General features: G+C 49.2%; 2 protein-coding genes, 1 long non-coding RNA gene and 2 other non-coding genes across 5 annotated transcripts; 2 read left to right on the top strand and 3 right to left on the bottom strand.

Moving 5' to 3' along the window:
• Window positions 1-16619: 16619 nt before the first annotated feature.
• Window positions 16620-23002, bottom strand: SNAI1 (snail family transcriptional repressor 1). The gene is made up of 3 exons (XM_004062349.5): window positions 22347-23002; window positions 21142-21669; window positions 16620-17635 (listed from the first exon to the last, which is right to left on the bottom strand). Exons 1-3 carry the CDS (start codon window positions 22426-22428, stop codon window positions 17451-17453), a joined length of 795 nt encoding a protein of 264 aa, XP_004062397.1. The 5' UTR covers window positions 22429-23002; the 3' UTR covers window positions 16620-17450.
• A 3288-nt stretch (window positions 23003-26290) lies between these two features.
• On the top strand, window positions 26291-40799 carry LOC129529157 (uncharacterized). The gene is made up of 2 exons (XR_008674595.2): window positions 26291-26469; window positions 40218-40799. It is a non-coding gene; the product is annotated as an uncharacterized lncRNA (long non-coding RNA).
• On the bottom strand, window positions 33277-33383 carry LOC115932806 (U6 spliceosomal RNA). The gene has a single exon (XR_004068954.1). It is a non-coding gene; the product is annotated as a U6 spliceosomal RNA (small nuclear RNA).
• A 10811-nt stretch (window positions 40800-51610) lies between the features above and the next one.
• Window positions 51611-68817, bottom strand: RNF114 (ring finger protein 114). Its single transcript, XM_055373197.2, has 6 exons — window positions 68607-68817; window positions 63469-63619; window positions 59696-59802; window positions 58925-59039; window positions 56146-56253; window positions 51611-53420 (listed from the first exon to the last, which is right to left on the bottom strand). The coding sequence occupies exons 1-6, from the start codon at window positions 68744-68746 to the stop codon at window positions 53355-53357; spliced, it is 687 nt and encodes a 228-aa protein (XP_055229172.1). The 5' UTR covers window positions 68747-68817; the 3' UTR covers window positions 51611-53354.
• On the top strand, window positions 64784-64888 carry LOC129529221 (small nucleolar RNA U13). Its single transcript, XR_008674684.1, has one exon. It is a non-coding gene; the product is annotated as a small nucleolar RNA U13 (small nucleolar RNA).
• Window positions 68818-70305: the final 1488 nt, after the last annotated feature.

Raw genomic sequence — 70305 nt, 5'->3', positions numbered from 1 at the left:
ATAGCACCCTGCACTCTTCCCGGGCAACATCACTCCCTTCCCTGAGAAATGGGTTCGAATCCCTGCTCAGCCATTATCACCTGGAATGACCTTGGGCAAATCCCTCCTTCCTCTGGGACTTGGGCCTCCTCATCTGTCTGAATGGGGGTGTGATAGTAACAGCACTGTGCTTCTCTGGAGGGCTGCAGGGAGAACCTATTCCTGGGCTCCAGAACCAGTTGCTTGGCCTCAGCCAGGACCCCAGACAGACTGTATCCTTCTCAAACAGCGCAATATATATATTTTTTAAGACAGAGTCTTGCTCTGTCGCCCAGGCTGGAGTACAGTGGCCTGATCTCGGCTCACTGCAACCTCTGCCTCCCGAGTTCAAGCGATTCTCCTGCCTCAGCCTCCCGAGTAGCTGGGACTACAGGCACACGCCACTACGCCTGGCTAATTTTTCTATTTTTAGTAGAGGCAGGGTTTCACCATGTTGGCCAGGCTGGTCTTGATCTCCTGACCTCATGATCCACCCGCCTTGGCCTCCCAAAATGCTGGCATTACAGGTGTGAGCCACTGCGCCTGGCCCAAGGCTGTGTCCTTCTCAAGCCAAGGTGAGTTGTCAGCATCCTGAGAACAGGGACTTGTCTGTTCCCTGTCGTGTCACTCCTGGCCTGGCGACCTTAGGACTGAGGGCACATGTGGTGAATGCAGGAAGGACTGAACTATGATTGCAGGGGCTCAGAGCTGGATCCTCGAACCTTCTGCAGACTTGTCCCCTTCCCAGAGAAAAGAGTCGGGATGAGAGCCAGGGCTCAGCTTCTCCTTCCCAAGGCGGTGGACTCTGCCAGCAGAAGTGACCTTAGCCCTGCCACAGGACAGATCCCATTCAAATTTTGGTGCCTAAAGAGAGTTACTACATGACCCAGAAATGCCACTCCTTTATTTCCCAAGAGAAAGAAAAAGTTATCAAATTTTGTACTTTATATATGGCACTTTACTATTTGTCAATTACGTCTTGCGAAAACTGTTACGCACACACAGCTACTAAAATGGCTAAAATAAAAGATAAAAACAGGCCGGGTGTGATGACTCATCCCTGTAATCCCAGCACTTTGGGAGGCTGAGGTGGGAGGCTCACTTGAGCCCAGGGGATTGAAACCAGCCTGGGCAGCATAGCAAGACCCTCATCTTTACAAAAAATTAAAAAATTACCCAGGCATGGTGGTACACACCTGTGGTCCCAGCTACTCAGGAGGATGAGGTGGGAGGATCATTTGAGCCCAGGAGGTCGAGTCTGCAGTGAGCTATGATCATGCCACTGCACTTCAGCCTGGGTGACAGAGTGAGACCCCGTCCCCAAAAAACAAAAACAAAACAAAACAAAACATTAAAACTGGGCTGGGTGCGGTGTCTCATGCCTGTAATCCCAGCACTTTGGGAGGCCGAGGCGGGTGGATCGCCTGAGGTCAGGAGTTTGAGACCAGCTTGGCCAACATGGCGAAACCCCGTCTCTACTAAAAATACAGAAATTAGCCAGGAGTGGTGGCACGTGCCTGTAATCCCAGCTACTTGGGAGGCTAAGGTGGGAGAATCGCTTGAACCCAGGAGACAGACGTTGTAGTCAGCCGAGGTCACACCATTGCACTCCAGCCTGAGTGACAGAGTCAGATTTCATCTCAAATAAATAAATAAATAAATAAATAAATAAATAAATAAATAAATAAAACTGATAATGACAAGTGCTGACAAGGATGCAGAACAACTTCAGCTCTCTCAAATGTTGCTTGTAGTCCACACACAAACCTGGACAGGAATGTTCACAGCTGCATTCTTCATAATAGCCCCAAAGTGTTTCCACTTACGAACCCAAATGTCCGTCAGTTGATGAATGAACAAATAGAATGTGCTATATTCATCCAGACACAAAAATAATGAAGTTCCGTTATGTACTGTAACATGGATGAACCTCAAAAACATTTTGCTACGTGAGAGAAGCCAGACACTAAAGACCACGCGATGACTTGTATGATCCATTACTATGATGCCATTTCTATGAAATGTCTAGGATGGGCAAAGCCATAGAGACAGAAAACTGATTAGTTGTTGCCAGGAGCTGAGAGGAGGAGGAAATGGGGAGTGACTGCTCATGGCTATGGGGTTTCCTCTTCAGGTGATGCAATGTTCTAGAATTAGATAGGGATGATGGTTGCACAACCTCGTGAAGATACTAAAGCCTGCTGAATATCCTTTAAGTGGATGTAGCCTTTAAGTGGATGAATTGTGCGGCATGTGAGTTATATCTCAATACAGCCATTTTTAAAAATCCTGGTGCAGGGCCGGGTGTGGTGGCTCACGCTTATAATCCCAGCACTTTGGGAGGCCGAGGTGGGTGGATCATGAGGTCAGGCGATTGAGACCAGCCTGGCTAACACGGTGAAACTCCGTCTCTATTAAAAATACAAAAAAAAAAAAAAAAAAAATTAACCGGTCGTAGTGGTACTTGCTTGTAGTCCCAGCTACTTGGGAGGCTGAGGCAGGAGAATCACTTGAACCTGGGAGGTGGAGGTTGCAGTGAGCAGAGATCGCACCACTGCACTTCATCCTGGGTGACAGAGTGAGACTCTATTTCAAAAAAAAAAAAAAAAAATCCGGGTACCAGCCAGGCGCAGTGGCTCACGCCTGTAATCCCAGCACTTTGGGAGGCCGAGGCAGACAGGTCACCTGAGGTCAGGAGTTCGAGACCAACCTGACCAACATGGAGAAACCCTGTCTCTTTTTATTATTATTGTTATTACTTTCGAGACAGAGTCTCTCTCTTATTGCCCAGGCTAGAGTGCAGTGGCGCGATCTCAGCTCACTACAACCTCTGCCTCCTGGGTTCAAGCTATTCTCTTGCCTCAGCCTCCCGAGTAGCTGGGATTACAGGCATGCGCCACCACGCCTGGCTAATTTTGTATTTTTAGTAGAGACAGGGTTTTCCATGTTGGTCAGGCTGGTCTCAAACTCCCGACCTCAGGTGATCTGCCTGTCTCAGCCTCCCAAAGTGCTGGGATTACAGGTGTGAGCCACTGCACCCAGCCTGAGAAACCCTGTCTCTACTAAAAATACAAAAATTAGCCAGGCGTGGTGGCGCATGCCTGTAATCCTAGCTACTCGAGAGGCTGAGGCAGGAGAATGGCTTGCACGCAGGAGGCGGAGGTTGTGGTGAGCCAAGATCGCGCCACTGTACTCCAGCCTGGGCGACAAGAGCAAAACTCCATCTCAAAAAAAAAAAAAAAAAAAAGAAAGAAAAAAAAAAAACCTGGTGCCACCACTTACCTAATGGCTGTGCCTTCTTGAACAAGTCCTTTGTCTTTTCTGAGCTCAGTCCCTGACTCTCTCGAAAGGGCTGTCACCCCATGCAGCTCATTCCCTGGAATGATTGAGTCACAGCAGTGAGCGCCTGCAAGGTGAAGATTTGTGGCCTTGGTGAAGATTCGTGGTCTGGGTGAATATTCGTGGTCTTGGTGAATATCGGCCCCCCAGAGTTGAAGAATGAGCTGTCCATAGATACTGAGGTGGAGGATGGATTCAGTTCACTGGCAGTGCTTTGGGTGGGCACCACAGGGCACCCAAATGTCACTCCATGGCCCTCAAGGTTGACAGGGTGGCCATGAGTGCAGAGTGCCAGACCCCCTACGTCCCGGGACATTGCCAAGTGTTGCACGTTTTTCCTCTGTGTGTGTGTTTCTGTTTAAAAAGAAAAATACATACTCCTTACTGTTACTATTTTTTGTAGAGGGGGGGTCCCATTATGTTGCCCAGGCTGGCCTTGAACTCCTAGCCTTAAGGGATCCTCCTGCCTCAGCCTCCCAAAGTGCTGGAATTAAAGGTGTGAGCCTGTAAAAACCCAAAGCCCATGCCTGGTGCATGCTCATTACAGAAATTCAGAGACCTATAAAAAAGAAAACTTAACCCCAGCCACCCCACTATCCAGACAGAACCACTGTTGACCCCCAGGGCAGACAGGCGCTTCCCTCTGTGTGAAGGCAAGGATGGATAAAGCTAGAGGTAAAATTTTACAGAAATGGGGCCTTGGCCAAGCGCAGTGGCTCACGCCTGCAATCCCAGCACTTTGGGAAGCTGAGGTATGTGGATCGCCTGAGCTCAGGAGTTCAAGACCAGCTGAGCACCATGGTGAAACCTCATCTCTACCAAACATTAGCCAGGTGTAGTGGCATGCACCTGTGTTTCCAGCTACTCAAGAGGCTAAGGTAGGAGAATTGCTTGAACCCAGAAGGCAGAGGTTGCAGTGAGCTGAGATCGTGCCACTGCACTCCAGCCTGGGTGACGGAGTGAGACTCTCTCAAAAAAAAAAAAAAGAAAAGAAAAGAAATGGGGCCATATCATTTTTTCAGGCTGCTTGGCAAACTGCTTTTTCTGCCTGTCAGCACCTTCTCAAGGCGATGTGTGACAATCGAGTTTGTCCGTGGGACTGTTGACTGCTTGCTTGTGAACTAAAAGATGCTCCCTTAGGGGAAGCTATCATAATACAGACGCAGAAGAGGTTAAACATTACCTAACAGGAAATGCCCTCCTCCTTGCCATTGCCTCAGCCTCCTCTCCCAGAAAATCACTGTGACTGTGGGTACAAACCTTCCAGATCCTTCCTTTTTTCCTTTCTTTTTCTCCTTTCCTTTCTGTCAACAAATATTCACTGAGTACTGACCGCTTATTCGTTCATTCATTTAATTGTTCAAGAAACATTTTGGGGCCGGGCACTGTGGCTCATGCCTGCAATCCCAGCACTTTGGGAAACCAAGGCAGGCGGATCACGAGGTCAGGAGTTCGAGGCCAGCCTGGCCAACATAGTGAAACCCCATCTCTACTAAAAATACAAAAATTACCCAGGCGTGGTGGCGTGTGCCTGTAGTCCCAGCTACTGGGGAGGCTGAGGCAGGAGAATCGCTTGAACCCCAGAGGTGAAGGTTGTGGTGAGGTCAGACTGTACCATTGCACTCTAGCCTGGGCAACAGAGCAAGATTCCAGCTCAAAAAACAAACAAACAAACAAGCAAACAAACAAAACCTAAAAATTAGCTGGGTGTGGTGGTGCATGCTTGTAATCCCAGCTACTCGGGAAGCTGAGGCAGGAGAATTGCTTGAACCTGGGAGGTGGAGATTGCAGTGAGCCAAGATTGCGCCATTGCACTCCAGCCTGGGTGACAGAGAGAGACTCCATCTCGAGAAGAAAAAAAAAAAAAAAGCATTATGGGCTGCTAATCATGTGCCAGGCTTATTCTTTCTCTGTTCATATGAGATACATATAATGGGCCAGGCATGGCGGCTTATGCCTGTAATCCCAGCACTTTGGGAGGCTGAGGTGGGAGGATCACTTGAGCTCAGGAGTTTGAGACCAGCCTGGGCAATGTGGCAAGACCCCGTCTCTACAAAAAGAAAAATAATAGTAATAATGCAAAAATTAGTCAGGCGTGGTGGCACGCACCTGTAGTCCCAGCTACTAAGGAGGCTGAGATGGCAGGGTCACTTGAGCCCGAGATGTCAAGGTTGCAGTGAGCCGAGATCTCACCATTGCACTCCATCCTGCATGACAGAGCAAGACCTTGTCTCCAAAAAAAAAAAAAAAAAAAAATAGAGAAAAATATACATACCATGTATATTTTAGGGATTGTATAATCATCTATAATTGCAAAGTTTTCAGAACACACCAGGACTCCAGGTAACGTATACAATCCACTTGTGCTGGGCATGTAGATTGTTGATGGTGTTTGCTCTACTGAAACGTGCTGGGTAAAATGTGTGTGTTAAAGTGCTTTTTATTTTATTATTTGGGTCAAAGGTTAAGCACATTTTGGTGACCTGCAAAGTGAAGCTGGAGAAGGCAAGGACTCATCCGGGGTCACGAAGTGAGACATTGGTGGCATTTGTAACTGCAAGCAGAAGATTGACAGCCTTGGGAAAGCCCCGTGCCCAGCGCTGGGTCTTTCCCTGGGGTAAAGATGAGTTTCTCTGAGGGAACCCCGTCCCGAGGGCCCCCATGAGTGACACACGGGTTTCATTTCTCCTTGCTGCTACCTTTTCAGCCCCATTTAAGCTTTTATTTCAGGCCATAGCTCCAGCTAAATAGAATTGAGTTTGGTGCCCTGCGTCCCCTAGCCTGAGGACCTTCCAGGTTGTACCCAGAGAGGAAGTGTGCACGGCAAGTGTCCCGGCTCCTCCAGGTCCGGGCTGCCCAGCCCTGGCACTCAGGATTCCAGGGGATGAAACAGGATGCCAGACCCTGGGATCTGCAGGCCAGCTCAGGTCCCCAGACTTTGGTAAGAGACGCAGAGTGCCTGAAACAGTAGGATTATCCTCTAGACGAACTTGGAAAGCTTCGCTACTCTCCCTTTCTTCATATCCGTAAAATGGGCATAGTTACAGCCACTGTTTACTAAAGCTTACTCTTCCGGGCCCGAGGGCAAGCAATTTACAAGGTTTTTCTCTCTTTTTTTCTTTTCGAGACAGAGTTTCTCTCTTGTTGCCCAGGCTAGAGTGCAATGGCACGATCTCAGCTCACCGCAACCTCCGCCTCCTGGGTTCAAGCGATTCTCCTGCCTCAGCCTCCTGAACAGCTGAGATTACAGGCATGTGCCACCACGCCCAGCTAATTTTGTATTTTTAGTAGAGATGGGGTTTCTTCATTTTGGTCAGGTTGGTCTTGAACTCCCTACCTCAGGTAATCCGCCCACCTCGGCCTCCCAAAGTGCTGGGATTACAGGTGTGAGCCACCGTGCCGGCCAATTTACAAGGATTTACTCACTGAATCTGTACAACAACCCCAGGAAGGAGAGGCTGCTTGTCAGATAAGAAAATGGACACTCAGAGAGGTTGAACAACTTGCTCTAGGTCACACAGGAGGTAGGCAATGGAGCAGAGACTGAACCCAGGAAGTTTGACTCTAGAGCCCCTAAACTCTATAGGATCTTCTCTTATACCCATATTGCCTCAGGCTGTTGTGATGATTAAATTAAATAATCCGTGCAAAACAGGTAGTGAACTGGAATGAAGTGTTTGTTACCATCATCGTCATTATTATTTGCCTGAGTGTTTGCTCTTTGCCTCCCTGGGTCCTTATTTCCCTCACTTGGCGAAAAATCCTGTCCCGGCATCATCCTTGTCTCCTCCCTCAGTCTGCTCATACATGTGTCGCCAAACAGCACCCCTGCCTCATCTACCACCATCACGGGGCCGTGGCCACCTCCTCAACTGCTCTTCCTGCTGCCAGACCTGCTCCCATCACAATGGCCCCAGGGATCTTTCCAAAGAGTAAACCCACTCAGTCCCCTCACTGCCAGCCCCTCCCATGGCTCCCCAGTGCCCTCAGGATAAATCTGTAGTTCCCCCCTCCGAGGCCCGCATGGCCTGGCCCTGATGCAAGCCGACCTCTCCCTCTGCAGCTGTCACCCAACCCTGGGGTACCTGCTCATGCGGTAACCTCTGCAATCAGGGCTTGGTGGAGCTTTGACCTAGGGCTCTCTCTCTCTTCCTGGAGCCACAGAGGCAAAATCCTACTCACCTTCCAAGTCTCCTCCTAAGGGTCCCCTCCTCGCCACCTTCCTGACCCTCCTGCAGGGTTTGGTGAGTGAATAATAAAAAGTTCCTGGATCTGCTTAAGGCTACAGTGAGCTGTGATTGCACCACTGCACTTCCACCTGGGTGACAGTGTGAGATTCCCCCCCCCCCGCCCCCGACCTCCAAATAAATAAACAGATAAGTGCACCTGGATTCATTCCAGACCCTGAGAAAGCCTTGCCAAGCCTTTGGTTGTAGCCACCGGTATACCTGGGGTTGAATTGTAGAACCCAGAGATATGTTCAAGTCGATTCCCAGGACTTGGGAATGTGACCTTATCTGGAAATAGGATCTTTGTGGATGCAATCAAGTAAAGATTAGATAATCCTGGATTAGGGTGGCCCCTACATCCAATGACTGGTGTCTTAAGAGAAACAGAGACGGCTAACCAGTTGCAGCGGCTCACGCCTGTAATCCCAGCACTTTGGGAGGCCGAGGCGGACAGATCACCTGAGGTCAGGAGTTCAAGACCAGCCTGGCCAACATGGTGAAACCCTCTCTCTACTAAAAATACAAAAATTAGCTGGGCGTGGTGGCACATGCCTGTAATCCCAGCTGCTCTGTAGGCTAAGGCAGGAGAATCGCTTGACGTAGGAGGCAGAGGTTGCAGTGAGCAGCCTGGGCGAGAGAGTGAGACTCCATCTTAAAAAAAAAAAAAAAAAAAAGAAAGAGAAACAAAGACACAGAGAAGAGGCAAGGAAGGAGTCTACCCTACAGTCTGTGGAGGAAACACAGCCCTGTGGATGCCTTGATGTCCTGCTTCTGGCCTCTGGGACCATGAAGGAATAAACTTCTGCTGTTCCCAACAAGTTCATGGGAATTTGGTGGGGGGGCAGCCCTAGGAAACTAATATATCACCCAACTGTGGGTTTCACAGCAGAAGGAAGTCTAACCAAACAAACTCAAAAACAAAAATTCAAAATGGGCCAGGCGCAGTGGCTCATGCCTGTAATCCCAGCACTTTGGAAGGCTGAGGTGGGCGGATCACTTGAGGCCAGGAGCTCGAGACCAGCCTGGCCAGCATGGTGAAACTCCGTCCTACTAAAAATACAAAAAAAATTAGCTGGGCTTGGTGACACACACCTGTAATCCCAGCTACTTGGGAGGCTGAGACATGAGAATCATTTGGACCCAGGAGGCAGAGGTTGCATTGAGCTGAGATCGAGCCACTGCACTCCAGCCTGGGTGACAGTGAGACTCTGCCTCAAAAAAAAAAAAAAAAAAAAAATGCTGGGCGCAGCGGCTCACGCCTGTAATCCCAGCACTTTGGGAGGCTGAGGCAGGTGGATTACCTGAGGTCAGGAGTTCAAGGTCACCGTGGCCAACATGGTGTAACCCCATCTCTACTAAAAAGACAACAACAACAACAACAAAAGGCACGATGGCAGGCGCCTGTAATCCCAGCTACTCGGCAGGCTGAGGCAGGAGAATTGCTTGAACCCCGTAGACGGAGGTTGCAGTGAGCTGAGATCACACTACTGCACTCCAGCCTAGGCGACAGAGGGTGATTTCATCTCAAAAAAAAAAAAAAAAAAAAAAATGGTGACCACACAGTGTTTCTGACAGGCACATATCAACTCATTCCTCATTCCTCCAGCAATGTTTCCTGGAGCGTGTGCCTCCCACATGTGAAAGGGACTCCAGGGATCACTGCACAGTGAACGAAGCAGACAAAATTTCCACCTGCATGGCTGGGCATGGTGGCTCATGCCTGTAATCCCAGCACTTTGGGAGGCCGAGGCGGGCAGATCACGAGGTCAGGAGTTCGAGACCAGCCTAACCAACATGGTGAAACCCCGTCTCTACTAAAAATACAAAAATTAGCCAGGCGTGGTGGTGTGCACCTGTAATCTCAGCTACTTGGGAGGCTGACGCGGGAGCATTGCTTGAACCCGGGAGGCGGAGGTTGTGGTGAGCTGAGATCGTGCCATTGCACTCCAGCCTGGGCAATAAGAGCGAAACTCCATCTCAAAAAAAAAAAAAAAAAAAATTCCACCTGCATGGAGCTGACATTCTGGTGGGGGAAGACAGTCAACAGAGAAACTCTGAACAGGGAAATGAGTGTTTTGTCAGATGGAGAAAATAACAACAGGGAAAGGGGTTGGAATGAAAGGGAGAGGGATGGGAGGTGAGTGGCCATGTGGCTCTCTGGGGTAGTGCTCCTGGCAGAAGGAGTGGCAGTGCAAAGGCCCTGAGGGGGCAGGGAGCCTGGTGTGGCTGGAAGGAGTGAGGGGGGCGGGGAAAGGGATGAGGCAGAGGTGGTGGAGGCCCTTGTGGAACCAGGTAAGTGAGACGGAGCCATGTATGCATGGAAATATATTTGCTCAATTTTTTTTTTGCTGGGTGCAGTGGCTCACATCTATAATCCCAGCACTTTGTGAGGCCGAGGCAGGTGGATCACCTGAGGTCAGGAGTTCAAGACCAGCCTTGCCAACATGGTGAAACTCCATTTCTACTAAAAATACAAAAACTAGTGGGGCATGGTGATGGGTGCCTGTAATCCCAGCTACTTGGAGGCTGAGGCAGGAGAATCACTTGAACCCAGGAGGCAGAGGTTGCAGTGAGCTGAGATCAGATCATGCCACTGCACTCCAGCCTGGGCAACAGAGCGAGACTCTGTCAAAAAAAAAAAAAAAAAAAAGAGAGAGAGAGAAAGAAAAGAAATATAGTTGCTTTTTTTTTTTTTTTTTTTGAGACAGAGTCTTGCTCTGTTGCCCAAGCTGGAGTGCAGTGGCACAATCTCGGCTCACTGCAACCTCCGCCTCCTGAGTTCAAGCTATTCTCCTGCCTCAGCCTCCTGAGTAGCTGGGATTACAGGCTCCCGCCACCACGCCCAGCTAATTTTTTTGTATTTTTAGTAGAGACGGGGTTTCACCATGTTGGTCAGGCTGGTCTTGAACCCCTGACCTCATGATCCACCCACCTCGGCCTCCCAAAGTGCTGGGATTATAGGCGTGAGCCACCATGCCCGGCCAGTTGCTAATTTTTTTAACTGACAAAGATGTAAACCAAGATCTCCATGGCGTCATGCTGGGGACAGTAAAGGCATAAGGATAGAGAGTGCTGATCACATGCCACTGGAGCTTCACATGTCACCTTCTCACTCTTTTAAAGGAGGGAATACATTCCTGTAATATTTATGAAACTGACAATTTGGGCAGGTGTAGCGGCTCATGACTGTAATCCCAGCACTTTGGGAAGCTGAGGTGGGAGGATAGGTTGAGTCCAGGAGTTCAAGACCAGCCTGGGCAGCATGATGAAACTACATCTCTGCAAAAAACACAAAAATTAGGCGGGTATGATGGCATGTGTGTTTAGTCACAGCTACTCAGGAGGCTGAGCTGGGAGAATCTCTTGAGCCCAGGAGGTCGAGCCTGTAGTGAGCTGAGATTGAGCCACTGCACTCCAGCCTGGGTGACAAGAGTGACACTCTGTCTCAAAAAAAAAAAAAAAGGAAAAAAGAAAAAAATAAACAGTTTGAAAGCAAAGAAGAACAAGGACAGTCCTGATTCCTGTCTACCAGGAGACCCTCATCCCAGCTCAGAGGATACCCATAAGTAGCCAACAGGTCACTAATGCAGCCCAGATGTGCCCAGGGTTGGCCTTGGCCCCAGACCTGCCTGCCTTGACACTTGCATGGAGACTGGCTTTATAGCCAGTTTATTTCCTGGACTCGTTTTAAAGAAAATCCCTGGGGAGGATCTAATGGCCTGGCCAGATCCTGCTGCTCCTGGCCCCATTTCTCCCAACCCCACGGCTCTAAGCCACTGCCCCGACAGAGGGGAAGTCCTGCAGGAGAAAGCCAGCCAGTAAAGTAGAAGGAATGATGGGGTTAGAAAATCACCGTTTGGGCCGGGTGCAGTGGCTCACGCCTGTAATCCCAGCACTTTGCGAGGCCGAGGCGGACGGATCACAAGGTCAGGAGATCGAGACCGTCCTAGCTAACACGGTGAAACCCCGTCTCTACTAAAACTACAAAAAATTAGCCGGGTGTGGTGGCGGGTGCCTGTTGTCCCAGCTACTCGGGAGGCTGAGGCAGGAGAATGGCGTGAACCCAGGAGGCAGAGCTTGCAGTGAGCCAAGATCGTGCCACTGCACTCCAGCCTGGGCGACAGAGCAAGACTCTGTCTCAAAAAAAAAAAAAGAAAGGAAATCACCATTTGGTAACCACCATCGTAAAATGTAATTGATTTAGGCAAAAAGAACCTGAAAGGGATGAAACTTGTGGATGGAAGTTTGAGGCATCATAGGATCACATGGTCCTTTCCGTATCTTGTGAGGCGATACTCGGAGGCATCACATGGTCTTCAAGTATCTCTTCACAAGATACAGATTGAGCGCAAAGGGAAAAAGAGGAACTTCAGCAAGGAGGGACCTGGCGGGCCCCACCTTAACCAAGCAGTCAAAGTTGCTGTCAGTCTGGGATGAGCCGACCTCATGTGCTTCATGACACCTTGCACCAAACAAGACTCATGCTGCTTCTGTGGTTCTGCCCAAAGTGCATATCCCAAATGTAATTATGAGGAAACATCAGGAAAAAAACTGGAGGGCATTCAACAAAACAGCTGGCCTGTACTCTTCAAAAAACGTCAATGTTGTGAAAGACAAAGAAAGGCTGAGGAGCTGCCTTGGGAAAAAAGAGATTAAGTGAGCGGTGGCTCACGCCTGTTAATTCCAGCACTTTGGGAGGCCGAGGCGGGTGGATCACCTGAGGTTGGGAGTTCGAGACCAGCCTGACTAACATGGAGAAACCCCATCTCTACTAAAAATACAAAATTAGCCGGGCGTGGTGGCTCATGCCTGTAATCCCAGCTACTCAGGAGGCTGAGGCAGGAGAATCACTTGAACCCGGGAGGTGGAGGATGCAGTGAGCCGAGATCATGCCATTGCACTCCAGCCTGGGCAACAAGAGAGAAACTCTGTCTCAAAAAAAAAGAGTCAGGACAAGTAGCTGGGCATGTCTGTAATCCCAGCACTTTGGGAGGCTGAGGCGGGCAGATTGCTTGAACCCACAAGAGTTCGAGACCAGCCTGGGCAACAGAGTGAGACCTTGTCTCTGTTAGGAAAAAAATTTTAAATAAATAAATAAAAGAGTGAGGACAAGTGAATGCAGTGTGTGATCCTTGCATTGCATCCTGGTCATTCCCCACCAGCTACACCCCCCAAAATGCTGTGAAAGACATCATTGGGACACTTGCAGAAATGTGATTATGACTATGGATTACAGAGTAGCATTGCACCAATGTTAAATTTCCTAATTTTGATCATGAAACTATGGGAGAATGTCCTCATCCTTAGGACACATAGCTTAAATATTTAGCAGTAAAGGGGCATTGTGTCTATAACTTACTCTCATGTGGTTCAGGCCGGGCGCCGTGGCTCACACCTGTAATCCCGGCACTTTGGGAGGCTGAGGCAGGCAGATCACTTGAGGCCATAAGTTCGAGACCAGCCTGGCCAATATGGTGAAACCCCGTCTCTACTAAAAATACAAAAATTAGCCGAGCATGGTGGCACGTGCCTGTAATTCCAGCCACTGGGGAGGCTGAGGCACAAGAATCGCTTGAACCCAGGAGGCAGAGGTTGCAGTGAGCCGAGATCACGCCATTGCATCCCAGCCTGGGCGACACAGCGAGACTCCATCTGAAAAAAAAAAAAATTCAAATGGTTCAGAACTAAATAATGTGTGTGTATGTCTAGGAAGAGAGGGAAGGTGTATCCATGATAAAACGTTAACGTATTGAAGAATCTGAATGTACGATTCCAGTTTACTGTTTCTTGCAATTTCTGTCAGGCTGCAATTATTTCAAAGTAAAACGTCTTAAAAATCTTTAAAAAATGGCTCCCTTCTTCCCTCCCTCCAGTCCTTATCCACCCCAATCCCACCTCCTGCAACCCACCAGGGAACCACTTTTGTTAGTATATTGTCCTAACCTCCAGAGTCTCCATATGCAAATACAAACAAGAATGAATCACGTGTTGATGATTTTCATCCCTCTTCTGCCCACAGAAGGGAGCACATCTGCCGGTGATTTCTTTTTCACTTAGTGCTTTGGGGTTTGCTCAGGATCAGAATATAGAGGCTTTCCCCATTCTTTTCTCAGCTTCATAGTATCTACCCCCACTAGATCCAACATCCCCTTGGTGGTGTGCTCCACCAAGCCCGGCCTTTTTTTTTTTTTTTGAGACGGAGTCTCACTCTGTAGCCCAGGCTGGAGTGCAGTGGCACGACCTCAGCTTACTGCAACCTCTGCCTCCCGAGTTCAAGTGATTCTCGTGCTCAGCCTCTCAAGTAGCTGGGATTACAGGCGTATGACACCACACCCAGCTAATTTTTTGTATTTTTAGTAGAGACGGGGTTTCACCATGTTGCCAGGCTGGTCTCGAACTCCTGGCCTCAAGTGATCTGCCCCACCTTGGCCTCCCAAAGTGCTGGGATTACAGGCGTGAGCCACCTCGCCCGGCCAATTTTTAAATTTTTTTGTAGAGACAATGTCTCGATGTGTTGGCCAGGCTGGCCTTGGACTCCTGGGCTCCAGCAACCCTCACACTTCAGCCTCCAAATAGCTAGGACTACACAGATATGAACCACCATGCCCAGCTTCCCCAGATAATAATACTAAATAACTCTCACCCACTAGGGCTCAGGTGTGCTGGGCCATGGGCTGGGTGGCCACAACTGCCACAAGTTTCTTAAATACAGGCTTCATCTCCAAGGCCACCAACACCCTGAGCCAGGCCACCATCCTCCCTCCTTTCCCTCCCTCCCTCCCCTCTGGCCCTTTTTTGTTTGTTTGTTTGTTTGTTTGTTTGAGACAAGGTCTCGTTCTGTGACCCAGGCTGGAGTGCAGTGGCGAGATCATCTCAGCTCCTGACCTCAAGCGATTCTCCTGCCTCAGCTTCCCAAGTAGCTGGGACTACAGGCATATGCCCCACCATGCCCGGGTAATTTTTTGTTTTAGTAGAGACGGGGTTTTGCCATGTTAGCCAGGCTGGTGTCGAACTCCTAGCCTCAGGTGATCTGCCTGTCTAAGCCTCCCAAATTGCTGGGATTACAGGCATGAGCCAGGGTGCCTGGCCCCCTCTGGCTTTCTCATGGTCTCCCTGCCTTTGTCTTTCTCCTCCTGGACCCCTGAGATCCACTCTCCCAAGCAGCCAGGGAGATCTTTGTAGGAAAGGTACAGCAGGCCTCAGCACTCTCCTGCTTTACAGCCCCAGTGGCTGCCCTAGGGGCTTAGACAAAATTCCCACCTGCTTAGCACCACAAGCTCTGCAGAGCTGGGCCCACTCTCCTCTCCCACCCTGTCTTCCCAGTCCCTCCGCCATCCTGGTCTTTCTCATGGGGGCAGCACATTCCAGCAGGCTTGCTATTCCCTCCCCCAGATCCTTCCCTGCCGGCATCTTTCTCCTCCTTCAGGTCCGGGCTGGAATTCAGCTCTTCCAGGGCTCTCACTGCCTTGGCCTGGGGAGCCCCACCCCGTTGTTCTCTAGTGCCTGGCACCCTTTCATTCTGTCCTGGCACCATCACTGTAGAAAAGCGGCTTGTTTATTTAATCACTTGTTTGCTTTCTCTCTCCCCGACCAGAACATACGTCCCATGAACGCAGGGATGGCCTGTCTTGTTCACGGGTGTAACCCCAGGGCCTGGCACACATGGTACCCTCGAAACCCCTGAATGAATGAATGCCTCTGTACAGTCTCCGAGAGGAAGGCACTACTGTCACCCTGTTTTATAGACACAGAAACTGGGGCTTCCAGAGGGAGGGAGCCTTGCTCCAAGTGCCCTGAGAGTCAGCGGCATGAGCCCAGCCTACTGAACTCCCAGGATGACCTGAGGGGCCGGGCTTGGTGACCTCAGGCAAGCCCACCTCTGTGCCTCATTTTCCGGAGGCCCGACCCCCAGGGATTATGTGAAGTCATGAAATCATTCATTCAGCACCTACTGTGGGTGGATGGAGACGACCTAGAGGGACCCGCAGGGACCCAGGACACAGTAGGCCTTCAGCTCATGCATGCCCAACCCCCATCCCCCCAACTCCCTAACTTCCCTTCAGGGAGGCAGGCCACAATTTGGCGATTGTTAGAGAACGTTTTTTTTTCCTTTTGGGAGGAAAGCTGCAAGTCATTAAGGGCTGCTCCCGGCCTGCGGGTCACCATTTCCTGTTTAGAAGAAAGAATCATCTCTCCTTTGGAACATGAAGCTCCCCCCACCCCCAGCCTGACTCTGGGGCTCCGAAGCTCTGGGACGCCTCAGCTCCTCACAGGAAACTGGCACCTCCAGCACCTTTTGTGTTCAAAAAGGACACTCATTTTCTCCTGGCCCCAAGAGGCCCCCAGTGGTGAGGTCACCACTATCATCGGCTGGCGGGGAATGAATTACCCTAGCCCAAGACGCAAGCTGACCGTCCCGCGGTCCTCGGAGCAGGAAGCTGAGTGACCCCTACCCTTTGGCCTGGCTTCTCACCCTACTGGCTCCAGCCAGCCAATTTCCTCGCATCAAAGGCCATTTGGTACCCAGCAGCAAGACGGAGGTGTGGGACTGACAAGGAGGCCCAAGGGGGCCTGGAGCCCTTGGAAACAGGAAGGACATCCTCTGTCTCCTTGGTCGCATTCCACTCGCATCTGGGGGAAGCGGACAGTCACCCCCCCGAAAGACCTGCAGTGCTGGGGCAGAGCTTTGCAGCCTGTCTAGTTGATAAGACCCAGGAAGCCAGCTTTGCACTCCGTGGGCCAGATCAACTTCAAAATTCAAGAATGAGAAAGTAAAAAGCCACAGTGTATAGTGAAGAGCTCGTATGGATGCCGCTGGCTCACCCAAACAGCAGCAGACAGGACACCCAGGCCAACGGAAAAACCCAGTCTCATAAGGTCCCTGACAGTGACACCCAGGACTCCAAAGCCCTACGATGTTTCCAAGGACAAGATTTAAGGCTGTGTCAGAAATATCTAAGCTTCAGGAATTCCTGTCCCCTCCTCCCTTACCAAAGACCTTTCAAATACCCACTCCTCTGTGACACCAAAGACTTTTTAATATATAAATTAACTGCTTTATTGAATATCAATAAACTGTACATATAACTATACAAAACGTTTCCTTGATACAAAATGTTTGAAATATAAATACCAGTGTACCTTTAAAAATGTAAACATCTTCCTCCCAGGCCCACCTGTCGGGCCCCCAAAATAGTTCTGGGAGACACATCGGTCAGACCAGAGCACCCCACTTGGGCCCCCGACAAGTGACAGCCATTACTCACAGTCCCTTTTCAGACATTGTTAAATTGCCCGGGAAACAGGTGCCACCCCGCCAAACAGGAGGCTGAAATAGCTGCCTGGGCTCGGGGCATCTCAGACTCTAGTCTGCCACCGCCTCCGCAGGCCCCGGGGCTGCACCTGGGGGTGGATTATTGCATAGTTAGTCACACCTCGTGGAGGGTGGCCTGAGGGTTCCTTGTGGGGGGGGGGTGTGTGAGGGGAGTGGGGTCCCCTGAGTGGGGTGGGAGCTTCCCAGTGAGTCTGTCAGCCTTTGTCCTGTAGCTCAAAGCAGCTGTATCCAAACAGCTCTGGATACAAAAACCCACGCAGACAGGCCAGCTCAGGAATCCCCCAGGGCTGGGGGCCAGCTGCCCTCCCTCCACAGAAATGGCCACGGGAAGGCCTCTTCCAGAGCCCAGGCAGAGGACACAGAACCAGAAAATGGTCTTCATCAAAGTCCTGTGGGGCTGATGCGGCCAGAAGTGGGGCACTCAGGAGGGAATTCCATGGCAGTGAGAAGGATGTGGGGTCCTTCCTGCTGGAGCTGGGGAAGGCTGTCAGGCAGGGGCAGGTATGGAGAGGAAGAGGGAGCCTCGAGGGTCAGCGGGGACATCCTGAGCAGCCGGACTCTTGGTGCTTGTGGAGCAGGGACATTCGGGAGAAGGTCCGAGCACACGCCTGGCACTGGTACTTCTTGACATCTGAGTGGGTCTGGAGGTGGGCCCGCAGGTTGGAGCGGTCAGCGAAGGCACGGCTGCAGTGGGGACAGGAGAAGGGCTTCTCGCCTGGGGAGAGAACGCCAGAAAGGCCGAGTGAGCCGTGGGACAACAGCTGGCAGTGATGGGAATCCCTCCCTGCATACCCCAAACCCTGAAAGAATCCCATGATGCCAGGAAAGCCAGGCCTCCGTCAAACACGCAGCCAGGGTCCAAAGGCCGGGAACTGACGGAGCTCTGCTGCTTCCCACTGTGCAACTCTGGGCAAGTTGTCTGGCTTCTCTGAGCCTCCATTTTCCCACCTGTAAAATGGGGCTATTCACCCCCCACTCATAGGGGTTGGTAAGTGACAGAAGGTAGGGTACTCATCCACATCCCGCAGGGACGTGTGAGGTGGTCAACAACGACTCAACACCTTTACTGATTCATCCTACTGTCACTTGATCCTACTGTGGTCTCATTTCAGAGACAGTGAAACTGAGGCCCAGAAGTAGCATGTTCAGGGTCCCCTGGCAGGACCCCAAAGCCTCTGATTTCACCTACTGCCCTTACTGCCTTCAGTCAAGGGAGGACGTGACTGATGTCCTTACGATCAGTCCTGGAGTCATTCCTTGATTTACTCTGTTGGGGGCCAAAGCCAGAGTCAGCCTTAAGAGGCTTCCCCACCCCCACCTCCAAGCTGGTTAGGCCACTCCTGGGGCCTGGCCAGCAGCCTGCTTTCCTCACCACCCCACCTCCTGCGCTGTAATCCCAAATCTCCTTGTCTGTTCTCCAATCAGGCTGAGTCCCATAAGGGCAGGGGCCTCCTTTGAGTCCATTCTAAGCCCCAGCCCAGGGCCTGGGCCCCTTTCTATCACCCAAGAGGCTACAGAAACCTGTGCCCCTGACACACCATCTGCCTGGCCAAGGCTGTGTTGGGAAAAGTCTTGCACATGGAGCTGGGTGCCCAGTAAGTCCTCAACAAGCCCTTAGAGAATAAGTCTGTTTTAAAAATTAAAGAGGCCTCAGAGGAGTCTGCCCCCTCACTCATGCCTCAGAACAATCCCTGCTCCAACCAAAAAGCTATATAGTTCCAAAAACACCAATAATGTTGATTTGTTTTTTTCTGGGGGATGCAGCATTTTCCAAATAAAAGGTCATAACAGTAACTCATTAAACAAAAATCTACTGAGGCTGGGTGTGGTGGCTCACGCTTGTAATCCCATCACTCTGGGAGGCCGAGTGAGGCAGGATTGCTTGAAGCCAGGAGTTTGAGACAAGCTTAGGCGATAAAGCAAGACCCTGTCTATAATTTTTTTTTAATCTACTGAGCTCCGACACTATTCTATCATACTGAATAGTCTTTTTAAAAAACATGCAATTCTCCAATCCCCTCACACCCAGTCTGATATGCCCGCAAGGTCAGGGCCCGCCTGTGAAATCCCAGCGCTGGATGGAATTTAAGAGCTGAGAGTGAATTCATTCCATCACCTCCTGGGTGCCTAGGGTGCCACACTGAGCTACCGGGGTAGGAGAGAGTCCAGAGGATGGCTCCAATGGGGCCCATGCATTCAGCAGGGACTTATGGAGCGCCTGAGAGCTGGACTCAGTCTCATGGGGCAGAAATGGAAACTCGCCACTCCAAAGGGTGGGGGACATAGAGGATTGGGGGAGGGGTGCCTGAGCACTACTCCACTCTGCCATTACTCAGCAGCCTCCGCACGCCACGCCTGAAGGGTTGTTGATTGCATTCTAAGTCTTCATGTGAATGAGAAGGGTAAGTTCACCCTTGTGAACTAAGGGCTGACTCTGGAGATCTGGAAAAGGGGCTGCAGTCCATTTGTAAGACCAGAGTTACGACAGCACCTCCCTTCCCTTCCCAGGGCTGTTGGTGAAGTCCTGAGCACTACCTCCTGCACAGTAAGTGCCCAAAGTGTGATGAGACCTGAACCCGAACAAAAGGGGAAGGAGACATTCTAGGACATGATGGGCTGGGGGCGGGGGCTGTGTGCACATGCAGGAGGCACATACCCCCACTCCTTGGATCCCTCGCCCCCCAGACGCCTTCATGGTACTCCTGGCAAGTGTGAAATCGGCACCAGGCCGGCGGGGACAAAGGGCGCCGAGGGGGGTACTGTACATGCGATACCCCCGGATTAAAGGGGCCTGCCATGCAGTGGGCCAGCAGCTGTGACTGGAACAGGTGCTGGGCACCGCTGCCCCATGCACCTGCTCCACCCCTCCCAGCCCCCACCCACTGGGCCCACCATTAAGGCACACAATGGGAGTCAATGAGGACCGCAATGATACATTTCAAGGGGATTTCTGTGTCTCAGCCATGCCTTTACATTAAAATAATGTCCGGATGGGAGGCGAGAGAGGCAGGCAGGACAGCAGCACCCTGAGGGGTTCAACTCTCCCAAAATAGAGCCCTGTGAGCTGGGCAGGCACCCAGGAGGCCAGGCAGTTGGACCTTTACATGTTAAAATCAGAGCAACTGGTGCACGAAGGAAGAGAAATGGGTAGGTAGCCTTAGTCGAATAAGATGCCAATAAAGCCCGCGAAATGCCAGTCCTCCCAGACACCTCACTGACCCTCACCGCTCAGAGGTCAGGCGCCAGGCCAGGAAATGGCAGAACCGCGCCGGCTTGAACCCTGTGGAATCTTCTCCCTCAACTGTCACTCTCCAAAGAGCAGCTCCAGGCATAGTGGCTGCCACCATTCAAGTTCTAAAAAGTTCTACCTTTTCTCCATGTCCAGAAAGTTTTCTACACATTTAGTAAATTTTCGAAAGATGTGATTGTGTTTTCTGCCCCAAAGATGCCGTTTCCTGGTCTGTGTGCCAGGATTGAGTGGGGGTGGGGAAGCCGACCTGAGAACCATTCGGGTATAATAAATTACTATAAAGTGATTAGCCACCTTTACAGCCACTCTCTAAAACATATGCTATCATAGTTCTCCCCTGAGGCTCAGAGAGGTTAAGTTGCTTGCCCAAAGTCACACAGCAGGGAAGCAGAGCAAATGCCAAGGAACCATTTTTGTGAGAGTTTAGCAGGTACCGGCACTTTGCCAGGTGCTTCCCATATGCATTCCTGCATTTAGCCTGTATAGAAACCCCACAAGCTGTTCTCATGCCCATCTGAAAGATAGAGAAAATGAGGCTCACAGAAGAGAAACATCAGCCTAAGCTTTGAGAAAGTTCTCAAAGAAGGATTCAGAGCCAGGCGGGGGGTCTGACAACATCCTGTCTGGCTAGGGAGGGGGCGGACCCGGGAGAGGGTGTGGCCGGGTGGGCCCCTTCACACCTGGCCCCCACAGCAAGGTGTTGGTTGCACCTTTCCCATATCCAGCTCCGACCCATTTGGCTGAGAAACAGGCTGCAGGGGATTGGGAAGGCTTCTGCTTTCCCCATCTGCTTAGCTGATGAAGAACGTTTCTGCCAAACGTTTCCAGAGAGCCAGGCCCCGGAACTTGAGCTAGAAGTTAGAAGACTCGGGGCCTCAGTGTCCACAACTTTGGGAATGAGAACAGCAAGCCCAGATTCACAAAAGCTGCCAGAGAGAGCAACGGTGGGGGGCGCCTGGAGGGGCACGTACCAGTGTGGGTCCGGACATGGCCTTGTAGCAGCCAGGGCCTAGAGAAGGCCTTCCCGCAGGTTCCGCAGACGCAGGGCAGCGTGTGGCTTCGGATGTGCATCTTGAGGGCACCCAGGCTGAGGTATTCCTTGTTGCAGTATTTGCAGTTGAAGGCCTTTCGAGCCTGGAGATCCTTGGCCTCAGAGAGCTGGGCCAGCTGCTTGGGCACTTGGCCCAAGCCTGGGAAGGCAGCATAGGCCTCGGCCTCCAAGGAAGAGGCTGAAGTAGAGGAGAAGGACGAAGGAGCCGGTGAGGGTGGGCTGGGGGGCTGGGAGCCTTTCCCACTGTCCTCGTCTGACAGGGAGGTCAGCTCTGCCGCCCTGGGACTCTCCTGGGGCCGAAGGGAGGCCCAGGCAATTGGCTGGGCTTGGGGCGCCAGGACAGAGTCCCAGATGAGCATTGGCAGCGAGGCGGTGGGGTTGAGGATCTCCGGAGGTGGGATGGCTGCCAGCAGGTGGGCCTGGTCGTAGGGCTGCTGGAAGGTAAACTCTGAGGGAGAAAAAGCAGAGTCAGGCGTTAATTAAATCATTCACTCAATCAACAAACATGAGCCCACCGCTGGCCAGGGGCTGGGTGGGGCTGATTCTCAATACATAATTAGATCAAAAAAATTATCCACAGGACAGACCAGGTTCCTGCCCTCCTCGCCCAGGTCACCCAATCTGAGTCTCTCACACGCAGGACCCCCAGTTGAAGGAGGTCATTTCCTGATCTCCCTAAGTCCCCAGTCTCCAGCCTGAGGCCAGAACCCCATCATCCCAGCCCCGGAGCCACCACCCTGCCCCAATCCCCCTCCTCACACACATCTCGTCTCCCCACCCCTCCCCTCAACCCTCTGGACTCCGGACTCTCCCCAGCAGCGTCCAGAGGGCCCTCCTGACACAGGCCTCCTCTCCTTCCCCTCCTGCGGAGCTCCTCCGCCTCTCGCCGGCTACAAAGGCCCCCCAAGCTCAAGACCCCTGCCCTCTACACGGCACTCCCCCAACCACCCAGACAGATCCCCGGAACTGGGGACCCACCTGCCCGGTCTCATGAGCCCGCAATGGTCCACAAAACATCCTGTGACTCGATCCTGGCTCAGGCAGGCCGCCTCCCTCAGGTGCCCCCCACGCAGCCTTCGCCTGTCTCCCCCAAACCTCCTGGAGCCCAGAACCCCTCCAACGCACCTGGATTAGAGTCCTGCAGCTCGCTGTAGTTAGGCTTCCGATTGGGGTCGGAGGGCTTCCTGACGAGGAAAGAGCGCGGCATAGTGGTCGAGGCACCGGGGTCGCCGATTCGCGCAGGAGTAGCGCAGAGGAACCACTCGCTAGGCTGTGCCGCGGCGCAATGAATGCAGCAGCGCCGCCAACTCCCTTAAATACTCCAGGGGGGTGGGAGGGGAGGGGCCTTATCTGCCACGCCCCTTTGTCACCTCCGCGCCAATCGGAGGCTCGTCTCCGCCAAAGGCCACTCCCCGAGCAGGTGCGCCGGGGGCTGGCCGGGCTCGCGCCGCGTGGCGGTGAGAGCCCGGGCGGGGACTCCTCCGAGGCGGGGTTCGCTGGCGCAGCGCGGGTCGTCCCCCGTGCTGGGGCTGTCCGGGGCGGGACGTCGAGCGAAGCGAGGCCCCTGCGAGGTGGGACCCCGGCAGGACGCCGCGCGCCCACCGGCTCAGCGCCCGGTGGTCGGAGCGTTTCTGACGCCCCCTGGCGCTGCGCGCCGGCCGGGACACCTGACCTTCCGACGCCCGCCCCCGCCTCGGGCTTGGGAGGGGGCGGAAATTTCCTCCGTCCGGCTGGCGCCTGGAGAGCGTGGCATTGACGAGGGAAACGCACATCGCTGGGGAGGAAGCGAGGAAAGGGACACCGCACGTGGCTCTCGGCGGCTTGAAATGCCACGGCCTTTTTGCAAAGCAGCCTGGCCCAGCTAGCCAAGAGCACCCGTTCCTTCCCTTATCCAGTGTTTACGGAGCGCCCAGCACGTGTGGGGCACTGTACCTGGGGCCAGGGCACAGCCCCGGACAGGACACTCAGAGCCTCTCCCGAAGGGTGGCTCCTGGTCCAGTGAGGGAGACAGACGAAGTAAACAGATAATTACAATGCAAAGGGAAGTGTGCTTTGGTGGGGGAGAGACGGGACGCGGCGACCGTTAAGAGGCGGGTCACCTGACAGGGGGTCGGGGTGACTTCCCAGAGGAAGTGAAGAATTATCAAGGGAAAAGGCCCGAGGGAAGAAGTGGCAACTGCTTCAGAGTAACTCCTAGAGAGCAGCTTCCAGGGACGGGGTGGGACGGGCATGCCCGGAGGGGTCAGATGTGCTGGGCCCCAGGGCCTTGTAGGAGTTTGGACTTTGCCTCAAGGGCACTGGGGAGCCACCGAAGGATTTTCAGCTGAGGAGGGACCTGGTTACAGTTTCGTTGAAAAAGATCCCTGTAGGCTGGCGGGAGAAAGAAGGCATGGGCCGGGCGTGTCTCCTCACCCCGTGAAGATCCTCGATCCTGTGTCTAAAGGCTGTAACACGGCTCCATAGGGGCCCTGACTGAATGCATGTGGGGTGGGCCCAAGTGAGGGGCAGCTGCACCCCCACCCCAGCTTCCCTGGGAGGCATACCAGGCCCGGGGGTGGCGCTGAAATAAACTTCACAGGTCTCACCGTTCCTGTTTCCACCTGTGAAGGAAGACTATAAAAACTTATAAGCACCCCACACCACCACCACCACCAACCTGAAGGGCAGAACTACTGTCTGTTTAGTCACTTGGTGCCGGGTGTGACAGCCGTGAACAAAATCGTCCTCCCCTGGTTCTAGCTGGAGAGCGGGGAGTAGGGTGGGGGACAGAGGCAGTAAGCAGTCATTAAGCGGAATACTCCCCGTCCCGTGTCAATTTAGCTCCAATCAGGATCCTTTGCTTGAAGCCAGAGTGAGGCCAGATCACCCCCTCCTCTGCTCAAACCCTCCCATGCGCCTGTCTCAGAGTAAAAGCCAAAGTCCTCTCCTCAGCCAACTCGGCCCCGCTGCTCTGACCCCAGCTGACCTTGGCTTGAGCCTCTCTCCCTCCCCCATGCACAAGGATCCCGCCCCCAGCCTTCCTTCTGTTCCTCCAACATCCCAGACCTTTCCCACCTTGGCACCTGCTGCTCTTCCTCCTCTCCCCTACGTCTCTTGCTCCTAGATCTTCACGCTGGCTTCCTTTCATTCTTTGTTTCAGCAGCAACTTCACCAACTGCTCAGCCTCGTTTAATAAAGAGAGAAATGGCAAATTCAAGCCACAGTGAGCTGCCATTTCACGCCCATCAGAAGGACAACAAGGAAAAATTTGGTCACTATCAAGAGTTGATGAGGAGGTGAGAGCTGGCGAGAGGGTCGGTGGGCATAGTCACTTTGGAAAAGTTTGGCATCAGCTAGCAACAGGTGACTCCTCTCCCTGTCTGTCCTCAAGCCAACTGCATCCCAGGGGCTGCAGCTGACAAGTCTGTCCTCAAACCAACTGCATCCCAGGGGTTCTCAGCTCTGGCAGCACATTAGATCCCCACAGGGAAGGATTAAAACACCTAAGCCTCGGCCCACCCCCACCCCCCCCCCCCCCGCCCACATCTTGATTTAATTAGTCTGGGTGGGGCCTCTGGCATCAGCATTTTAAAAAACTCCCCTGGGGATTATAATGAGCAACCAAGCAAAGTAAAGAACTGTTGTCCAGCCCAAACCCCGAAAAAACAAAAAAGGATATTCATTGTACCCTCGTTCCTAATAGCAAAAAAAGCAAAAACAAAAACAAAACTGGATACAACACAAATGTTTATAAACAGTAGACTGGATTAATGAACCCTGGTGCAATCCTGTAATAGAATACTATACAGCAATAAAAATGAACTACAACTCCATGCAGCAACAGGGATAAATCTCAAAAACACAATGTCGAGCAGAGGTCACAAACAAATGCATAGTTATTTGGATTTATACGAGGTTCTGAAGCAGGCAAATGAAACCCTATATTATTTAGGGATGTATGTGGGGGTTGTAGAATTAGAAAGAAAAGCAAGGAAGTGTTTTTTTGTTTTGTTTTTGAGACGGGGTCTTGCTCTGTCACCCAGGCTGGAGTGCAGCGGCACAATCACGGCTCACTGCCGCCTGGAACTCCTGAGCTCAGCCTGCCAAAGTGCTGGGATTACAGGGGTGAGCCACTATGCCGGCTGCAAGGAGATGTTTGATACAAAATTCTGAAGAGTGGCTGGTGAGGAGGGGAGGCAAGAACAGGCTGCACATGAAGCTTCTAGAATGTTGGTAATGATCTGTTTCCTAGGCAGGGAGGGATCTTTATTGTTAGTCTTTCTACTGTACATAGACTATTTATTTTACCGTATCTTCATGACATGGTAGTGTACAGAGACAATTTAAACACTTTTAGGTATGAATAATATATTTAACACAAAAAAATGTAAGTCACTTCCTCAGGGGAGCCTTCCCTGATCACCCTAGCCAAAGTAGGACCCACCCTTGCCCCAGCACCCACCTTCTTTTTTCTTTTTTTCCCCCTTTTTTCACTGAGACGCGCTACCATGCCTGGCTAATTTATTTTTTGTAGAAATGGGGTCCCACTATGTTGCCCAGGCTGGTCTCAAACTCTGCGGCTCAACTGATCCTCCCACTTTAGCCTCCCAACTTGGTGGGATTACAGGAGTGAGCCACCGCGCCCAGCCCACCTTTCTGTCTCATTGTCTTATTCTGTTTTCTTCAAAGCACATAATGGGGGCTCCATCAAGTACTTGCAGGCAGCCACTGCCTGGGCCTCCCGCTTTCCACTTTCCTTCAGTGGTCAAGCACCTGCGCGGGGCATGGGGGTGGGAGGCAACGCAGAGGGGAGGGGCCTTGCTCAGATCGGATCGAATTGTCCCCGCCGCCCCCTCCAGGACCGCCCTCGCTCCACTCCCTCCTGCAGGCGGCGGAGACCACGAGGTGAGAGGAGGCTTCGGGCCAGGCCTCTCGGCCGCAGACCCAGCTCCCTTTGCAGGGGAAGGTGAGGTGACACTTTTGATACTGTGGGGTCAGGTCCTCCCGGAAATGGGCGACATCTGCGGCCCAGGTGGCCTGGGACCCGGCAGGGCCAGGCCCTCCCCAGCTCCCCGCACGAGGGGGGGGGGGGTCCCGCCCCAGGCCTGGGGCGCGGTCCTCTGGCGCCCTCTGCTGGCCAAGGCGCCTCCCTGCAGTCGTCGCGGGGTGCAGGGGGCACGCGCCTTTCAGGGAAGTGAAGGCTGGTATAACTGCCGGGAGGGCAATCTGGGAATACCTAGTGTGCTCACGAAAGGCTTCTGGAAGGAAGGTACATTTGAATAGACACCTGCATTTTCTGCAGGTGCCAATCTCCCACTAGAAGTAAAACCAGTAGCTAAATGATGTGATTTACAGTTACCCAACTAAAAGAAGAGTCTCCCTCCATTCCAGACCTCCTTTTCCCTCCCCAAAGCAATCTTTTTTTTTTTTTAAACCAGTGTCTTGTATGACCTTCCAGGGATGGCCTATGTATATATTAATATGTGCATGGGCAGTGCGTGGTGGCTCACACCTGTAATCCCAGAGCTTTGGGAGGTCAAGGTGGGAGGATCGCTTGAGCCCAGAAGTTTGAGACAAGCCCGGGCAATATAGCAAGACCCTGTCTCAAAAAAACAAAACAAAACAAAACAAAAAATAGGCAGGTTACATGCCTGTTGTCCCAGCTACTCGGGAGGCTGAGGTGGGAGGATCACTTGAGCCCGGGAGGTAGAGGCGTCCATGAGCCAAGATCATACCACTGCACTCCAGCTTGGGCAACAGAGTGAGATCCTGTCTTTAACTATATATATATATATATATATATATAGTATATATATATATACAGCCCTTTATGTATTACAAATAGGAACCTCCACACTAACCTACACCTTGCTATAGTAACATTTTTTTGTTTTGAATCGTCATCACATGGGTAATGCTATAACAATTCAGTGTTTTGAAAATCATTCCATATCATTACACGCAGCTCCCTTAATTTTCTGCAGGGATGCGGACTATTCATTGTATGGATTATAGCACAATCACACAATTTACCTAACACGAAGACTCATGATGGGCATTTAGGTTAGATTGCAATTTATTGGCTACTACAAATAATGTGGCAATTTCAATGAATGCCCTCTACACACATCATTGCACTCCAGATCAAATGGTGTGTTATATAAAATGTTGATACATTTGTCCAAATGCCATCCAAAAAGATTAAACTGAACTGTACTCCCACTAGCAGGGAGTTGAGGGCCCCTTTTCAAAAGTTGCCCAACACAGAATATTGTCTTTGTTTTTCTTTTTTGAGACAGGGTCTCGCTATGTTGCCCAGGCTGGAGTGCAGTGGCATGATCATAACTCACTGCAGCCTCTATCTCCTGGGCTCAAGTGATTCTCCTACCTCAGCCTCCTGAGCAGCTAGGACTACAGGCCTACAGGCATGAGCCACCACACCTGACCCTGTCTATTTTTTATTTTTTGAGACAGTCTCACTCTGTCACCCAGGCTGGAGTGCCATGGCATAATCCCTGCTCACTGCAACCACCGCCTCCCAGGCTCAAGTGATCCTCCCACCTCAGCCTCCAGAGTAGCTGGGACTATAGGTGCGAGGCATCACATCCGGCTAATTGTCTTTTGTATTTTTTTTTTTTTTTTTTTTTTTTTTGTAGAGCCGAGGTTTTGCCATGTTGTCTAGGCTGGTCTCAAACTCCTTGGCTTAAGTGATTCACCTGCCTCGGCCTCCCAAAGTACTGGGATTACAGTCATGAGCCACCTTGCTGGCCTTTAACTTTTTTATCTTTGCCTGTCTGATAAGGGAAAATGGGATCTCCTGTTGTCATTTGCATTTCACATGACTAGGGTGGAGCATTTTTTTTTTTTTTTTTTTTTTTTTGCGACAGAGTTTCACTGTTGTTGCCCAGGCTGGAGTGCAATGGTGTGATCTCGGCTCATCACAACCTCCGCCTCCCACGTTCAAGCGATTCTCCTGCCTCACCCTCCCATGTAGCTGGGATTACAGGCATGTGCCACCACACCCACCTAATTTTGTATTTTTAGTAGAGATGAGGTTTCTCCATGTTGGTCAGGCTGGTCTCAAACTGCCAGCCTCAGGTGATCCCCCTGCCTCGGCCTCCCAAAGTGCTGGGATTACAGGCATGAGCCACCGCGCTCAGCCGTGAGCCACCACGCCCGGCAGTGTGGAGCATTTTTTACATACACCAAAGCCATTTCTGTTTCTCTGTGTTCTGAACTATTGCTTCATGTCCTTTGGTCACCAAATTGATGAACTTGATTTCTTTCCTTTTTTTAAATCCTGCATGTCCTTCCAGTGAATGAACTTCTTAATTTCTAAGAGCTCTTTATTAGGCTGGTGGCCCCTGTTGATTAGCTCATTATCAGTGAATGAATTGATCAGGAGTTGGAAAGTTAATCTTGACCAGGAGAAAGACATTGTCTACAGAAAGTTCAATGAATGAGTCAATGCTCTACTGCCATCCTCATCCTGGATTTAACCTCTTCCAATGCCTCACACTTGCCTAAAAACAAACAGTGATTCAGCCGTGGGCCTTATCCAATAAGCCCTCTGTGAAGTCACCATTTCAGAATACAAATTGCTTCTAAGGGAGGTTTCTGGGTCAAGGTCTAAGTCTGTTGGGCATGACCCACGGGTGGAGGCTCCAAGATAAGCTATACAAGCCTTTGTAAAATGGTATTTATTTTTTACAATTTTAAAAATTAGAGATGGGGGTCTTGCTATGTTGCCCGGGCTAGTCTCAAACTCGTGGGCTCAAGTGAACCTCCCAGCTAATCCTCCCAAAGTACTAGTATTACAGCTAGCCTTTTCATTCCTATTTACTGAGCACTTGCTGGGTGCCAGGCTCGTTGTAGGAGGCTTACCTCAGGGATGTCCCTATAGCATCCCAAAGTTGTATTCTAGGCTCCTGCACACAGGCCGAGGCCATGCGGGGACCAATGATTACATTACCCATCTGCCCCGAAAAGAAGGAAAAAGCTCTGGATGTAATGAAATCATATCAAGATATTAAGTGCTAAAAAGCAAGGTGCAAGCCGGGCTTGGTGGCTCACGCCCATAATCCCAGCACTTTGGGAGGATGAGGCAAGTGGATCACCTGAGGTCAGGCATTCAAGACCAGCCTGGCCAACACGGCAAAACCCCGTCACTACTAAAAATAGAAAAAATTACCTGGGCACAGTGGTGTGCGCCTGTAATCCCAGCTACTTGGGAGGCTGAGGCAGCATGGCTTGAACCTGTGAGGTGGAGTTTGCAGTAATCCGAGATTGCACCACTGCACTCCAGCCTGGGCAACAGAGTAAGACTTTGTCAAAAAAAAAAAAAGCAAAGTGCAAAACACCATTATACAGGTATTTCTTAGGACATTAAACCATCTCTGGAGAGAGGGTAATGTGCCTGTCTCTGAGGAGTAGCTGGTAGCTGTCAGCAGGGGTGGAAGGAAGATTCTTTACTAAATATCCTTTCCCATGTCTTGATTTTATTTTTTGTCATTTACAAGTATTATCGGCATTATTATTATTATTATTTTAGAGACTGGGTCTCGCTACGTTGCCCAGGCTGGTCTCGAACTCCTAGGCTCAAGCAATCCTCCCTCCTCGGCCTCCCAAAGTATTGGAATTCGGGTGTGGGCTACGAATCTGGACAATTGGATTAATTTTTAATAGGGTAGCAAAAGTCGTCCATACGGCCAGGCGCAGTGGCTCACGCCTGTAATCCCAGCACTTTGGGAGGCCAAGGCGGGCGGATCACAAGGTCGGGAGATCAAGACCTCCTGGCTAACACCGTGAAACCCCATCTCTACTAAAAATAGAAAAAATTAGCCGGGCGTGGTGGCAGGCGCCTGTAGTCCCAGCTACTCGGGAGGCTGAGGCAGGAGAATGGCATGAGCCCAACAGGCAGAGCTTGCAGTGAGCTGAGATCGCGCCACTGCACTCCAGCCTGGGCGACAGAGCAAGACTCCGTCTCAAAAAAAAAAAAAAAGTCGTCCATGATAGAGGAACTGTTGAGTGTAAAACAGGCCCATCAATGGAATCTTTCACGACTGTTAAAATGTTCACGCCTGGCCAGGCATGGTGGCTCATGCCTGTAATCCCTGCACTTTGGGAGGCCGAGGTGGATGGATCACCTGAGGTCGGGAGTTCAAGACCAGCCTGACCAACATGGAGAAACCCTGTCTCTACTAGGAATACAAAATTAGCTGGCCATGGTGGCGCATGCCTGTAATCCCAGCTACTTGGGAGGCTGAGGCAGAAGAATCACTTGAACCCAGGAGGCGGAGGTTGCAGTGAGCCGAGATTGTGCCATTGCATTCCAGCCTGGGCAACAAGAGCAAAACTCCGTCTCAAAAAAAAAAAAGAAAAAAAATTATGTTGTTGCTCGGCCAGGCACGGTGGCTCACACCTGTAATCCCAGTACTTTGGGAGGCCAAAGTGGGTGGATCACTTGAGGTCAGGAGTTCGAGACCAGCCTGGCCAACATGGTGAAACCTCATGTCCACTAAAAATACAAAAAATTAGCTGGGCATGGCAGCAGGCACCTGTAATCCCAGTTACTTGGGAGGCTGAGGCAGAAGAATTGCTTGAACCCAGGAGACGGAGGTTGCAGTGAGCCGAGATCGTGCCACTGCACTCCAGCCTGAGTGACAGAGGAAGACTCCATCTCAAAAAAAAAAAAAAATGTTGATGCTGTTCTGTGGGTACATAAACCCTCCCTGGTCCCAGCTCTCTTGTAGGAAGATCCAGAGCCTTCACTATGGCCCACAGCAAGGCCCTACAGGATTGGCCACCTGTGGCCCCTTGAGCTCCCCACCCTGGCCCCCATACTCACTATCGCCCACAAGGCTCCGGCTGCAGGGCAAACCACATCAGCCATGCTCCTGCTTTGGGGACCTTGCATCTGGTGTTCCCTGTCTCCTCCCAGCTCTTCTCCCAGATAGCCACAGGGCTCACCCCCCATCGCAGCAAAGCCTCCCAGGCCACCACTTCATCCCCCTCTCCTCCCTTTCCCTCTGGCACGCCTTCCCCTCTTGCTGCTTAGTTTTTCTCCACTTCGCTCATAATCTGGCATGGTGTATGTTTCACTGATTTTGTTGATTTCCCTTTAGACTGGAGGTTGCCAAACTACAGCCCTCAGGCCAAATCTGACCAAGGTTTGTTTCTTGTATGGTCCTTGAGCTAAGAGTAGCTTCTACAGATGAACACTGCAACCGATTTAATGATAGATAACAGTTACTTGGAACCTCAATTAAGGCAATATGTGAACCTTCAAAATTCCATGCTTGCTGGACCTCATGGTTCATGCCTGCAGTCCCAGCACTTTGGAAGGTGAGGCGGGCGGATTGTTTGAGCCCAGGAATTCGAGACCAGCCCAGGTAAAATGGCAAAACCTCATCTTTACAAAAAGTACAAAACTTAGCCGGGCATGGTGGCATGTGCCTGTAGTCCCAGCTACTTGGGAGGCTGAGGTGGGAGGATCACTTGAGCCCAGGAGGTCAAGGTTGCTGTGAGCGGTGATTGTGCCATCGAACTCCAGCCTGGACAACAGAGATTCTGTCTTGAATTAATAATAATAATAATAATAATAATAATAATTCATGCTTACAAAAAAAAACTGGCTGGGCCCAGTGCCTCACACCTGTAATCCCAGCACTTTGGGAGGCCAAGGTGGGAGGATCAGTTGAGTCCAGGAGTTCCAGACCAGCCTGGACAATGTATCAAGACCCTATCTCTATTATTTATATTTTAAAAACAGACAGGCTGGGCACGGTGGATCATGCCTGTAATCCCAGCACTTTGGGAGGCCAAGAAGGGTGGATCGCTTGAGTTCAGAAGTTTGAGACCAGCCTGGCCAACACGGCAAAACCCTGACTTTACCAAAAAATAAATACAAAAATTAGCCAGGTGTAGTGGTGTGTACCTATAGTCCCAGCTACTCAGGAGGCTGAGGTGGGAGGATTGCTTGAACCTGGGAAATCGAGGCTGCAGTGAGCCAATACTGCACCACTGCACTCCAGCCTGGGTGACAATGAGAGACCCTGCCTCAAAAAAAAATTTAAATTAAAAAACTGAAAAACAAAATTGTACTCAAGTATTATTATAATTTAAATATTGTCCATAAAAATTTTGTGGGAATTTGTTTTCTCTTGTTATATGAGTACTGATATAACATCCTTGCTATTTAAGTCTGCAAAACCTAAACATTCACTTTCTGCTCTAGACAGCTCCACACAGGCAGGAACTTTGTCTTGTCTGCTACTATGACCTAAGCACCAAGAACAGGGTCTGGTTCAGTAATTATTAGCTGAATGAAATGAATGAACTCATATATATATATGTGTGTGCGTATATATACATACATATACATGTATATATATGCTTTTTTTTTTTTTTTTGGAGACAGAGTCTTGCTCTGTTGCCCAGGCTGGAGTGCAGTGGGATGATCTCAGCTCACTGCAGACTCCGCCTCCCAGGTTCAAGCAATTCTCGTGCCTCAGCCTCCCAAGTAGCTGGGATTACAGGTGCGAGCCACCATACTGGGGTAATTTTTGTATTTTTAGTAGAGATGAGGTTTCACCATGTTGGCCAGGCTGGTCTCAAACTCCTGACCTCAGGTGATCCGCCCGCCTCGGCCTCCCAAAGTGCTGGGATTACAGGCATGAGCCACCATGCCCAGCCGGAACTCATATTTTTAACTGAAAAAAAATCAGGTGTTAAAAAAAAAAAAAGAAGAAGAAAAAATTCAAGTGGGCTGGGTGCAGTGGCTCACGGCTGTAATCCCAGCATTTTGAGAGGCCAAGGCAGGAGGATCAGTTGAGCCCAGGAGTTCAAGACCAGCCTGGGCAAGATAGCAAGACTCTGTGTCAACAACAACAAAGTTAATAATTAGATGGGCATAGTGGCACACACCTGTAGTCCCAGCTACTTGGGAGGCTGAGGTGGGAGGATCCCTTGAGCCCAGGAGTTGGAGACTGCAGTTAACTATGATCAATGCCACTGCGCTCCAGCCTGGGTGACAGAGCAAGACTCCATTGCTTTTTCTTTCTCTTTCTTTTTAATTAAAAATATGGAATGCTTTATGAATTTGTGTGTCATCCTTGCATAGGGGCCACACTAATGTTCTGTGTATCATTCCAATTTTAGTGTATGTGCTGCTGAAGCAAGCACAGGACTTCATCTCTTAAAAAAATATATCAGATGAACAGCATATGTAATAGGCTGCCTTTTGTGCAGAAGTAAATAATATCTGTCTCTGAGAGGTCCAAGAAGCTGACTGCTTCAGAGGACAGGAGCAGGGTGGGGTAGAAAGATGTCTTCTTTTTCTACAAGCATTTTTTTTTTTTTTTTTTTTTGAGATGCAGTCTGGCTCTGTTGCCCAGGCTGGAGTACAGTGGCTTGATCTCGGCTCACTGCAACTTCCACCTCCCCGGGTTCAAGTGATTATCCTGCCTCACTCTCCTGAGGAGCTGGGATTACAGAAACCTGCCACCGTGCCCAACTAATTTTTGTATTTTTTTAAGAAACGGGTTTTTGCCATGTTGGCCAGGGTGGTCTCAAACTCCTGACCTCAGGTGATCCACCTGCCTTGGCCTCCCACAATGCTGGGATTACAGGTGTGAGCCACTGCGCCCGGCCTCTAGGAGCCTTTTTGTTTTTTGTTTTTTGTTTTTGACGTGGAGTCTCTCTCTGTCACCCAGGCTGGACTGCAGTGGTGCGATCTTGGCTCACTGCAACCTCTGCCTCCTGGGTTCAAGCGATTCTCCTACCTTAGCCTCCCCAAGTAGCTGGAACTATACGTGTGCACCACCACGCCCAGCTAATTTTTTTTTTTTTTAATTTTTAGTAGATATGAGGTTTCACCATGTTGGCCAGGCTGGCCTTGAACTCTTGACCTCAGGTGATCCACCTGCCTCAGCCTCTGAAAGTGATGGGATTACAGGCGTGAGCCACCGTGCCCGGCCTAGAAGCCTTTTTTAAAGAATATGAATGTTTTATTTCAGATATATGTGTCACCATTTCAAATAAACTTTTCATGAAAAAAACCCAGCCCCAAAAAATGAGGCAGATACTGACAGCCTCTGAGACTCTTCTTCCTCTGTCCAGTGGAGTAATATGTCTGGTGACCAACCAGCCCAGTTTGCCTGGCACTGAGGGTGTTCTGGGGCAATCCTGGACAAAGTGGGATGAGGTGGTCACCTTGGAAAACAGAAAGCTGTGGAAGCCTTCGAGGGTGGACATGTGGGGGCTGAGCTGGGCCCTGAAGCCAGGCCTCTCTGCACCTGCCCGAGTCCGATCACACACCTGCCAGAGCCCAGCTCTACACCTGGGAGATCGATGCCTCTGGAGCTCAAGGACTGAGATAGGCCACTGGGATGTCTCTATAGTGCAAAACACACCTTCCCCAGTGAGTCTCCAGGCACTTGCAGGGTGGGCGGGCTCAGGGGCTCATACACGCACACTTGCTCGCAGACTGTCTCCGGCCTTGGCCCCTTACCCATCAGACTGCCCTGATAGAGCCCTGCTCTCTCCATCTTCCTCACAGAAGGCTGAACCTGCCTCCAGGAAAGCCCCAGGGTCTCCTGACTCCCCTACCTGCACCTACCTTGCATATCTGTAGAGCATTGTGCACCTTTGACCCACAGCAGGTGAGAGGTATTGGCAAGAAGGGGAAAATGAGAGCAAACTCTTGTTTTTTCTTTTTTTTTTTTCTTAGGGACTTGGCTGCCACACAGACTGAAGTGACCTGGCTCTCACGGCTGCCCGCAGTCTCCTTTTTTTCCCCAAGGATGCCTGGAATACCCTTCCCCAGATCTTCCCAGTGCTGGCCTCAGTTGAAATATTACCTTAGTGATGCTAATGCCATTTCCCTTTCCCATCTCTGTCACATTGGCCTTGAGTGGTAGGCAAGATGATCAGCTCCATTTTACAAATGAGGAAACTGAGGCTCAGAGAGACGCTGTACTAACATGTCCAAGGTGTAGTGAGTAAGCTGTGGCGTGTACCTGGCTGAATGGGCGAGGATACTGTGATAAACCAGCTGCGCACAGACAAGGTTCCTGCACCTGCGTAGCTCACAGGCGAGGGGGGAAAGGGGGTAACAGCTGGTTCAGTGTTCTTGCAACTCCGAGGCACCTAAGGTGACTCAGAGGAGTGAGAACCAGGCTGACTCCAGGTTGAGGTCACAGGCATGAGCAGGTGAATGAGGGGGTTGGGGGTGGGGTGGGGTAAGAGGGCATTCCAGGTGACAGTGATAAAAAAGCCCAGGGGCAGATGAGTGTTCCAGGAAATGAAAATGTTCAGGGAGGCCCCTTAGAGTTTCTGAGACTGCCAGTTTGTTGTTGTTGTTGTTTTATTTTATTTTATTTTATTTTTTGGTGAGACGGAGTCTCACTCTGTCGTCCAGACTGGAGTGCAATGACGTGATCTTGGCTCACTGCAACCTCTGCCGCCCAGGTTCAAGTGATTCTCCTGCCTCAGCCTCCCAAGTAGCTGGGATTACAGACGCCTGCCACTGTGTCCGGTTAATTTTTGTATTTTTAGTAGAGACGGGGTTTCACCATCTTGGCCAGGCTGGTCTTGAACTCCTGACCTCGTGATCCACCCGCCTTGGCCTCCCAAAGTGCTGGGATGACTGGTGTGAGCCACCACACCCAGCTGAGACTGCTAGTATTATTTTTTTAAATCAGAAATGTTTAAATGGAGTTTAGAAAATTGTGGTCTGTTTGTCATACTTTTATTGAAAACATTAACACTTTTAACACATATATACAAATCACTACAGAGCACGGACCCTGGAGTGGAGCCTAGCCCTTCAACCTCTGCTTATGTGAGCCCGGATCAGTCCCTTCCCTTCAACTGTAACCACACCCAGGACAGGAGCTGAAACTGACTGCCACCTCGGCAGCCCAAATACACACACACCCTCACCAAGAGCAACCCCTCTCCTGACCTCACCTGGCTTTTCTCACTTACCTTGGAGATTAATAGTTTCCAGATAAAATATACATGTGAATTTTAGATAAACAACAAATAGGTTTTTAGTGTATAAGGAAGGCTGCATGAGACATATGCTTCATTTTAAATTCAAATTTAACTGGGCCTTCTGTGGTTTTATTTGCTATTATCTGCCAACCCTACTTGGAGATGGGCTTCTATCAGCATTTCCAGCACAATCTATAACCAGTCCCCTGTTGATGGGCAATTAGGTCGTTTCCCATTTTTTGCTTTCCAGGAACAATAGCCCCATGAAGATCCTTGCACGGAGGACTCTGACCTCATCTACGATTCTATCTGCTGGGTGTGTTCCTAAAAGTCACTTAGTCACTTTCCTGACTGGATTCCTGTGGCCATAGAGACCCCATGGATCAGAGGAATTCCTTCTCAGTCTCCATCGAAAGCAGCTCCCTGTCACCCTCCCAATCTCGCTCTCTCTCTCAACCTTGCTCTTTCTCGTCTCTCTCCATCTTTTTTTTTTTTTTTTTTTTCTTTTTTTGAGACAGAGTCTCACTCAGTTGGCCAGGCTAGAGTGCAGTGGTGCAATTTTGGCTGACTGCAACCTCTGCCTCCCAGGCTCAAGCGATTCTTGTGCCTCAGCCTTCTGAGTAGCTGGGACTACAGTCGTGTGCCACCAAGCCTGGCTAATTTTTGTATTTTTAGCGGAGACAGGGTTTCGCCATGTTTGCCAGGCTAGTTTCAAACTCTAGAACTCAAGTGATCTGCCCACCTCAGCCTCCCAAAGTGCTGGGATTACAGGCGTGAGCCACCGCACCCAGCCTCTGTCTCTCTCCATCTGTTTCTTTCCCCCTCTCTCTGCTTCTATAGATCTCTCTCTCTCTAACTCTCAGTCTTTCTCTTGCAGTCTCCCCGACTGTCAGCCTCTGTCCCTTCTCAGAGACTCTCTCCTTTTGACCCAGCAGCTCTGCAAACAAAATAATCTGACAAGTTGGGGAAGATGTATTTTTAAGGATGCTCACTCTAGTACTGTCTCTAGGAGTCAAGCTGGAAACAACCTAAACACCTATTGATAAACAAAGTATGCTCTGTCCCTGCCAGGCAGCATCATGCGGCCATTTGAAACACCACCACATTAACATGGAAAGACAGACATATATCAGAGTGAAAAACACAAGTTATAGATGGAAAGTAAAGCATTCACGCATTTCAGTTTCAATCAAAAATATAATGCCCCAGGCCAGGTGAGGTGGCTCACGCCTGTAATCCTAGCACTTTGGGAGGCCGAGGCGGGTGGATTGCCTGAGCTCAGGAGTCGAGACCAGCCAGGGCAACATGGTAAAACCCTGTCTCTACTAAAATACAAAAAAAATCAGCCCGGCATGGCAGCATGTGCCTGTAATCCCAGCTACTCGGGAGGCTGAGACAGGAGAATCACTTGACCCTGTGACCCTGACCCTGGGGGGCGGAGGTTACAGTGAGCCGAGATCGTGCCATTGAACTCCAGCCCGGGTGACAGAGCAAGACTCTGTCTCAAAAAAAAAAAAAAAATATATATATATATATACACACACACACACACACATATACACACATATATATACATATATATACACACATATATACATATATATAAAACGACCCTAAGACATGTAAGAGTTTCACTGCTGATTGAAATAGTCATCCTGGTTGTCTCGGGGACGGGGGATAGGGGGAGGCAGGGAGGGAAGGGGGGGCGGTGGGGTAGGAGGAGGAGTGGCTTCCATTTTCTTCTTTATATTTTTCTTCCCGGTTATTTTTTTTTAACAAGGGGCATTATAATTTTTAACACTGTGCATTTTTGCATATTTACTTTATTATACCCCACCTGCGTGTTCATGTGTGTATATATATTTTTATATGCACATACACTATTATTTTCTAAACCATATCAGAGTGGATTAGAGATGTCATGCCCCTTTACCCCTATACTCTTTACTGTATGTCTGCTAAGAACAAGGACATTCTATTATGTAACTCTGATATCATTATCAAAATCAGGAAATCTAACATGGATCAATTACTTATTCCTTATTCCATAGGCCATATTCAACTGGCCCAATAACATCCTTTATAGCAACCCCCACACCCTCAAAGATTCAATTCAGGATCATGCAGCATTGCAGTGTTGTCAGGCATCTGTAGTTTCTGATCTTGACATTTTGGAAGATTTGTGGACTGTCCCTCAATTGCATTTGCCTGGTGCTTCCTTATGATGATACTGAGCTTGTATGTTTTCCTGCCTGGAACCACAGAAGTGGTGCTGCCTCTTCAGTGCATCCCATTGAGTCATCTATGGTCTGTTCCATTATCTGTGATAGTAACTTTCATTGCTTAGTTAAGATGGGATTAGCTAGGTTTCGCCACTAGCAGTGATTCTACAAAGTCACTAATTTTCCCTTTCTAAATAATGTATGTGATCATCTGAGACCATGTAAATAGACTAGTTTTTGTTTTTGTTTTTGTTTTTTTTGAGACAGCATATCACTCTGTTGCCCAGCCTGGAGTGCAGTGACGGGATCTCGGCTCACTGCAACCTCCACCTCCTCGGCTCAAGAGATCCTCCCACCTCAGCCTCCTAGCTGGGATTACAAGTGTGCGCCACCAAGCCTGGCTTATTTTTTACATTTTTTTGTAGAGACGGGGTTTCACCATGTTGCCCAGGCTGGTCTCAAACTCCTGGGCTTAGGTGATCTTCCCACCTAGGCATCCCAAAGTGCTGGGATTACAGATGTAAGCCACCGCACCCAGCCCTAGATGATTTTTATAATCAGAAAAGGTAATCATTACTTTAAATTCTTGTAACCTGTAAGGGCTGAGCTAGTCCACCTGATTCTAATCACCGGGCGTCTCCACCCCACCCCTGTCACAATGTGTTTGCTATAGCACTATCCAGTCTTTTTTTTTTTTTTTTTGAGATGAGTCTCGCTCTGTCACCCAGGCTGGAGTGCAGTGGCATGATCTTGGCTCACTGCACCCTCCACCTCCTGGGTTCAAGCGATTACTCCTGCCTCAGCCTCCAGAGTAGCTGGGACTACAGAAGCATGTCACCACGCCCAGCTAATTTTTGTATTTTTAATAGAGACGAGGTTTCACCATGTTGGCCAGGATGGCTTCGATCTCTTGACCTCGTGATCCAACTGCCTTAGCCTCTCAAAGTGCTGGTTTTACAGGCATGATCCACCGCGCCCTGCCTTTCCAGTTTTACATTACATAAGGACTTTCGAAATCAGCCTACAGATAGATTTCACCCGAGGCTTTTTTAAAGATACAGATTCCCAGGCCCCACCAATTAGAATCTCTAAGGCAGGGACCTGAGAATAGATTTCTGTAGCGAGTGCCTTCCAGGTAATTCATCTCTTCAGGCCAAATTAGGGAATCACTTCACTTCATAGTAATGTTTAGTCATCAAACATTAACAGCTAGCCTGCTGGGGTGGGGTTGGGCCCTGGGAGGGCTCAGGAATGGAGGGGACAAACAATAGTGACATTGGTAGCTCGCATTGATTAAGCACTTACATTGTGCCATGCTCTGGATTATTTCACTAAATTCCCACAACTCTACGAGAAAGACACTTATTAGCCCCATTTACAGATAAGCACAAACAGATTAGAATAACTTGTCCAAGGTCAAGCTAGTGAGTGATCAGCTGACCCCTAAATCAGCTAGTGAGGGTGGATGCTGGGAATAGGAGACTCCACACAGTCTGTGCGGGGGACTATACATCTAATCGCACCTCTGCACTGGAATATCAAGTCTCACTTCTTGTCCTGGGCAAATGACCTCAGCTTCTCTGGGCTCCATTCCCTCATCTGTAAAGGTAATTCTATTTAGTATCCCTCCACCAATGCTGGCTAAGATAATTCCATGAGATCCACTTTCCTGGAGAAACTGAATGCCTGGTTTTGATCACCTTTCAGGGCCTAAAGTGGGGAGGATTAAATCAAAATTATTGTCAGGAACCAGGAATGAAAATAATTACCATCATTGTTGCTATTCTTGTATTCATAGGGCCCAGTTGAGCCCTGCATGGGACATTCAGCAGAAGACACCGCAGAAAGCCAAGGAATAACAAGGGAGTAATAAAGGGACCACACTGAGGACCTGGGCAGGTCAGACCCCACCTGGCAGTAGCCATCTTGCCTGCCCACCTGTCTTGCCTCCTGTGCCTTCCAAGTTCCGGTTTCATGTGCTTCCGATTTGAGGCCCTGCCTCCCCATGGTGATGGACAACAGGAAGCCAGAGCCAGGGGGTGACACTGCCCCCTTCAGGCTCTCCTTACCGCTGCACCAGACTCCTTCCAGGGTGGACAAGCTGCCATGGAAAGAAAGTAACCACTGGAAATTCTTTTTTAGTTCTATTTCAATTCCAGGAACATTTATTGAGTCTACCCGGGGTCAGGCATGGAGGCCAGTGGTGCATAAGACAGACACAGCCATTACCCTCAAGAGCTTAATTTCTTGTAATTGCACAAATAACTTAATGAGAAGGTGTGAGTTGCCTGGCACAGAGCAGATGTTCAGAACATTTGTTCTGCAAACATGTCGAGTAGGGTTGCTAGAGTTAACCAATAAAAATACAGTGCTCAGTTAACTGTGAATTTCAGATAAATTGCAAATAATTTTTAGTATGAATATTCCTGGCATTTACTTCCTGGCCTGCTTGTGCAAATTATTCACACTCGTATGCAATATTTGGAAAATATTTATACTAAAAAAGTATTTGGCCAGGTGCGGTGGCTTGTGCCTATAATCCCAGTACTTTGGGAGGCCAAGGCAGATCCCTTGAGCCCAGGAGGTAGAGGCTGCAGTGAGCTGTGATGGTGCCACTGCACTCCAGCCTGGGCAATGAAGCAAGACCCTATCTGAAAAAAAAAAATTTAAAAAAAGGCAAAGATGGGCCTGGGGCACCAAATATTCCAGAGGAAAGGGAACATGTGTACTCCTTGAGGTGGGGAACATGACCCACTTGAGGTGCAGAAAGAAGACTTGTATGGGGCTGGGCGCAGTGGCTTACCCCTGTAATCCCAGCACTTTGGGAGGCTGAGGCAGGCGGATCACCTGAGGTCAGGAGTTCGAGACCAGTCTGACCAGCCTGAGAAACCCCATCTCTACTAAAAATACAAAATTAGCTGGGCATGGTGGCACATACTTGTAATCCCAGCTACTCGGGAGGTTGAGGGAGGAGAATCACTTGAACCTGGGAGACAGACATTGCGGTGAGCCAGGTTGGGTTGCGCCATTGCACTCCAGCCTGGGCAACAAGAGCGAAACTCTGTCTCAAAAAAAGAAAAAGAAAAAAAAAAGAAGGCCCGTGTGGTTGGAGTAAAAAGAGTGCAGAAGTAAATGTGAAAATATCAACCTAAATAACAGAGAGAGAGGCTCTCTAAAAGAGAAAGGGTCCTCAGCCTCCTGAGTAGTTGGGACCACAGGGGTGCATCACCATGCCTGGCTAATTTTTTATAGAGGTGGAGTCTTGCTATATTGCCCAGGCTGGTTTAGAACTCCTGGCCTCAAGCTATCCCTCCTGCCTCCACCTCCCAAAGTGCTGGGATTACAGGTATGAGCCACTGCACCTGGCCATATACAGTATTTTAAGATAACAACCAGAACCATGACTGACACAGTCACATAAGAAACATCAGACTTTTGTAAATTGAATATAATCTTTAGAATATTCACATTAATTGGCCAGGCGTGGTGGCTCACGCCTGTAATCCCAGCACTTTGGGAGGCCAAGGTGGGCGGATCACAAGGTCAGGAGTTGGAGACCAGCCTGGCCAACATAGGGAAACCCTGTCTCTACTAAAAAATACAAAAAATAAGCCAGGCTGGTGGTGGGTGCCTATAATCCCAGCTATTCGGGAGGTTGAGGCAGGAAAATTGCTTGAACCCGGGATGCGGAGGTTGCAGTGAGCTGAGACTGTGCCATTGCACTCCAGCCCAGGCAATAGTGTGAGACTCTGTCTCAAATTAAAAAAAAAAAATTCACGGCCAGGCGCGGTGGCTCACGCCTGTAATCCCAGCACTTTGGGAGGCCGAGGCGGGTGTAGCATGAGGTCAGGAGATCGAGACCATCCTGGCTAACACGGTGAAACCCTGTCTCTACTAAACAAAATACAAAAAATTAGCCTGGCGTGGTGGCGGGCGCCTGTAGTCCTAGCTACTCTGGAGGCTGAGGCAGGAGAATGGTGTGAACCTGGGAGGCAGAGCTTGCAGTGAGCTGAGATCGTGCCACTGCACTCCAGCCTGGGCAACAGAGCGAGACTCCATCTCAAAAAAAAAACCAAACTCACATTAATAAAATATCCATACAAATTTAACTTTAGAAGAGATTAACATAACCAAAATTATGACAGATAACATTAGGTATCTATGAATTTATATAATTTTTGAAATATTTATATCAATAACAGACCCATAAATGTAACTGAAAGATCTAGTAATAGAATCACTTATCACTTGACAATGCTTCCTGTACAACTTACCAGATTAACCTAATCATTTAATATCTCTACAAGCTGAGAAATACATCATTAGAGGCCCTCCATTGGCCCAACTGCAAAATCCCTAAATTCATTCCAGTTCAAAAAGACTTAATTGGCTGGGTGTGGTGACTCAGGCCTGTTAATCCCAGCACTTTGGGAGGCTGAGACGTGAGGACTGCTTGAGGCCCGGAGTTCCAGACCAGCCTGGGTAACATAGTGAGATTCCCATCTCTACAACAAAAAATAAATACAAATTTAAAAGAAAAAGAAAACCTGCCAGGTAAGGTGGTTCATGCCTGTAATCCCAGCCCTTTGGGAGGCCGAGGGGGGCAGATCACCTGAGGTCAGGAGTTCGAGACTAGCCTGACCAACATGGTGAAACCCTCTCTCTACTAAAAATCATGGTGGTGTGCGCCTGTAATCCCAGCTACTCAGGAGGCTGAGGCAGGAGAATGGCTTGAACCAGGGAGGCAGAGGTTGCAGTGAGCCGAGATCACACAACTGCACTCTAGCCTGGGCGACACAGCAAGACTCTGTCTCAACAACAACAACAATAACAAAAATTAGCTGGGCGTGGCAGTGTGCCTGTAGTCCAAGCTACTCGGGAGGCTGAGACACGGAGAATTGCTTGAACCCGGGAGGCGGAGGTTGCAGTGAGCCGAGATCGCGACACTGCACCCCAGCCTGGGTGACAGAGCGAGACTCTGTCTCAGAGAAAAAAAAAAGAAGAAAACCTGGGCCAGGGGCAGGGGCTCACACCTGTAATCCCAGCACTTTGGGAGGCTGAGGCAGGCGGATCACGAGGTCAGGAGATTGAGACCATCCTGGCTAACACGGTGAAACCCGGTCTCTACTAAAAAATAGAAAAAATTAGCCGGGCGTGGTGGTGGACACCTGTAGTCCCAGCTACTCGGGAGGCTGAAGCAGGAGAATGGCGTGAACCTGGGAGGTGGAGCTTGCAGTGAGCTGAGATTGTGCCACCGCACTCCAGCCTGGGCGACGGAGTGAGACTCCGTCTCAAAAAAAGAAAAGAAAAGAAAAAAGAAAACCTAGTTGTTTTAACATAGGGGATATGAATTTTTTAGTTTTGTATCAGTGTATTTTTAATCTATCTTTAGAAAGACGTATAAATAATTCCCTTCTAATTATAGCCAACTTGATCACACACAAAATGCCTTTCATAAGTTCTCCCTTCATGAACACCATCATGACTTATTCGGACCATTGATGATGTGCTTTGACTCTGTGCCCTGTCTTATACTTCCTTTTCATTAAATACCAATCATTTTACTTTAGAATATAAATTTACCAGAGACTCTTTCCCATACAAAATTATTCTTTTTAACTTTCCTTTTAAAAAATATATCTTCATATCCATAACTTCCTTCATATCTGTCTCTCAGTTATTGGTTTCTTACTATCTTGTTTCTATTTCCTTCATAAGTCCATATTTTCTTTTTCTTTTCTTTTCTGTTTTTGAGACAGAGTCTCGCTCTGTCGCCCAGGCTGCAGTACAGTAGCGCAATCTCGGCTCACTGCAAGCTCCTCCTCCTAGGTTCAAGCGATTCTCCTGCCTCAGCTTCCCATGTAGCTGGGACTATAGGCACGTGCCACCACGCCCAGCTAATTTTTGTAGTTTTAGTAAAGATGGGGTTTCCTCATGTTGGCCAGGCTGGTCTCAAACTCCTGACCTCAGGTGATCTGCCCGCCTCAGCCTCCCAAAGTGCTGGGATTACAGGCGTGAGCCACTGTGCCCAGCAAGCCCATATTTTCAAAAAACTTACATAACCTCCAAATTAAACAAAATTATTCTTTTATTTTCAATAAAGAACACATTTTTTGGCCACGTGTGGTGGCTCACGCCTGTAATCCCAGCACTTTGGGAGGCCGAGGTGGGCGGATCACGAGGTCAGGAGATTGAGACCATCTTGGCTAACACAGTGAAACCCCGTCTCTACTAAAAATATAAAAAAATTAGCCAGGCATGGTGGCGGGCGCCTGTAGTCCCACCTACTCGGGAGGCTGAGGCAGGAGAATGGCGTGAACCCGGGAGACAGAGCTTGCAGTGAGCAGAGATTGCACCACTGCACTCCAGCCTGGGCGAAAGAGTGAGATTCCATCAAAAAAAAAAAAAAAAAAAAAAAAGCGCACACTTTTGGCCAGGCATGTGGCTCATGCCTGTCATCCCAGCACTTTGGGAGCCCGAGGAGGGCGGATCACTTGAGGCCAGGAGTTCAAGACCAGCTTGGGCAACATAGCGAGTCCCTGCTTCTACAAAAAAAAATTAGGTGGGTGTGGTGGCGCATGTCTATAGTCCCAGCTACTTGGGAGGCTGAGGCAGGAGGATCACTTGAGCCCAGGAGTTCAAGGCTGCAGTGAGCTATGATTGTGCCATTATATTCCAGTCTAGGGGACAGAGTGAGACCCTGTCTCCAAAACAAAACAAAACAAAACAAAAAAGCCTCTACCAAAAAGAGGGAGGCTCAACCTGAGAGAAGACTCACCAGGGCAGAAAAGGTGAGCCATGGAAGCAGTGCGCTCAAAGGGCTCTAGTGAATACTGTACACCAGTTCCAAGAATCACCGATTTCTTCCAGTACTAATCTTTTTCAGGTCCCATTTCTGACACCATATATGTCAACCTAAATAACAGAGAGAGGCTCCCTAGAAGAAAAAGATATTTAGTCGGGAATAGAGCATTACCATGAGAATACATGTGTCATAGCAAACTACTGCATATTCAGGGAGGTAAAGGAAGACAAAAGTTTTTGTTTTGTTTTTTGAAACAAGTTCCCCGTCGCCCAGGCTGCAGTGCAGTGGCACAATCATAGCTCAGTGAAGCCTTGAACTCCTGGGCTCAAGTGACCTTCTCGCCTCAGCCTCCTGAGTAGCTGGGACTGCAGGCACGTGCCACCACACCTGCATAGACAAAGGTTGGTTCTTTTTGATGATCAAGTATCAACCAAGCTATGGAACAGACAAAGTTGTTTAAAGGACAAAATAAGGGTTACTTTTTAAAAATTGTTATTTTTTTTTATCTTTCAGATAGGGTCCCGTTGTGTCATCCAGGCTGGAGTGCAGTGGTACAATCTTGGCTTATTGCAGCCTTGACCTCCTGGGCTCAAGCAATCCTCCTGCCTCAGCCTCCTGAATAGCTGGGACCAGAGGCGGGTGCCACCACACCCAGCTAATTTTTTTTTTAAGAGGTTAGTCTGGCTTTGGTCCTGAACTCCTGGGCTCAAATAATCCTTCTATCTCTGCCTCCCAAAGTGCTGGGACTATAGGCATGAGCCACCGTGCCCAGCCTACATAATTAAAAATAATTTTTTTTTCAAAGACGAGATCTCACTATGTTGGCCAGGCTGGTCTCTAACTCCTGGCCTCAAGCGATCCTCTTGCCTCGGGCCTCCCAAAATGTTGGGATGATAGGCGGGAGCCACTGCGCTGGGCACATAATTTTTTTGAAAATTTATCTTTGGCTACAAAGATCATTAACAAGGGTGAAGGCAGCGTGAGGTTGTTGCTGGGCAGATGTCCTTGCAGAAGTATTTTTTGTATAAAGTTGCATTCTGGGCTGGGTGCAGTGGCTCATGCCTGTAATCCCAGCACTTTAGGAGGCTGAGGCGGGAAGATCACCTGAGGTCAGGAGTTCAAGACCAGCCTGGCCAACATAGTGAAACCCTGTCTCAACTAAAAACACAAAAATTACCCGGGCATGGTGCTGCGCGCCTGTAATCTCAGCTACTAGGAGGCTGAGGCAGGATAATCGCTTGAACCTGGGAGGCAGAGGTTGCAGTGAGCCAAGATCATGCCATTGTGCTCCAGCCTGGGCAATAAGAGTGAAACTGTCTCAAAAAAAAAAAAAAAAGTTGCATTGCGATGGCCTTTGTGCAAGGTTGTGTTTTTGCAGTCTTTTGTGATGGTTTTTGTTATCAGGCATGCAAGCATTCACCGCATAGCCTTCCCTGACTCTATGTGTCAGGGTTTTTTGGGGGTTTTTTTGAGACAGAGTTTTGCTCTTGGTGTCAGGGTTGTTTTGTTTAATACTGGTGACTACGTTTTGATTCTGACCTTTCACAAGAAGCCGATGTTGGAGACGTAGGCAGTTGGCAGAGGTCACAGGGTCTTGAGGACCCTGTGAGGTGTGGGGCTTTGAGGGTAACTGAAGCCACTGAAGGGTGTTAAAGGATATGGTCGGTCACATCTGGATTTTTGGAAGATCCTTCTGGCCGCTTGGTGGCGGAGGACTGGATGTTGGCTGGGCAGCAATGGAGAGAGGTCAAATGGAAAGTTGTGGAAGTATTTCAGATGAGAGCACAGTGGCTTTTAAGATGTAGGTGCCGGCCGGGTGCGGTGGCTCACGCCTGTAATCCCAGCACTTTGGGAAGCTGAGGCGGGCGGATCACGAGGTCAGGAGATCAAGACCATCTTGGCTAACACGGTGAAACCCCGTCTCTACTAAAAATACAAAAAATTAGCCAGGCGCGGTGGCGGGCGCCTGTAGTCCCAGCTACTTGGGAGGCAGAGGCAGAAGAATGGCATGGACCCGGGAGGCGGAGCTTGCAGTGAGCCGAGATAGCGCCACTGCAGTCTGGCCTGGGCGAAAGAGCAAGACTCCATCTCGGAAAAAAAAAAAAAAAAAAAAATGTAGGTGCCAGTGGGATGATAAGAAAACACAAATATGGGTTTTGTTTTGTTTTTTTACCTCTGAACTTTTTATTGGCCTCCTGTTTCCCAAAGGATACCCTGCTTCTGCTGGCTTAATGTCTCAGAACTTTGGTGTCGTTGGTCTCAGACACCACTTTGCCATCCACTGTCTGGCGGGTGGTGGTCTTTTGGATGGTTTGCATGGAGTTGCGGCTGTCCAGGGGCATCACCAAGATTGAAGTCCTCGCTGTCTTCCAGCAGGCGGCAGTAGGTGGTGATCTCAGCCAATAGCTTGACCTTATGTTCAGCAGGGCCTCCTACTCCTGGGCCTGGCACTGTCCCTCTGCCTGGGTCTGTGCCAGCTCTGACTCCAGGTACAGCAGTATCCCACTGAGCTGTTCCATCTGCAGGACATAGCGGGCCTCCCCCTCCCTCAGGCTGTTCTCCAAGCTGGCCTTCAGATTTCTCATGGAGTCCAGGTCGATCTCCAAGGACTGGACTGCATGTCTGAGTTCTGTGAGAGTCATCTCAGCAGCTCCAACCTCGGTGGACTGCGTGGTGACTTCTGTGGTGTTCTCCTCAGTCTACTGAGACCAGTACTTGTCCAGCTCCTCTCAGTTCTTCTGAGCCAGCTCGTCATATTGGGCCTGGATGTCTGTCATGATCTTGCTGACGTCCTGAGATTTGGGGGCATCTACCTCCACAGTCAACCCACAGCTGGCAATCTGGGCTTATAGGCCTTTTACTTCCTCTTTGTGGTTCTTCTTCATGAAGAGCAGCTCCTCCTAGAGAGCCTCGATCTCTGTCTCCAGCTGCAGCCAAGTGACATTGGTGTCATCAGTGACCTTGCGGAGCCCATGAATGTCACTCTTCACAGACTGGCGCATGGCCAGCTCTGTCTCCTACTTGACTGTAAAGTCATCAGCAGCAAGACGGGCATTGTTGATCTGCAGAACAATGCAGGCATTGTCCACAGTATTTGTGAAGATCTGAGCCCTCAGGTCCTCGATGGTTTCGAAGTGATGGCTCCAGACTCTGACCTGGGGTCCCTTCTTCTCCAGGTGCTCCCGGATTTTGCTCTCCGGCTTCCAGTTCTTGGTCTCCAGGCTCCTCATTCTGTGCAGGTAGGAGGCCAGACAGTCGTTCAGGCTTTGCATGGTCTCCTTCTCGTTCTGGATGCCTCCCATTCCTGCCAGATCCCCAACCATCCCCCTGGCCAGGTCCCCGGACCCCATGCCGCCCCAGAAGCTGGTGGAGCGGGACTCGGAGATCCGGGAACCAGAGCCCCGGGCACCTGCATAGACGCTAACCATACTGCTGACCCGCCGGGCACCATAGCTGGGCACCTGGACAGAGCCCAGGGACCGGTAGTTAGTGGAGAAGGTGGAGCGAGTGGTGAAGGTCATGCTGTCCAGTGGGGAGAGCGAGAGGACAGGACTCAGGCTTTGCCAACAACATTATTTATCTTTTTGTTATTTTTTTGAGACGGTGTCTCACTCTGTCGCCCAGGCTGGAGTGCAGTGGCGTAACTGCGGCTCGTTGCAACCCCTGCCTCCAGGGTTCGTATGATTCTCCTGCCTCAGCCTACTGAGTAGCTGGGACTACAGGCACCCGCTACCATGCCCAGCTAATTTTTGTATTTTTAGTAGAGACAGGGTTTCATCATGTTGGCAAGGCTGGTCTCGAACTCCTGACCTCAAGTGATCTGCCCGCCTAGGCCTCCCAAGTGCTGGGATTACAGGTGTGGGCCCCCACATCTGGCCCAAATGTGTTATTTAAGAGCTAAAATTAACTTGAGGCAACAGAGCAAGACTCTGTCTCAAAAAAATAAAAATAAATAAAAATAACTTGATTTGGTAATATGGGGCATGGAGGTGGATAAGGAGTTAAAGATGAGGTGAGGGTTAATTCTTGAGCAATTAGAAGGATGGTGGTTACGTCTGCCGGGAAAGAGAAGCCGAGCACACAGCGTGGGGTGGTAGGAAGGTGGTGGATGAGTTCAGTTTGAGCCACGCAGAACTTAGAATGCCTTTATTTATTTAGAGACGGAGTTTCACTCTTGTTGTCCAGGCTGGACTGCAATGGCGCAATCTTGGCTCACTGCAACCTCCGCCTCCCGGGTTCAAGTGATTTTCCTGCCTCAGCCTCCAGAGTCGCTGGGATTACAGGCATGCACCACCACGCCTGGCTAATTTTGTATTGTTAGTAGAGATGGGGTTTCTCCATGTTGGTCAGGCTGGTCTTGAACTCCTGCCTCGGCCTCCCAGGTACTTGAGAGGCCAAGGCGGGAGGATCGCTTGAGCCCAGGGGTTCGAGACCAGCCTAGGCAACATGGCAAAACCTCGTTTCTACCAAAAATACAAAAATTACCTGGGCGTGGTGGCTACGCCTGTAGTCCCAGCTACTCGGGAGACTGAGGTGAGATGACTGCTTGAGCCCAGGAGGCAGAGGTTGCAGTGAGCCAAGATTGTGCCACTGCACTCCAGCCTGGGTGACGGGGTGAGACCTTGTCTCAAAAAAACACAGAAAACATACCTGACCACGTCAGACTACTTCAAAATCCCACCACCACCATCACCACACAGTTCCAAGCCCCCATCACCAGCTGCCTGGATTCCTGCAGCCGCCTCCCTGGTCTCTGCTTCCTGTTTCCCTACTACAGTCCCTTCTCCAAACACAGCCAGAAGCATCCGTTAGGAATCTAAGCTGGATCACCTCACTTAGAACCCAAGAATGCTCACTGAGAAAAGCCCAAGGCCTGACCATGTGTACACAGCCCCTCTGGTCTGCCTTCCAGACTGCCCCGCGCTGCCTCATTCTCTCCCTCATTCACTCCACCATGGGCTTACCAGCCGCCTCCTTGCTGCAGGGCCTCAAGTGTAACCCATGTGCTGCCACCTTAAGGCCTCTGAACTTGGTTCCCTCTGCAAGGAATCCTCTTCCCCAACATGGTCACTGGGCTTCTCCCCATTTCATTCAGGTCTCAGTTCAAGTGTCATTTTCTCAACCTGTTTTGGCATGACACGGGATTTCATTTCCAGAGGATGTCAGACCTCAAAGAAACAGGCACAAATTGCAATATTCTGAGGTAACTGGCGTCCAGGACTCAGCTGATACTTAGACAGAGGTGGCCTGCATGGATGTGAGGGAGGAAGAGGCCTCCCAGGTTTCTGGCTTGGGTAGTTACCACTGCGAGATGGAATAATACAAAAGAAGGCATGGATGAAGATTGGAGATGCTGAACTGTCTCGGCTGTATTAAATTTGAGGTTCCAGGGCCGGGTGCAGTGGCTCATACCTGTAAAACCAGCACTTTGGGAGGCCAAGGCAGTCGGATCACGTGAGGTCAGGAGACCAGCCTGACCAACATGATGAAACACCACCTCTACTAAAAATACAAAATTAGCCGGGTATGGTGGTGGGCGCCTGTAATCCCAGCTACTCGGGAGGCTGGGGCAGGAAAATCACTTGAACCTGGGAGGCAGAGGTTGCAGTGAGCCGAGATTGCGCCACTGCACTCCAGCCTGGACAAAAAGAGTGGAACCCTGACTCAAAAAAGCAAAACAAAACAAATAGGTTCCAGGCGAGGCTCGGTGGCTGACACCTGTAATCCCAGCACTTTGGAAGGCCAAGGTGGACCACCTGAGCCCAGGGGTTCAAGCCCAGCCTGGGCAACATAGTGAGACCCTATCTCTTACTAAAAAAAATTAAAAAATAACGTTTCTATGGGATTGGAATGAAGCTCAAGCAGCCAAACACTACAGTGAGCACCCACGATGCAGCGCTGTGCAGGGAGAGCTCTGTATACTTTGCTCCTTGGATCCTAGCATCCTTAAGAGGCAGATAAAATTATCCCCACTTCATAGGAGACAGGTTCAGAAAATATTCGCTAGATGCCCCACAGCTAACAGCAGAGTATGAACTTAAACACATCCAGGACCTGAAACTTGACCCTGCGGAGCCCCTTTACTACAAGCCCTCAGCACTGCTGCTGTTATCCGCACGTAGCAGAAGCCACATGTCTAAAGCCTTGCTATATGGAGCGCTGTCACTTCTCACCTCCCAGAGCCTCCCAACTGTAACAAGTGTTCTTTTTCCAGAGGACAGGCACCATGAGGCCCAGCTGGTGGCATCAGCTGAGATTTGACGCCAAACAGGACTCAGCAACAAGCAAGAACTTCCCTTCTAGAAAGGGTAACCATCTTCTGGAGACTCCCCAAGCCCATGCTATGGCAAATGTGTTGAATGAAAACAAGAACCATAGCTTACCACTTAGATTAAGTTATGAAATTTATTTATATTTTACCTTTTAAAAGCCAGAACATAACAAATCTCACTTTCTGGAAAGTCATCTTATTAGAAATACAAGAAGTGCACTTAATACAAGGAAGTAAGTTTCTCGGTGCCACCAGTGAGGTGGACATACACTCACATCAGTCCCTCAAACGAAGGTTTCGCCAGATTTCCCTCCAGACTTCTGAGATGATCTAAATTCAGGAAGGTCTGAGTGAACTTTTTCCAGAAATTACAGTGAACAAGCTGACCTTAACTTTTGGGTCCTCCCGAGAAATACTAATGAAAAAACTATTTTTTTCCAGGGGGCCCTGTCTTTGCTGGCTTCTCGGCATCTGCAGCTCTTCACCGGCAGGCGCGGAGCCCCACAGCAGCAGTGTACAAGCGCGAGGTAGCACTTGCAGCCCCATCAGAGACATATGACATCAAAGAACCAACCTAAACCCATATGCCTTTTGGTCAATCAGAGGTTCTGCTCCTACAGATTAGGCTGACAGCTCTTGGACTTATATTTATTAATATTTGTGAAATATGAACTCCAAGGTTCTTGAGCTGCTCCTAAAGCAAGTTTCCAGCAACAGCTTTTATTAACAACTGTTCATCTTGCAATGTGCTGTGCCTTATGAACGATGTCTCGTCAGAACAGACCAGGAGTGGTACTGGGTTTCCTATAGCTTCTCTCTGCATCTACAAAGCAGGTTTTCAAACACATTTTACAAGTCGAAACCAGTGTCATAAGGAAAACATTTGTGACAGAAAAACAATGCTCAGTTTAATCTAAGTTACCAAGCAGAAGGTAAAAGAACTAGTATCCGCTGAGTCCCCAAACCTCTTTCTTCTAATTCATCTGAGGATTTTTTGTGCTTCTAGAACAAGAATGTAGGCAGGCTCCCAAATGGAGAGGTAAACATGACCACGTTGTTTGAAACTACTTCATTAATTTGTAAATCAGAACCAAAAAGCTCTGGCCCTCCCACTTCTCTTAGCTGACCCTCCTCCCCACTTACGGATAAACAGACTTTAACTTCCCTAACCCAGAAACACTTCCACCAAAAATGTATGGTTATACCTTATCCTAAAAAGGCACCATGCAGGTATTTAAGACTGAACCAGTGAACTCTAAGTATGTAGTAGTAGAAAATATCACTAATCAAAACTTCCAGCATCAGACGGTACAAAACCCCAAGAGGACTGGTGACATGTACCCCGGGATGGCAACCCCAGCTTCTGGCAACCCCACAGCCCAGCGGGAGCTTCAGCTCTGGTCAGGTGCACGGCTGCCAAAGTCTGCACACCTTGGGGACAAGGAAAGGAGACACTTGCTTCATTGTGCTATTCATGACCCAGAAAAGGTCCTGGCTGGCTTGAAGGACCCAAGAGACAAACACTGGATGGGAGGAATGAGTGTGAAACAAGAGGTGGAGAAGCTAGATTATCTTCCACAGGAGGCGGCAGAAGCTCCAGGAAGTAGCCGAGAACCAATACGAACTCGACCGTGTGACAAACAAGGTTAACAGTAGGGGAAGACAGCTTTGGCAAGAGCCCAAAGGGAAGAGAAGGGCTGACCTGGGGACCCACTTCCCCTGTCAGAAGTGACCCTGTCCCAATGCCATGGCTCATTTTCAGGTCTGTTGAACAGGTAAGGTACAGGAGTCATAGGTTTCACGTTTAATATGTAATGGAAACTCTGGAACATGAGACAGATAGCAAGCACGGACTCTGCTCACTGGTCGATGATGGAGCGCTGCAACACCTGATTCATCATGTCCTCTTCATCAACATCATAATCCTAAGGGCAAAAACAGACATGCAGCCTCAGCAACTGTTTCCAGATGCAAAGACTGGCTTTCAGTAGAAGCAGGACAGCCTAGCAACTGGATCCGGAGCAGGTTGCCAGGGACCGGATCCCCAATGCAACTGTTTGTGATGCTAGGTATGTAACTTTGGGAAAATTAATCTGTCTCTGCTGCCTTCTCTTTTTTTTTATTTGATGGAGTCTCACTCTGTTGCCAGGCTGGAGTGCAGTGGCACAGTCTTGGCTCACTGCAACCTCTGCCTCCCAGGTTCAAGTGATTCTCCTGCCTCAGCCTCCCAAGTAGCTGGGACTACAGGCGTGCGCCACCATGCCCAGCTAATTTTTATATTTTTAGTAGAGACAGGGTTTCACCATGTTGGCCAGGATGGTCTCAATCTCTTGACCTCGTGATCCACCCGCCTTGGCCTCCCAAAGTGCTGAGATTACAGGCATGAGCCACTGCACCCAGTCTGCTGCCTGATTCTTAAATGAAGTTAAGGATGCCTCCCTTAAATGGAGATTGAGAAACCCAGACAGCACATGAATGGAGCCTGGCACAGACCAAGTGCTCAGAACGTTTGTAAGTCTGTCGGAACAGAGCACGCAGATGCACTGAGCTGAAGAGTTGTTTCTGAGAGGTGGAATCAGTGCGCAGTACAGAATCAGATTTTTAGAGCCATACAGTACAGCAGAAACTATAGCGCAACTAGCCCTCTTTAATGAGTCATTTTTAGGACTCATTTTTAATGAGTCATTTTTGTTAATGTGACACAGATGAATTACATTCATCTGTGTCACATTAACAAAAAGGGCAGTTATTCTGAAGTCTGAGTTTCAGACACTGTCAGACTGAGAATAAATATTCTTTATGACAATTTAGCAGAGAGCTTTCTTTCTTAGATACTGAAATTCAGCCATCAAGACCGAATACCACTCTAAAATCCTAACTTGACATCTATATATGTAAGTAAGAGGTTTACTTGATATAGTTGGCCAAATTTACCTATTACTATAATGGCAAGACAACAGTGTGCCCCTTTGAAACCATCCAGCTCTAGGGAAAGAATATAAACCTGACAGCCGTATTTGGCTAGTGGATATATGCTATTTGACCTGAAGTATTTTTGAAGATAATTAAAACCTGTGAAACCTCCTGTGAAATTTTCCTATCCTGCTTGGGCATGGGGGGTGGAGAAGCTAGGCAATGCTGCGCCTGCATTTCCACAGGAAAACAAGGTGATGGCAGCATAACGAGTCAGGCACCACCTGGCTTGGAAATCCTCAGGAGGATCATTTCAATTATGGTCCCCATGGACATGCGAGATTGAGCCTCCCAAGTCCAAATTGTTGTTGTGTGTGTGTGGTTTTTTTTTGGTTTTTTTGTTTTTTTTTTTTGAGACAGGGTCTCATTCTGTTGCCCAGGCTGGAGTGCAGTGGCATAATCTCAGCTTGCTGCAACCTCCGTCTCCTGGGCTCAAGAGATCCTCCTGTCCCAGCTCCCTCAAAGTAGCTAGGACTACAGGCAGGAGCCACCACAACTGGTTAATTTTTGTATTTTTTGCAGAGACAAGGTTTTCCCATGTTGCCCAGGCTGGTCTCGAACTCCTGAGCTCAAGCGATCCACCTGCCTCAGCCTCCCAAAAATGCTAGGATTGTAGGTATGAACCACTGCACCTGTCCCCAAACCAAGTTCTATAACAGGCAGAAATTATATAAACCACAAGAAAAGTAGACAAAAATTTGGTGGCAGGGCTAGGAGATGGAAAGAGCAAGTATCACTGTCTCTGTCTCAAAGACTGACCAGATCATCTTCTTGTTTTTTTTGAGACAGTCTTGCTCTGTTGCCCAGGCTGGAGTGCAGTGGCACGATCTTGGCTCACTGCAACCTTGCCTCCCAGGTTCAAGCGATTCTCCTGCCTCAGCCTTCCAAGTAGCTAGGATTACAGGTGCCCGCCACCACACCTGGCTAACTTTTTGTATTTTTAGTAGAGACGGGATTTCACTATGTTGGCTAGGCTGGTCTCGAACCCCCAACCTCAGGATCCGCCCACCTCGGCCTCCCAAAGTGCTGGGATTATAGGTGTGAGCCACTGCACCCAGCCCAGATCATCTTCTTAAATGTCACTCTGGGCCGGGCGTGGTGGCTCACGCCTGTAATCCCAACACTTTGGGAGGCCAAGGTGGGCAGATCACGAGGCCAGGAATTCGAGACCAGCCTGGCCAACACAGTGAAAGCCTGTCTCTACTAAAAGTACAAAAAGCAATGGGGCATGGTGGCATGCGCCTGTAGTCCCAGCTACTCAGGAGGCTGAGGCAGGAGAATCACTTGAACCCAGGAGGTGGAGGTTGCAGTGAGCTGAGATCACGCCACTGCATTCCAGCCTGGGCGACAGAGCGAGACTCCATCTCATATAAGTAAATAAATGTCACTCTGGCCACCTGCCTGGCCCATGAATAGAAACTGTATAGTAGCTACAGTATACAGACTGGAAGCCCATCTAGCTCCCCAGCTACAGCTGCCTGCCCGCCTCTTCCACTCAGTCTTCTTCTTTTCTCTCTTGTCAATCCCCTTTATCACTGTATCCAGTATACAGACTGGAAGCCCATCACAACAGTGACAAAGTTCAACACTGGGGATCCCCATTTCCCCTTTTGAGAAGAGTGAAGTAGCCGTGCCATTCCCCCAGGGGAGGGATCAGAGCCCAGGCTCCAGACTTACCACAAAAGTGTCATAAGAAAACCGGTGCCGGCGCTGGATGTGCTCTCTGAAGTTGGCGCTGCGGTAGTTGGGGTCTCCCCAGGGCATCGAGGCACATATCGGACAAACCTTTCAACACAAAAGCAAGGTCTTAGGCACCCAATTTCCAAGCTTGCACCAGCCCTCTGTGGCCTGTGTCTGGCCTCCTTTCTTCCAGGACAGCTTTCCTGACATACTGTCCAGGGCCAGTAACTTCTTCCTGTGCACATCAGCAGCCCAAAAAAACACTGCAAATTTCCAGCTCAAGTCAAATGACACATGGGACTGGGTAAAGTTCAAATCATGATACCACCCTTTCTCATTCCCTACTGTAGGCAGAGAAGTGAGTCAGCCTGGTGGGGGGCCTAGACTGGCCTTCCAATCCAGCACACAAGACAACCCAAAAGCATGAGGAAAACTAAGAAAATAAGCCGATGAGCAATGTCCCAGGGAAGTAAAACACAGCCTTACATGCATCTTAACAAAGGAAATGCTCAGAAGAAGGGGATCAGGCTGAAAAGCCCTCACACAAAAGGTTGATTTGGTTTTTGAAGATTGGGAAGTATTTGGAAAGGCAAAGAGGACATGAAAGGGTGCTCCAGGCCGGGCACAGTGGCTCACACTTGTAATCCCAGCACTTTGGGAGGCCAAAGCGGTAGATCACCTGAGGTCAGGAGTTTGAGACCAGCCTGGCCAACACAGTGAAACATCTTCTCTACTAAAAATACAAAAATTAGCCTTGCATGGTGGCACACGCCTGTAGTCCCAGCTACTTGAGAGGCTGAGGCATGAGAATCGCTTGAACCCTGGAAGTGGAGGTTGCAGTGAGCCAAGATTGTGCCACTGCACTCCAGCCTCCAGCCTGGGTGACAGAGTGAGACTCTGCCTTAAAAAAAAAAAAAAAAATTGTGCTCCAGAAGAGAGGCAGCAGCACGGAGAAAAGGCCAGAAGGCGGCAGTCACTGTCAAAACATGTAAACAACCAGACCAGTGAGTGCAGAAAATTCATGCCAGGGAGAGAGAAGACCTAAGTGCCCCCACTTAAAGGTGGAACCCTACCCCACAGCAAGGAAGATACAGTGATAAAAGGGATTGACAAGAGAGAAATCTGGGATGGTAGAAGACTGAGTGGAAAAGGTGGGCAGGCAGCTGTAGCTGGGGAGCTAGAACATAGGGTGGGACTAGAGACTGAAAAGGAGATGGCTTCTTTGCAAAGGGAAGGGAGAAACGCAGAGTTAAGAACTTGCAGAGGGAGAGGAAGACAGAACAGAGGGCCAAAGGCTGAAGAGAAGGCCTCAACATAGACAACATAATCAGAGGGATTTCAGAAGCCAAAGGAGGGGAAAAAGACAGAAAATTAGGCTGCCATACCAGAAAAGTTCAGCAATAACAGTATCCAACAAAATTATGAGTGCAAGTAACATTTAACCAAGTCAATCTGTATCTAAGACTTTAGCTTATAAACATACATAGATACAGGCAAAGATGTTTCTCAAAATAGCCAGTTCCATCTTAAGATGAGCATTGATAGCTGCCCTAGTACTCTCACAAAAGCTCATTAAAATTCTAAAATTTCTGCACCACTGTTTACAGCAATGGAGCTGAAGGCTGCCCATACAACAGAGTATGTAGTTCAAGAGAAGCAGTATGAGATAAATGGAAAAATTAAAACTATAGAGGAAGTATACACCTAACTATAAAAAAAGACCTGGTCTGTCAATCACATTAAGAGAGAAAGGTAACACATTGCTAAGATGGAACAAATACTTTTTTTTGGTGGTGGGGGGGGGGGGGGGGGGGCAGTTTTGTTCTGCTGCCCAGGCTGGAGTGCAGTGGCAGGATCTCAGTTCACTGCAACTTCTGCCTCCCAGGTTCAAGCAATTCTCATGCCTCAGCCTCCCAAGCAGCTGGGATTAAAGGCACATGTCACCATGCCTGGCTAATTTTTGTATTTTTAGTAGAGATGGGGTTTCACCACGTTAGCCAGGCTGATCTTGAACTCCTGACCTCAACTGATCCACCCGCCTTGGCCTCCCAAAGTGCTGGGATTACAGGTGGGAGCCACCGTGCCCAGCCTACATTTTTTTTTTTTTTAAAGGAGACTACACAGGCCAGTAGGTGATATCTGAGTAAAATGTCCAAGGATTGATAAACCTTTTCCTAATAATTTCACCTAAATCCTCTTTCCCCACAACTATGAAGAAGCTACTTCCAAAAATAAAATGGCAGCTTCATGGAGAAATTTGGTGGACACCAAGGGAACCAAGTTAATGTTACCAACAACAGACATCACATGACTTAATGTAGCACCCAGAGGACAGAGAACTCGTGTACCATCCCTGCCTCTGCCTTGGGGGGAGGGGGAAATTGCTATGAAAGACATTACAATTGTTAAAATTAAAACATGAATTTCACATTAGACATTAGATTGTATCAATGTTAAATTTCTTGAATATGATTAATTATACACACAAAAATATAATTTTCCAAGAAAACATTCTTGTTCTTAAGACATACACACTCCTGTATCAGGGTGCGAAGTATTCAGGGCGCAAAAATGGTCATAGTATCTGTAGCTTATTCCCAAGTGGTCAGCAAAAAATGTGTACTATAGAGCATGGTTAAGCAAATATGGTAAAATGTTAACAATCTGTCAATCTAGGTGAAGGGCACACAGGAGTTCATTCTACTAATCCCGTCATTTTTCTCCAAGCTTGATCCTTTCCCTTAATGAAGTTTAAAAAAAAAAAAAGGTTACTCACCACAGATTTGGTATCCGTGCTATGGAATAATTTGCAGTGTTCCACAAGTCCTTCCTGATCAAAGTTCTTCTCAGGACAGTAAGGACAAGGAAAGGTATAACGGTTTGGAACATTCCTGGAAGGTGAAACACAGGAAAAAAGAAAACTTTTCTGTGAGTACCTTTCCATTAAACTTCAACCACAGTACACTCCAAAAAGGAGCAAAGCTCACCGAATGTGTAATGATAAGGATGCTGATGATCACTTCAGACTCAGGTCAAGTGTTGTGAAAATAATAGCTCAGCTGGCCGGGCGTGGTAGTTAACGCCTGTAATCCCAGCACTTTGGGAGGCCAAAGCAGGCGGATCACCTGAGATCAGGAGTTCAAGACCAGCCTGACCAACATGACAAACCCTGTCTCTACTAAAAAATACAAAATTTAGCCGGGCATGGTGGCAGGTGCCTGTAATCCCAGCTACTTGGGAGGTTGAGGCAGGAGAATCGCTTGAACCTGGGAGGCAGAGGTTGCAGTGAGCTGAGATTGCACCACTGCACACCAGCCTGGGCAACAGAGCGAGACTCCGTCTCAAAAAAGAAAAAAAGAATATAGCTTAGCTAACATCTGAAGTGAACACCAGAGTCCTCCCTTGCATACTCCTCCCAAAATACTTGTATCAGCTTTAGCCAGCATAACAATTCATACAACTAAACCCCTGGGCATGCAAGGTGTCCAACCTCTTTGTATTAATAGCAAGAGATGACCTCCACCTAAGGGGAGACTGAGTCATTTACCTTGGCTGAAGAGATGCATCCTTAATGGTGGCCTTCACACCTTCCATGATGTAATTCTGGTATTTGGAACAAGTAGCCACGTGGGATCGGATCTTGGACAGGAAGAACTCAAATAGGAAGAATCAGAGCCCACAAGTTAGTGAGGACCTTGCAACAGGCCAAATATAGTCCCAAACAAGGGCACAAAGAAAACTCGACCTACACCACCCTGGCAAATAATCTCACCAAACTCCTGACTATGCTGATGGGGCTGAAACCCTGATTATTACAGATTTCCCATTAATACCAAGGCTGCTATTTTATTCGACTAAATCAGGATATCCACTTCCACTCTAAAATAACTCTCCTAGAGGTTTGCTCCTATTCATGATAGGCTGTCTGCTCACAGACAAGCTCCAAATCTAGGATGTTTTTAAAAGTTTTCTATACTAGCATTTAAACTAGTCTCCTTACAGCAAGCCAAAAACCACATTCTGTTATGTGCAGCAGAGAAAAGTGATCCTTTAGGTAAAACATATAAAAGCCACTAACCCTGGTTAAAGTATCTATCACCAGACTCTGAGAAATAATCTTTAAAATCTAAATTCTCTTTTTTTTTTTTTTTTTTGAGATGGAGTCTCACTCACTCTGTCGCCCAGACTGAAGTGCAGTGGCACCATCTCGGCTCACTGCAACCTCCGCCTCCCGGGTTCAAGTGATTCTCCCACCTCAGCCTCCTGAGTAGCTGGGATTACAGGGGTGTGCCATCAGGCCCAGCTAATTTTCATATTTTTAGTAGAGATGGAGTTTCACCACGTTAGCCAGGCTGGTCTCGAACTGCTGACCTCAAGTGATCTGCCTGCCTCAGCCTGCCAAAGTGCTGGGTTTACAGGCGTGAGCTACCATGCCCGGCCCAGCCTTTCATATAAAATCTAGGCTGTGCAACAGTAAAACAGAAAGAGAAGAAAACCCAGAGAATAGTGCTTCATTACAGGTTTTCTAAAAAGAAAGAAAGTTTTAAGAATTGAAGAAAAGAGGGAAGATAAAGGAAAGAAAAACATTTTTAGAGGCATGCCAACAGTACAATCACTAATCTTGAAAATGGAGAAAAGCAAAAGCATACAGTAAAATAAACAAAAAGCCCATCATGGGCGGAGTGCGGTGGCTCACACCTGTAATCCTGAGGGAGGCTGAGGTGGGCCATCACTTCACGCTCCCAAGTTCGAGATCAGCATGGGCAACATGCAAAACTCGTCTCTACTAAAAATACAAAAAAATTAGGCAGGCGTGGTGACACATGCCTGTAGTCCCAGCTACTTGAGAGGCTGAGGTGGGAGGATGGTTTGAGCCTGGGAGGCAGAGGTTTCAGTGAGCTGAGACCACGCAATTGCACTCCAGCCCGGGCAACAAAGCCAGACCCTGTCTCAGAAAAAAAACAAAACAAAACCAAAAACCACATTATGCATGCATAAATAAAGATGAAGAGACCGGGTGCAATGGCTCATGCCTATAATCCCAGCATTTTGGGAGGCTGAGGCGGGCGGGTCACGAGGTCAGGAGATCGAGACCATCCTGGCTAACACAGTGAAACCCTGTCTCTACTAAAAATACAAATATATATATATATATATATATCTGTGTGTGTGTGTGTGTGTGTGTGTGTGTGTGTGTGTGTGTGTGTGTGTGTGTGTATAGCTGGGTGTGGTGGTGGGCGCCTGTAGTCCCAGCTACTCGGGAGGCTGAGGCAGGAGAATGGCGTGAACCCAACAGGCGGAGCCTGCAGTGAGCTGAGATCACGCCACTGTACTCCAGCCTGGGCAACAGAGTGAGACTCCGTCTCAAAAAAAAAAAAAAAAGAAGGCAGTAGGGAATTGTATTTCAATATCTTGAGTTTCTAAAAGTAAACTTCAAAGGGGGAAAAAAATGCTCCAATATTTGAGCTCCAGCTTACCATGATGATTGTCTCACCTCCAGCTCAAGAACTTGACTTTAAGCTACAAACTGAGGAATCCTCAATTTTTTTTTTCTTTTTTTGTAGAAACTGGGTCCACTATATTCCCCAGGCTGCTCTCAAACTTCTGGGCTCAAGCAATCTTCCCACTTCAGCCTCCCAAGGAGCTGGGACTACATGCATACACCACTACACACAGCTGGTTTTGTTTGTTGGTTTGTTTTGGTATATACAGAGTCCCACTATGTTGCCCAGGCTGATTTCGAACTCCTGAGGTCAGTGATCCTCTTGCCTTGGCCTCTCCAAATGATAGGATTATAGGCATGAGCCACCATGCCCAGCCTCAAGAGTGAAGCCCCCAATTAAGACACAGAAAATAGCCCTATTCAGCATTGAAATTGCCCTACTATGCATCCCTAATACTAAATCACGCTGAAAAGGAGATGGTAAGGTATATTCTTACTATGGGCATCCATACCGAAGTGTTAAAAATAATGAAACTGACATGCAAGGCTGTCTAATATGTAAGAGAAAAAAAACCTGAAAGTGGAAAAAAAAGTTGGGAATGAATGTACATTTAAAAAAGTGAAAAAAGTTGAAGAAATATATATATTATAGTATGATCTCATTTTGCAAAAATCCTACAGCTTGGTTGGTAAAAATTCTACAGTGTTTGTCAAAGGGCAGAAAATGTTATGCAGCTTTCGAAATTGAATCACTTTTTTTTTCTTGAGACAGGGTCCGGCTCTATCGCCCAGGATGGAGTGCAGTGGCACGAACTCAGCTCACTGCAACCTCTGCCTCCTGGGCTCAAGCCATCCTCTCACCTCAGCCTCCCGAACAGTTGAGACTACGCGCACACACCACCATGCCCTGCTAGTTTTTTGTATTTTCAGTAGAGCTGAGGTTTCACCATGTTGTCCAGGCTGGTCTAGAACTCCTGGACTCAAGCAATCCACCCACCTTGGCCTCCCAAAGTGTTGGGATTACAGGCATGAACCACCTTGCCAGGCCTTAAGTTGAACGAATTTTGAAGTAATCTCTGGAATGAGGAACAAGCCTACATTATTGTGTATTTTTGTATGGTCTGCAATTTTAAAAATTTTAATGATTCTAAAATCAACAAGGCTGTGTATATCTCTTGGAAAATAAGACAACAGTATTTCTCCTTTCCAGTAGCAGTTATAACAGGTATGAAAATAAATATACTTGACTCTGATTATACAAGAGCATGGATGCACTTCAAATGTTAGCTATTGTTATTACAATCCAATGATTCCATATTGACTTTTTTTTAAGAAACAGGGTCCTGCTGTCAGCCAGGCTGGAGTGCAGTGGCATGATCATAGATCACTGTAATCCCAAACTCCTGGGCTCAAGTGATCCTCTGGCCTCTGCCTCCTGAGTAGCTGGGCCTACAGGTACATACCACCACACCCGGCTAATTTTATTTTTTTGTAAAGATGAGGTCTCACTATGTTGTCCAGGCTGGTCTCTTAACTCCTAGCCTCAAGCTCTTGCCTTGGACTCCCAAAGAGCTGGGGTTACAGGAATAAGCCACCGCGCCTGGCCATAATTGATCTTTTATAGGAAAAAACTGGGATAACTGATTTCTATGGCTTTCAAACCTAAAACATATACTTAACCAACTCTTAAAAAAAGAAACAAAAACCAGTAAGGTTATGAAAACAAACCAGCCCAGCCATCACCACAGGTAATTGGCATGCACGCGTGCTGTTAGTGACCTAGTCATGCTCTAACTTCAGCAACAACATGGCAGCTGTACATTTTACCCCAACTTATCATGGAAAGACATGGACTCTTCCACATCACTTCCACATACATTCTTACGGCAGCCATGGCAAGAAGTCTCTGTGCTCTCGATCTGCCGCTCGAGCTCCACGGCTCGGACGCCAGGTGCCAGAGCGCTGCGACACACCCCACAGACAGGCTTCTTCGGCTTCAGACATTCCTGCAGGCATGCAGAGCAAAAGCTAGAACAAGACATACAGAGAACCTCTGTCACGCATCATGGAGACAAGACGACAAATATGGATCAACTTTTAAAAAGACATCAATGGATAATGGAGTAAAAAACAACTTGCTCTCTCCTCCCAGTTCAAATACTAAGTCCTTCCAAGCCAGAAAAAATGAGGGATAGGAGTGGACTACAAAGAACACACAACTACAGAAACAAATGCAAACTCCTGTGATAGACACAGTGAAGGTGTTAAGGTTGAGGCTTCAAGCCTTAGGCCCCTGCCACTGAAGGATCTCAGTGGGGTTTCTTGAATCTCCATTTTTTCCTTTGTGAAATGGAGAGAGTAGTACCTACCTCTAGGACTGCTGGGAGGATACAGTTTGTATAGCAGACCCCTGGCAGAGTGTCCAGCATGTACAAAACGCACCACAAACGGGAGCTGCTATCATTACAGGTGAAGGCAAAGCGCTACAGGAACATAAAGGAAAAAGCAACTAGTGACCTGAGAAGGAAAGGGCTGGTAAGACTCCAGTGAAGGCTGGGAGCGGTGGCTCACGCCCGTAATCCCAGCACTTTGGGAGGCCAAGGCGGGCGGATCACGAGGTCAGGAGTTTGAGACCAGCCTTACCAACATGGTGAAACCCGTCTCTACTAAAAATACCAAAATTAGCCAGGCATGGTGGCAGATGCCTGTAATCCCAGCTACTCGGGAGGCTGAGGCAGGAGAATTGCTTGAACCTGGGAGGCAGAGGTGGCTGCACACTCCAGCCTGGGCAACAGAGTGCGACTCTGTCTCAAGGAGGGGGTGGAGGGGAAGACTGCAGAGACGGCGTCTCTGATCAGCCTTAAAAGGGTTCAGCTCAGCCAGGCGCGGTGGCTCATGCCTGTAATCCCAGCACTTTGGGAGGCCGAGGCGGGCAGATCACAAGGTCAGGAGATCGAGACCATCCTGGCTAACACAGTGAAATCCCGTCTCTACTAAAAATACAAAAATTAGCTGGGAGTGGTGGCGGGTGCCTGTAGTCCCAGCTACTCAGGAGGCTTAGGCAGGAGAATGGCGTGAACCCAGGACGCAGAGCTTGCAGTGAGCCAAGATCGTGCCACTGCACTCCATCCAGCCTGGGAGACAGAGCGAGACTCCGTCTCAAAAAAAAAAAAAAAAAAAGGGTTCAGGTGGATCCTTTTGTAGTTCATGAACCTGAGGACTGGGTGTTCATGCGCCATGTGTGAGATGTGCCACCTCGAACCTTGTTACAGATGTTGGCCCATTACCCATCTGGCATTTTAAAAAAAGAGGTCAGCTAGCAGACGAAGGGAAGACTATTCTAGGCCTAATTTAGGCTTAAAATTCATATGTATCTGAGGAAATAAAAATCTAACAGACTTTTCCTCATAAACAGTAGGGAGCCAGGAGTTTAAAAGGAAGGTATTAACAAAACAAGGCCAAATCCAGGTTTCAGAAAAATATCTCTGTGCTATCACGGAAAACAAAGTTTTGTTATTTATTTATTTATTTTTTTTTTTGAGACAGAGTCGTGCTCTGTTGCCCAGGCTGAAGTGCAATGGTGCGATCTCGGCTCACTGCAAAATCTGCCTCCCCGGTCCAAGCGATTCTCCTGCTTCAGACTCCCAAGTGGCTGGGGTTACAGGCGCGCACGACCACACCCGGCTAATTTTGTATTTTTAGTAGACACGGGGTTTCACCACGTTAGCCAGGCTGGTCTCGAACTCCTGACCTCTGGTGATCCACCCGTCTTGGCCTCCCAAAGTGCTGGGATTACAGGTGTGAGCCACTGAGCCCAGCCCTATAGTTTTTTTTTTTTAGGTGAGAAGAGACAAAGTAGAAACCAAACAGACGGCTAAAGGCAGAGGATTGTGAGGGTCTGACTGAAGCAGCAGGGGATGAATTCAGGAAACCATTCACAGAAAGGTAGAATCAGGAGGACTTGATAACTTACTGACTTTGAAGAAAAGAAGTCAAAGATGACCGAGTTCCTATCCTGAAGCCTAGGAAGATGGTAATGCTGAGATAAGGCATACAGAAAGAATGGAGAAGACACCCTGGGCTACTTACCCAACCTGATAGATTAAGACAGTATAACCAAATCTGCCAGAAAGAACTAAAGATATATAATGAAAGGCCATCTTCTGAACACTTAACCATTTTCTACTGCCTCTAAGAATCTCCTTCCTCCTTGTCATTAAGTTAGATGTTAATGCTGTTAGGCAAAATTCCAGACCAGGTACAGAGAAGGTGAGGGAGTCTATTCATTCACCACTGAGGGCAATGGAAACTTGACAAAGCCCTGTTCTCATGATGCTTACATTCTAGAGTGAAGGGAAACACAAATGTTAATTTCAGATAGTGATCAAAAATATGAAGGAAATATGGCAAACAGACCAGCTGGGGTGATCATAGAAAGCTGCTTCTGAGGAGTTGGCATTTGAGCTGGGTGGGACCTGATTACAAGGACAGCCACACAGATCTGGGTGCAGAGCTCCACACCAAGATCACGCCACACACAAATGAGGACTGGAAAGGGAGGCAGGCAGACCTTGGGGGCCACGATGCAGTAGACCATGGTGAGAAGGGCAAGCGATGAGGCAGTAGAGACAGGCAGGGCCTGTGGCCATCACTTGTGTTGCCTATTCACAAAGGCAGATGACAAGAGGAACCCAAGAGAGCACAGAGGGTCCAGTGAGTATAATGGAACCAAACCCAGCATGCAGATAAAAGCAGCTGGAAGTCTCTTCTCAAGCACACACACAGGTACAGCTCATCTATCAAATGTTCACGAGTCACTTTGTGCCTGAGACATGCCCAAACTACCAGCCTGCTTTCGAACAACTCAAATATCCTGGGATGGCTTTTCAGTTTCTATTTCCTACTTATGCGCCCTTTTCTAGTTCAGCCTTCCGATGCTCCACTCTGTCACAGTGCTAGGAAGAAATTCCCTTCTCTTGGGCACCCAGCCAGCTGCTTTTCTCCAGCTGTATTCTACCAGATTGGAGAACACAGTCATTCAGGGCTTGAAATAAAGTTTTATAAAAATCCAATGCCCCAGCCAGAGTTGCAGTGATGCTCAACTTTCCAAGCACAAAAGGTAAAAAGCAACTAGGCCCAGCAGAAAGCAGTCGGTTGGAGCTAAGGGGGATTTGGGCTGCCCTCACAGAGGTGCTTCCATCTGTCTTCAATTTGCACTGAACTGCTGATCACGTGGGGCTAGGACAGCGAGGATAGAGAAGAGCCAAGGTTTGAAAACCAGTACTGTTCCTTGCCCTCTGACCTAGGAAAGGTTCACCAAGCTCAAGAAAATCTCAAATTTTGCTGCTCTTCATTTAGCAAACTGTGCTGGGTCTAGCCTTTTTACAAATGTTAATAGTAAATGAAATCCACTGAATTAATCCAAAATCAGGTAAATCTGATCCAAGGATAAGTGGATTCAATGAAAAAGCTAAAGACCACTTCAACTCTCGTGAAGCTTGCTTACACGACTTATTAGTTCATTCAACCATTACCTGATCACTCACCCCGCGCACAGAGGTGTGATCCCTGAAATACCCTCCCACTTGCAGAATGAATTTTTACAATAGTTTGACCAGTCATTGGTACTTATTTATAATCAATTCACTGGACTGTAAACTCTGAAGGCAGAGTCTACCCCAAAATCTGGCACACAGAGGCCATTCCAGTCAGTTCAGGGGCAATAAAGATATGGCCACTCCGTCATGAGCTGTTAAGTTTTGCTCTGTGCAAGCAAGGAGAAGGAAGTTAAGTCCCAGAAAGGAAGTGGGGGAAGTAATTTAGATGGGGATGGTATTTGGTGAGGTAACTTAACCTGGGACTTGAAACCTGAAAAGGGAGGGGTAGGGGGAAGAGTTCCAGGCTAACCGAATTGCAAAGATTAATAGCCTAATCTTTGAAGCAAAAAGCAGCCAGCTAGGTGCCAAGCACTGTTCTCTGGACTATTGAAATGGTCACCTGCAGTACATCTGGGAAGAGCTAGGCCACGGTGACCCTTCCCTAAGAGAGCCTCGGACCCTCAGTGTATTCACCTGTAAAATGGCTGCCAACCCTTCCCCGCTGCAGGGTGGCTATAGAATAATGCCCATGGAGTGCAATGGCTACTGTGCCCGCTGCCAAGACCAATGCCAAGGTGATCCCACGGTAAGCACTGAGAGAGGCCAGAGGAAAAGCCAATTCTGAGGCAAGAAGCAGGTGGCCACGTTGTCTACAATTCTTTCAACTCAGATGTGTTTGTGCGTCTGATGGAACAAGGCTTAGATTCAAATCGACCAACCTCGAAAGCCCCGGCCACAGCCCAGGACCTGGACTGGACATTTATACCCATATCTGCTTTAATCATTATAACCACTCTATTCACAGTATTCAGGTCATGAAGGCTTAATTGAAAACTGAAAGAAACAAACCTCCTACACAGGAAGTAGAATGCTAACAATCCCATCTGCCAACTCCCACCCCCCTTTCACAGCTAAGGGCAAACTGGCCAGATCCCCATAAAGACTTCCCTTTTGTTGTTTTAGTCTAGTTCAGCGTTTCTCCCGACTTTAGTGCACAGTAGAATAACTCGCCACAGCTAGACACGACGCCAAATGTCCTATGCCTTAAGAGCGACGTGGACTAGAAAGGAAACGTCGGCTCTCCAAGGGCGGACTTCGGAGCCTAAAGTCCCCGCAGGGCACGAGTCCACTATCACGTGTGGGAAGGAGACTGACAGGCCGCCTGGAACATCGCAGGCGCTCAACAGACAGCAGCTGCCCCGCTAAGACGGGCGGAGGGACGGGATACTTAGGAGTGAGCAGGGCGGGACAGAAGAGCGCCCCGGCAGCTTTCACGGCCCTTAGGAGCCCCGGAGGACACCCCCGGGAGGCCCCTCTGGGTGGGTCCTCTGGCTCCCGCCCTGAGACCCATCTCGCTCCTCCGCTCCATTCCCTTCCCAGTTAAGCGCCCCTCGACCAGGCCCGGGCTCGCCGCTTACACGTGTCCGCAGGGCACCTGTACCGGCTTCTCGTACACCTCTAAGCACACGGGACACGTGAAGCGTCCTAGGGGGTCAGCCTCCGCCGCCGGCCCCGCCAGCTGCGCAGCACCCCCGCAGTCCTGCTGTTGCGCCGCCATCTTGCTGCCGCTCTGCGCCGCGCAACGGCGGCCGATGAGGAGGAGGCCGAGGGGGCGGGGCTCGCGGGGCAGTGAGCGGTTGGGGGCGGGGCTCGCGGGTGGGCCGCCCCTCGGGGCCCCTCTGACGCAAGCGAGCTAGAGGCCGAGGGAAATCTGGAAAACGTGGAAGCCAAATCCAAAGGCTGCCAGAATTGGGACGGGCTCTGCGCGTGGGCCGCAGTTTTCCAAATTTATCGTTAGTTCGGCACCACTTGCACTATCACTATTTATCTTCGAATCAAGTTGCTTTTTCCCTAAATTTATTTATTTATTATTTAATCTATTTTAGGACAAGGTCTTGCTTTGTCGCCCAGGCTGGTGTTCAGTGGCGCGATCATGGCTCCCTGCAGCCTCGACCACCGGGGTTCAAGCGATCCTCCCACCTCAGCCTCCTGCGTAGCTGGACCACAGGCAGTCACCACCATGCCGGACTAATTTGTTTATTTTTGTATTTTTTGTAGAGACGGGGAAAGGAGGGGGGGAAGGAGCGGTGCAGAGAGCGGGCGGGTCTCACTGTGTTGCCGAGGCTGGCCTCGAACTCTTGGACGCAAGCAATCCGCCTGCCTCGGCAACCCGAAGTGCTGGGATTACAGCGGTGAGCCACAGTACCCAGCCATTTCTTAAATTTAAGCAAATTCTAATAACAGATCTAATTCCTGAGCTGCAAGAAGAAAATCAGTATCATTTATTTATACAAAGGAGCTGGGCAAGGTGGCTTACTTCTGTAATCTCAGCACTTTGGGAGGCCGAGGTGGGCGGATCGCTTGAGCCTAGGAGTACTAGAGCAGCCTGGCCAACATGGTGAAACCCCGTCTCTACTAACAATACTAAAATTAGCCAGGCGTGGTTGCCCATGCCTGTAGCCTCAGCTACTCAGGACGCTGAGGCAGGAAAAGCCTTTGACCTGGGAGGCGAAGGTTGCCGTGGGCCAAGATGGCTCACTCACTCCAACAGTCACTAAACTCCAGCCTGGGCAACAAGAACGAAACTCCGTCTGAAAAAAAAAAAAAAAAAAAACACAACCTGGCTAACACGGTGAAACCCCGTCTCTACTAAAAATACAAAAAATTAGCCGGGCGTGGTGGCGGGCGCCTGTAGTCCCAGCTACTCGGGAGGCTGAGGCAGGAGAATGGCTTGAACCTGGGAGGCGGAGCTTGCAGTGAGCCGAGATCGCGCCACTGCACTCCAGTCTGGGCGACAGCGCGAGACTCCCTCTCAAAAAAAAAAAAAAAAAAACCACAAAACAAAACAAAAAAAACCCAACAACAAAGTACATTCATTTCATATTGTGCAATCATCACCATCAGCTATCCCTAGAATTCTGGTCTTCTTGCTAAACTGAAACTGAAATTCTGTCCCCATTAAACAATAACTTCCTGTTCCCTCCTCCCATCCCCACACCCCCAGGCCCTGGCAATTTTCTGTCTGTGATTTTGAAGCACTTATAGCTATAAAATTTCCCCTGAGCACTGCTTTCACTGTGTCCAGTAAATTTTGGCATGCTGTGTTTTTGTTTTCAT

The sequence above is a fragment of the Gorilla gorilla genome, chromosome 21 (assembly GCF_029281585.2).
Source record: "Gorilla gorilla gorilla isolate KB3781 chromosome 21, NHGRI_mGorGor1-v2.1_pri, whole genome shotgun sequence".
NCBI lineage: Eukaryota > Metazoa > Chordata > Mammalia > Primates > Hominidae > Gorilla > Gorilla gorilla.
Note: the sequence above shows the minus strand (reverse complement) of the source record. Positions and strands in the feature narration are given on the sequence as shown.

Bases quoted from the DNA above. Each gene is read 5' to 3' on its own strand.
- SNAI1 (XM_004062349.5), bottom strand. From the start codon at position 22,428: ATGCCGCGCTCTTTCCTCGTCAGGAAGCCCTCCGACCCCAATCGGAAG. The intron at 21,670-22,346 runs GTGCGTTGGAGG...TTTCTCCCTCAG, and splicing joins GCTGCAGGACTCTAATCCAG to AGTTTACCTTCCAGCAGCCC. The intron at 17,636-21,141 runs GTACGTGCCCCT...TTCTCTCCCCAG, and splicing joins CCATGTCCGGACCCACACTG to GCGAGAAGCCCTTCTCCTGT.
- RNF114 (XM_055373197.2), bottom strand. From the start codon at position 68,746: ATGGCGGCGCAACAGCAGGACTGCGGGGGTGCTGCGCAGCTGGCGGGG. The intron at 59,803-63,468 runs GTATGTGGAAGT...TTCCTATTTGAG, and splicing joins GCCATGGCTGCCGTAAGAAT to TTCTTCCTGTCCAAGATCCG. The intron at 59,040-59,695 runs GTAAATGACTCA...TTCACCTTCCAG, and splicing joins GATGCATCTCTTCAGCCAAG to GAATGTTCCAAACCGTTATA.